Raw genomic sequence first — 64,712 nt, forward strand, 5'->3', positions numbered from 1 at the left:
CTGTCCCTCCTGCAGCTGCTTCTCTGCCATGTCACTGTCGGGCTCGGAGGTCACAGCACCTCAGCTTTTCTTTCCCCAGTTCCCGAGGCTGGAAGTCCTCTGTGGCTGGGGACCCGCAAAGGACCCATGTCTGGGCCCCAAGAGGGAGCTCGTCACTCACATCTTCATGGGGATGCTGAGTGTAAGCAGCCAAGGACAGGCGGTCACCAAAGACAGACGGGCATCAGGAGCACAGGACAAACCCACGGGGACGGAAGGACCAAGCAGTGCCAAAGAACCTGGTGGCCCTCAGCCTCCCTCTCTGCCTAGGGAACACAGGAGGGACCCCCATGGGGCTGGGGACAGATGCTGCCCAACAGAAAGCAAGGGACAGGGGTCTTGGGAGGCCAGGGGGTGGGGGGACCCAGCCTGGGGAAGGTGACACAGACTGCCAGGCTGGCCAGTCCCTGTCACCTGTCTGGAAACCGATTCTGTCCCACTGTAGTCAGGTGAGGACGGGCCCAGCTCCCAGGGGGAGGAAACCGGGTATGGAGGGTGCCCCTGTAAGGCCTGGAACATGGAGGGTGAGGCAGGAGGATTGTGAATCAGAGGCCAGCCTGGCCTACCCACAGCCCCCCTCAAAAATAATAAGATCTGAGGAAAATGAAAAGGTAGTGACTGCATCCAGTTACTAGACAGGGCTGGGCATGGTGGTGCAGCCTGTAATCCCAGCCCTGGGAAGTGGAGGCAGGAGGAGCCCCAAGCCAGGCCAGCCTGGGCTGCACAGCGAGCCCCGAGTCAGGAGGGAAAATGAAAACGTGAGCTGGATGTGGCCAGTGTGCGCAGCGGCCACCAAGGTCCAGGGTGGCTTGTGTCCCCTTCACAGGAAGGGGACACATTCATTGGCCGCAATGCTGGGTGTCCTCAGGAATGCTACTGACCCCTCTGGGCTGCACATCCCTCCAGTCCTACAAGAAAGACAGGTGTCCTGCCTCCCACAGGTCCAGGCTGGGTCTCAGCCTCCACATGGGCCTCCATTCCCTTCCCCAGCTCGCCCAGTCCCACCCCACACAGGGTCCCATTCCTGCGGTCAGCCCTGGGCTGGGTGAAAGGAGCCTGGCTGACCACACAGGAACTGACCACACAAGATCTAAGGTGGGGAGGCCACCCTTCTGGAGTGGACCTGGGGCTGGGCCGTGGCTCCATGGACAGTGCCTTTCAGCAGACTCTGGGTCACATCCCAAGGTCACAGCAAAGACAAAGGTGCTGGGGTGGGGTGCACTGAGGATGTGGCTGCAGGGAGGACCTGGGGTCCCCACTGAAGGTCTCGGTGTCAGAATTGGAGTCACTCATCTCTGTGAGATGCCCGCCTGCCAGCCCTGGACTGATTTCCGATGATAATCCTCCATTACAGGAATATACCACCACACCCGGCTTGATGATTGAGATGGGGTCTCAAATAAGTTTTTTTTTGTTTTGTTTTGTTTTGTTTTTTTGGTCCAGGCTAGTCTTGAACTGTGATCTCTCCCTCCCGAGTAGCTGCCTGGAAGTGCGGGGCAGGGAGCAAGTTAGGGAGATTTAAAGAAGCCAGGTTTCCAGAGTCTAGATGGGGGAAAGAGTAGTGTTTCAGGGACTGTGTTTCTGGGCTGCCCCTTCCTGAGTTGGGGTGACCGGGGACCCCCCAGGTTTTCTGTCCCCGTTCGAAGAGGAATGTGAACCCGTGAGCCTTGCATAAGGGGAGAGAATGGGAGTCTCTCAAAATTGTCATATGGGATCGGGCGTGGTGGCTCACGCCTGTAATCCCAGCTACTTGGGAGGCTGAGATCAGGAGGATCACGTTTCGAGGCCAGGGCAGGCAAACGGTTCTCAAGATCCCGTCTCTGAAATAACCAGAGCAAAACGGACTGGAGGTGCGGCTCAAGAGAGAGCCCCGACTTTGCAAACTGGAAGCCCTGACTTCAAATCCTCCCTGTCACACCCCACCCCACCATAAAAACATTAGTGGCAGAGCCTCTGTCCAGCATGGCAGCCCTGGTCCCATCTTTAGGACAGGTGTGGCATGACGGCACAGATCCCACCCTCAGCCTTGTAGGGGACAACAAAGGAGCGTTGCTCAGTGCCTGGCACACAGTGGGCGCTCACTAAATGCTGCTTTCCCTTTCCCCTTCCTCCTCCCCGTGAGGTCTCAGAAGGACGATGCGGTGCCTGTCTCTTTAAAATATGCAAATGCACTGCGGGTGGCGGTGATAGTGTAGAGAGGCCGGTTTAAAAAAAAAAACAAAAAAAAAAAAACGCTGGTCGCCTGGTCGCCATCTCAGCCAATCAGCGCGCTGGCTTGGCAAAGCCACTCACCTGAATGGACCAATGACGTGCCTCGCCGATTACAGAGCCCGCCCCTGCCTTGCGGGTGTCGTCACTGGGGAAGGGGCGTGGTTTCTAGCGAGCCACGCCCATCGGTGGGCGGAGCCGGCCGCGGCCGCGCCGCAGCGGTGGAGAGAGGGCGGGCGGGGCGCGCGGTGTCGCGGGCGGGCGGCAGGTGGCGGCGCGCGGGGCTCGGAGGTGAGTCCGTCTGTCCTGCGTGGGGGACCCGGGTGTCCGTGTCCTGCGGCCCCGCGGCGGGCGGGAGGGTGTGGGTAATAATGGTGGTGGGGGGGGCGACACGGGCTGGGGCGTGCGGGGCGGGGGGAGCCTCCTGGGGACATCGGGGTTCACAGTGGACATGGGGACCCCGACGTGTGTCCTAATCCTAAACGCGCGTCCCCTGCCCCAGGCCCCTTCCCCAAATCCCTTTATTCTCAGCCTCCATCATTGGCTGCAAAGATGGGGTGCGGCTTCCCCCCCTCCACAACCTGCAATCGTGGGGTGCCTCCCCTCCCCCCATGGTGTCCCCCTTCTCAAACTCGGCCACCCCGACAGACTGTCCCCTGCCCCCCCCGATTGTCCTCAGTACCCCGTCCCAGCCGCAGCAGGGTGGGGTCCTCCCTTGTCACCTGCAAGGACCCCCAAGACTGGAATTTGGGGGTGGGGTGGGGGTGGGGTGGCCCATGTGGGGGACCCCCCTCTCTGTATGTGGGGGGAGCCGCCACAGCTGTTCCCAACAGATGAAAATAAATGGAGGTAAATTTGTCTGTGGCCGGGGGTGGTGGCTGCAAGTGGGGTGCACTGGGAATTAGGGGCACCCTCTATCTGTCTGGATACCCTAAGTGAGGGTCCCCCCAATATCAAGACCGAAAAGGAGCAGACTGGGACCATCCTGCTTCATCCGGGACCTTGGGGGCAGGTGACGGCAAGGCCCTCAGCCTCAGTTTTCCCTCTTTTGAGACCTAAAGTTGGGGGACCCTGGACTCCACACCTATGAGCCCCACATCTTTGGCTAGATTATTATTTTTGCATATTATGGGGGTGTCACAAGGACAGTGAGCTAGGTGACTCTGCGCCCCCCCCCACACATCCTGCAACTCCCAGCTTTTGCCTGTGACCCCAAATTACTGAGCTGGGAAATGGGTTCATGGTGACACTCAGCCAAAGTGTCACCAGGGTTCCACCGCCCTGGTCTCACCAGCAGGGCCAGCCAGGTCCACGCCCTGACCCACATACCATCACCCACGCATACCATCGTCCCCTGGGTGGGGACGTCCCCCCGCTGTCCCCCCTCGCCCTGGCAGGTGCAGGTGGGAGGTGACAGGTCAGCCTGTCCCTTTGTCCCCTGCAGCCAGCTTAGCCAAGTGAGCAGCAGACACCAGATGGGGGAGTCTGACGCCCCCAGGTTGGAGTCGGCGTCCTCCCGGGTGGCTGTGTCCCCAGTGAAATGGGCTGAGCCCTCCGGGAAGATGTGGGGAGGCCGTGGGAGGCGGGCAGCCAGGGGGACGCGGACATTCGGGTTCTGATGTTAATTATAACATTGGAGCTCGTAAACGTGTCACAGCCGACCAGGAAGGGGAAGGACTGGGCCGGCTCCTGACAAAGCCAGGTATACAGTCAGCACTCAATAGTTGCAGCCCCCAAAGAAGCGATGAAGGCAGACAGATGAAGTCACGAAGGAGCAGCGGGGAGGGTGGACCATCCCCGAGCCGAGTGACCCCGGGCACGTCACGTGACTCAGGTTCCCCACCGGGGAGGTGACAGACAGGGTCAGGAGGTGCCGTGGGTATAGTCTGTGATCACCGCGCTGGTGACTGGGCCCAAAGAGGGGGGACATGGCAGAGCTGGTCATTGAAATAGTGGGTGACACCCGGGGGCCAAGCCGCTGGTTACTGGGAACAAAGAGAAAACCCTCAAATGCGTCCTCGATGCACAAACAGCAGTGAGGACACGGGGTCAGGTCCTGATCACAGGATCCTGGCTGCCCAGAGGGGTCACGGGTGGCCCAAGGTCACCCAGCAAGAGCTCTGGGGCTCTGGCCCCCCCGGCCAGTGTCCTCCAATCCCGGGGTGCCCTGTCTGCCTTGCCAGTTCGGTTCCCATCCGGTCCATCTGCTCCTCAGCCCCAGTTTTTTGGGAACAGGTGCTGGGGTGACAGGAGGGACACAGCTGAGCCTGGGGCAAGTGTCCGGCGGTCTCTGGGCTGGCAGGGGGACCTGGCTGGCAGTCAGGTCACCGTTGTTTTCGAGGCCCGTGGTGCTGTTTTCAGTTCTTCTCCGATGGAAGGAGCAAACACAGAGCGTTTGGGGGCAGAAAGGAAGGTTTCGCTATTACTGTGACCGCGTCCTCTCAGTGGCAGTGCAGTTGTCAGATGTCACTCTGAATTTCCTATGGAGGAAAGGGCTCCCCAGGGCAGCCATGCTGGGTGAACCTCAGTTTCCCCGCCGAGGCACGGGCAGCTGTGTCGACGCGGCCGGCGATGGCGCCATGTGGAACGCTGGGTCCCGGTTGTGCTAGGCGGGGGCCGTGTCACTGACCGCCGGTGACCTGAGCTCCTGTGTGTGCTGATAACGTCCCCCAGGCCCCAGAGAGGACCAGGGCGTGGTGGGCGGAGAGGCGAGGTGACGGTTGGTGGCAGGCGGGCGGGCGGGGAGAACTTCCTGTCCCCTCGCAAGCACACACACGGCTTGGTGGTGACGGAAGTGGCAGGGGCCCGTGGCCATCTCTTGCAGGGCCCCAGATCCCAGACCTACACAGCGCCCATAGGTGAGTGTGAACCCCGGCCAGGGCACCTGAAGGCCCCTCCGGGTCCCCTCAGAGCAGAAGGGGACCCTTGGCCAAGCAGGTGTCACTTCCTGGGCTGGGCCTGGCCTGTGTGACATCCTTGGCTTCGAGAGAGAGGTAGGGGGACGGGGAAGGGGACCTGGAGACCAAGGACCACACATGGTGGTGGCTGTGACCAGGAGGTCGAGGTCAGCCGGGCCAGGGCCACAGTCGTCCCCCGAGGCTGGGAGGGGTGTGACACCTTCGTGCCTCTGTTTCCTCATCTGTAAAGCGGCCCAGTGAGGCTGTGGTGGGGGGGACGCAGCTGTGTCAGTGGTCGGCACGCACAGCGTGGACACCTGGCTTTCAGGGGAGGGCAGGCTGGCGGTCCCGGGGGTGTCGTGGAGCCACACGTCTGGTGAAAGAGAGTCACCTGGCGTGTGGGGTCCCCGTGTGTCGTTCAGCACGGCTCTGAGGGGTCTGTGCACATCTGTGACCCAGGTCAGAATGAGAACTCGGGGCTTTCAGCCTGGTGTCCCCCCAAACTAGGCTTCCTAGGGGTGGGGCTACACTGGGAGATCAAAGTTTCTCCACCACCCCAGCATTGCCTGGTATAGGTCGCTGGTTGGCTGCATTTGTTGAAACGAATAGTTTCTTGGTGAACTCCTATTCATCCTTGAAAACCCCAATCCTCATGTCCCCTGCATAGGTCTGGGCCTTCCCGGCTTTTGAACCTCTGTCTATCTGGCCTGTCTTTGACCACAGATGGGCATCTCTCTGTGTCCAGTCCTGACAAGTTAAGCAAGCTTTTAAGAGGAAGAAAACTGAGGCTCACACAGAGGTAGCCCCAGCCCAAGGCGCTTTTCAGTCCTTTCCTGGTTGGGGCCCAGAGAGCACCCCCATCCTGTCACCAGTCCCCTGCTGCCACCGCATCTGCCAGGCTCCCAGCTGCTGTCTGAGGTCATACGTTATGCATGAGGCCCGCAGCTCGAGTGACAGACTGGGCCTCCTGATTCTGTCATGGACACCCATGTCCTCCCCCGCCGGGCAGCCTGGCCCGAGCCCCTCTGCAGCCCTGGAGTCCCCAAGCGAGACTTTTTCTGGGCATTCTGCCCATGTGTTTTGCAGATGGGGAAACTGAGGTGCGGAGCTGGACAGTGACTCAGACGCCAGGTGGACGTGGCTCCTGTGGCCACTGACACAGCCGGGTGCTGACATCTGGGTGCGCAGGGCACTCTGCACCCTGGGAGGCGCCTGTGGAGGGGCTTGGAAGATCCAGGGAGATTCCAGGGACACAGCAGGGACCCCGACCTCCCCCGACTGGTCCAGCCCCAGATCCTCTGCCCACGGGAGCCGTCTGCCGTGGGGCTGAGCATTCAGGTCTGGCTCAACTGATCCAGGGAGCAAGGTGTGACCTTGGCAAGTAGGTGTCCTTCAAAGGACAGTCCAAATATGAAATGACCCAGACCTTCTCTACCTACCACAGGGCTCGTTTTCACCCCTCCTGTCCTTGCCATAAACTCCTATACGTGCTTTAAAACCCCACCTGTCATATCCCCTCCACCAAGCCCTTGTCCCTCCATGTACTCCAGCCATGACCCCATGGGACAGGGGCATGTGTGTCCAGTGTGTCCCCTGAGATGAGGGCTGCAGGATCAGGGCTGACTCATCTCAGGGCCCTAGCAGGCTCTGAGCCCTGGAGGTTTTCAGTTCCTCATTCCTCCCCAGTCTCTGAGCTCCATGGGTAGGACAATAGGAATTTCCCTCACCAGACCCTATTAGGTTAAACTCAGTGACTCACACATGTCTCTTTCTTTAGACAGACACTGGACAGACAGACACCTGCTGAGGTCTTCACAGACGCCATTAGGATGTCATATTTTGGGGAGCATTTTTGGGTAAGACCGATTCAAATTTTGTTTTTCTTTTTTTTTTTCCTTTATCTTTACCTATTCTTATTTTTATGTGGCATTCCTGGCAGGGCTGTAGAGACTTTATTGGAGAGTTTGGCACCAGGCATTCTGTGGGCAGGTGGAGGGGTAGAAATTAGAGTGGAAAGAGACACATGGGGAAGAATTCACACACTTGAACCTCACAGTTCTTATGACCTCAGGCAGGTAACTCACACCTTGCACCTCTGGAAAACTGAGGCCCACAGTAGAAAACAGTGGCCTGAAACTAGCACAGGGGAAAATGAAGACTAAGTAAACAGGGCCACACAGTTTCCAGGATCCACGGTCATCCCAGCCAGGGTATTTCCAAGTCCTTCCCACCATGGAGAGTTTGGGGTTTTCTTCACTTGACCCCCATTGGCACGCAAGAGATCAATCACCATCTGGGACCCAAAGAAGGGACTGAATGAGCCAAAAGTGTTCCATCCAGCTACCCATCCACCCACCCACCCATCCACCCTTCCACCCACCCACCCATCCACCCTTCCATCCACCCACCCATCCACCCTTCCATCCACCCACCCACCCATCCACCCATCCACCCATCCATCCATCTATCCATCCACCCATCCATCCACCCATCCACCCTTCCACCCACCCACCCATCCACCCTTCCACCCACCCACCCACCCACCCATCCATCCACCCACCCATCCATCCATCCACCCATCCACCCATCCATCCACCCATCCATCCACCCATCCATCCACCCATCCACCCTTCCACCCACCCACCCATCCACCCTTCCATCCACCCACCCATCCATCCACCCATCCACCCTTCCACCCACCCACCCATCCACCCTTCCACCCACCCATCCACCCACCCATCCATCCACCCACCCATCCACCCATCCACCCACCCATCCACCCATCCATCCACCCATCCACCCATCCATCCACCCATCCATCCACCCATCCACCCTTCCACCCACCCACCCACCCATCCATCCACCCACCATCCATCCATCCATCCACCCACCCATCCATCCACCCATCCACCATCCACCCACCCATCCATCCACCCATCCATCCACCCACCCATCCACCCATCCATCCACCCATCCACCCATCCATCCACCCATCCATCCACCCATCCACCCATCCACCCATCCACCCATACATCCACCCATCCACCCATCCATCCATCCATCCATCCACCCATCCACCCATCCATCCATCCATCCACCCATCCATCCACCCATCCACCCATCCATCCATCCACCCATCCATCCACCCATCCATCCATCCATCCACCCATCCATCCATCCATCCACCCATCCATCCATCCATCCATCCACCCATCCACCCATCCATCCATCCATCCACCCATCCATCCACCCATCCACCCATCCATCCACCTATCCACCCATCCACCCATCCATCCACCCATCCATCCATCCATCCACCCATCCATCCACCCATCCACCCATCCATCCACCTATCCACCCATCCACCCATCCATCCACCCATCCATCCATCCATCCACCCATCCATCCACCCATCCATCCACCCATCCACCCATCCATCCACCCATCCACCCATCCATCCATCCATCCATCCACCCATCCATCCACCCATCCACCCATCCATCCATCCATCATCCACCCATCCACCCATCCATCCATCCATCCACCCATCCATCCATCCACCCATCCATCCACCCATCCATCCATCCATCATCCACCCATCCACCCATCCATCCATCCATCCATCCATCCACCCATCCATCCATCCATCCACCCATCCACCCATCCACCCATCCATCCACCCATCCATCCATCCATCCATCCATCCACCCATCCACCCACCCATCCACCCATCCACCCATCCATCCATCCATCCACCCATCCACCCATCCACCCATCCATCCACCCATCCATCCACCCATCCATCCATCCATCCATCCACCCATCCATCCATCCATCCATCCATCACTCCTTCATCCACTCATTCCCTTCCTCCCTTTGACCCTGTGACCCCACGCGTGTCTGTGACTCTGGGAGCTGGGGCCCCGGGAGGCTCCATCTGGGCCTGGTCGGGGCCGGGGCGGGGCGTGTCGCAGAGCCATCCAGACTCACCCTGAGGGTTAGGGCGCCCCCTTATAGCAGCTGACACCCAATGGAGGAAGTGGGAAAGGTGTTCCAAGCTTGAGTGGAAGCACGGACGTTAGATGAGGACTCTGGGTGCAAGGACAGAGTCATGGGGAGCCTCGGAGGAAGTGGGAACAGGAGCTGCCCCAGGATCAGGGAAGAAGTGGGGCAAAAGCCCCTTCCTCATCTGCAGCCCCTGAGCTGGAAAGAGGAAACCCGTTGCTAGGCAACCGGTTGCCCCTGGCAACAGCCTGCCTCCCTCCCCAGCTGGAGCTCCTCTTACTGGCTCTTGCTGTCTTAAAGGGACCGCACCCCCTTGCCCTTGCAGGTGTCTGACCTCTAGACTCTCCTCCAGGGTCAGACTGCCCAGCTTGACCTCTAAATGGCCATGTGACACCCCCACCGAGGGACTGTCGCTATCTGAGTCCCCGTCAGCACCTCTGTGTAAGTGGAGGGCGGACCGCTGCAGGATCCCATGTCACCCACATTTTGGAGCCCTGACGGCAGCACGTACACTTATTTTAAGGTGCATAAGCGCGCGGAGGAGAAGTCAGACGCGGGAAGAGAAAATAGAAACCTCCCCCGACTCTCCCACCCCATCAAAGGTGGCCGGCTGGGCCCTGAGTGACAGAGAGCTGGGAGCTGAGGACAGGGATCCCGCTCTTCAGGGAGGCCCTGGGCAGGTGTCTCTGCATCCCTGGGCCTCCATTTCCCTATTCGCTTTCCTGGGACTCGGGCAAGGTCCACGGACACCTGTCCATGTCAGAGACATGGCCTGGCGCTTTCCTGAGCAATGTCGGGGGGGCTCTGAGGCTCCTTTGGGGCCATCCAGCCAGACAGGGATACCCCAGTCCCCAGGCTTACAGCAGAGGGCCCTGGGGGAAGTGTGAGCAGGGGAGGGTCACTCCCGAGCCGTGGTAGGACATCCCACTGTAGCTGTCATTGGGGTCACAGTGGGGGCCAGAGGCAATGGTGTGGGGGGACCCACTCCCAGGACAACTCCTCCTGGGACCCTCGGCTGCCAGCCCTGTCCAAGGGAGGCAGACACTGCTAGGGGGTTGTTGCCAGGACCGGGAACCGGGCCAGGACTTGGCTCCGAGTCAGCCCAAGAGGCCAGCCTGGGTGGCGGTGCCTGGCACGGCCTCGTCCGAGGATCCCCCGGGGTGGCAGGTGGACGCTGAGGAGCCGCTCGGTCCTCCCTAGAGACCCTGTGTCCAGCGCTGTCCTGGACACATCTCACCCAGACCCTCGGGCATTGGGAACTGTCATCGTCCCCAGTGGAAAGTTAGGGCCAGAGAGGAGAAGTAACCAACCCGATGTGACCCAGCACATCAGGGACATTTGACCCTTGGCCTGGGCGGTCTAAGCCTGGATGGGGAAGAGGGGAGATGTCCTCCTGAGAGACCAGGGGTCCTCGGCGAGTGGACAGGGTGGCGGGTTTGGGGAAGGTCCCCAGAGGAGGTGGCTGGGACACGAGTGGGAAGGAGATGTCAGCAGTTCCATGCTAAGTGTTTTTGGGGTTCCAGGCCGTCAGAACCCAGCGACACACGCCCTGTTCAGGACAGGGTCTGGCTGACATTGACGCCAAGGTGTCCTGCTTTCCCATTTTAATGTAGCAATAAAGTTCCCCTTTGACATCAATGTTTGCAGTGTGCGCATGCAAAAAGGAAATATTAATGAATAGTGCAAATTAGCAAACATTAGCATTGCCTTTTGGGGACCCTGAGTACATCAACCCAGTACTCACTGCATCCTCATGAAAGATCATGGACCCCCTTTTTTTCTTTGGTGACACTGGGGTTTGAACCCAGGGCCCCTCGCTTGCTAGGCAGGCACTCCACCACTCGATTCTGCCCCATGTTAGCAAGGTTCAGGGAGGGATAGCGACTTGCCCAGGTCACACAGCACAGTCCTCGCCTCCTTCCACTAAAATCTGTCAACACCTAATTCCTCAGCTACGGAAAGACAAAAAAAGAAGAAAAATAAATCAAAGGGGACGAGATTGCTTGAGACAGAGGCGAACAGACAGAAAGACAGAGACAGCCACACAAAGAGCAAATAAGATTTTTCTCCATCCATCAGGGAACAAAAATCCCAGGCTTCTCTCTGATTGGACGCATTTACGTTCAACGAACCAATCCCTGTGAAATGGGGAGGATGCTGCATGCTGATTGGCTCAGGCCTGAACCAATCACTACAGCCTAGGAATGGCCTTCTCCTGGTTGGCTCCTTGCCAGCGGTTGTTGCTAGGCAACAACCTTTGCGCCCTGCTCAGTCTCCACGCCATTCCCTGCAGGGTGAGAAAAACCATGGCTTTGAGGTCCTGTACCAGGGCGTGAAGCAGGGGCCCATCTCCACCAAGGAGCTGGCCGACTTCATCCGGGAGAGGTGAGGCCCCAAGCCCTGCCCACCACGCGCCCCACCCATCACAGGCCGTACCCACCAGCCTGAAGCCCCGCCCTCATAGCCCCACTCACTGCACAATCCCGACCACAAACCTTCAGTCCCGCCCACCTCTGATCATTAGCCCAATCCCCACCCACCCTGAAGCCCCACCCACCCTGAAGCCCCACCCTCACAAAGTGGCTCCACCCACCTCGATAGCTACTTCCCCAAGTCCCACCCAGCACAAGGACCCACCCACAAGCCTGATGCCCTGTCCTCCTCCTAGCCCCACCCACAGTCTTGTCTCACCCACAGACCTTTGGCCCCGCCCACTAAGCGGCCATTGGTCCACGTCCCACCCACCCTGCAGCCCCATCCACACACCTGCAGCCCCGCCCTCGTCGAGGCCCCACCCACCTCTGTGGGCATGGGTCCTAGCCCCACCCACCTGCTGCTCTGCCCACACCGGAAGTCCCGCCTTCCACGAGGCCCCGCCCACACCTGTAATCATGGGTCCAGGCCCCACCCAGCCAGTAACTCCGCCCACACCGGAAGTCCCGCCCTCCCCGAGGCTCCGCCCTCTCCTCTGGTCTTGCACCTGTACCGGCTCCCACCTGGTGACCCAATCCAGCTCCCCCCAGGCTGCAGGAACCACAGGAGCTTGGAGACCCTAAAACCTGCGGCTCTGAATCCTGTCGCCCTCTACTGCCTCTTCAGCAGTTGTCACCTGGGTTCTGCAAAATCAGATTACCTGGGCACTGGGGGATTCCAACTCCATCCGGTTCCCCATGGAGCAGGCGCGGTGTGCCCACCCTGACCCCGCAAAACACCCCGCGTTTAGAGCTACGGCTTAGATGAGTGACCTGGGGAAACTGAGCCCCAGCCCGGAGCCTCTCCCTCGGTGCCCAGCTCCTCCCCGTCCTCCCACCCAGGGCCACTATCGAGGAGACATACTCCAAGGCCATGTCGAAGCTGTCCAAGCTGGCCAGCAACGGGACCCCCATGGGGTGAGTGTCACCTGCCCACTCGTGGTGCAGTGGGAGAGAGAGTTGCGTGTCACTCACTCACCAGCTCCTTCCTTCCTTCCTTTATTGCACAAATATTCACAGAGCACCTTCAGTGTGCAGGGCACCCGTGGCCACCTCCGTGCCACGTGTGTGCACCACACAAATGGCACAGTTGTCACCCCCAGACAGGAGCAGAGTGCTTTCTGTGAGGGCCAGGCAGGTAGCTGCGTCAGTGCAAAGGCCCTGGGGCAACCACACAGTTGGCCTGCTCAAGGCAGAGGTGGGGAGATCTGAGAGAGGAGGGACAGAAGGGCATGGTGGCCGGGCACAGGGGCCGACACCCCAGTGACTGTCAACTGAAGCTGTGTGATGCGCCCCTCTCCCGCCCCCGGCCCCAGGACCTTCGCCCCGCTCTGGGAGGTCTTCCGAGTGTCCTCGGACAAGCTGGCGCTGTGCCACCTGGAGCTGACTCGGAAACTGCAGGACCTCATCAAAGATGTGGTGCGCTACGGGGAAGAACAGCTGAAGACCCAGAAGAAGGTGGGCGTGGGGGGACGGGAAGTGGGGACCCCAGCCCCTGGCGTGTGGCTCTGAGGATTTGGACACCAGACAAAAGAAAGAAAAGAAAAGTTAAGTGTCAGGCATCAGCAAACTGTGGCCTGGGGGGAAAACTCGACAGGAGCCGAGCACCCTGGTTCACAACTGTAATCCCAGCTAAAGGGGAGGCTGAGATTGGGAGGATCACACTTGGAGGCTGGCATTGATTTCCCGATTAATTGGGGTTCTGGGGGTGAAGCCAGCCAGGGTCTCGTCCCCTCCCCACACTCCACACCCCCAGATATTTTTAAATGAGACCGTGGGCCTGGAGCCGCGGCAGTGTGACCACCGTGTCACCGGCTCCATGGTCCCCCGCAGTGCAAGGACGAGGTGCTGGGCACCCTGGACGCTGTCCACGCGCTGGCGGGGGTCAGCCAGCTTCTGCCCAAGTGCCGTGAGAACTACCTGAACCGCTGCATGGACCAGGAGCGGCTGCGCCGGGAGAGCACGAGCCAGAAGGAGATAGACAAGGTGGGCTTGTCTGCAGGGGTCACCCACGCTGGCCGGACCACCCGGTGTCCCCCTGTCCTAGCACCACCCCTCTCTGTGCCTCCCAGGCAGAAGCCAAAACCAAGAAGGCAGCGGAGAGCCTGAGGCGCTCGGTGGAGAAGTACAACTCCGCCAGGGCCGACTTCGAGCACAAGATGCTGGACTCCGCCCTGGTGAGGGCCCCTCCCTGCGGTCCCCAACCCCAGGGAGCCTGAGGACCGGGGGCTGGAAGCAGATTGAAACGTTAGGATCAGGAATATAGGATTGTCTTAAAGGTCGCCAGCCTTGGAAATTTTAATTTGGCACTGACAGCATTTGTAGAGTCAAGGAACTGGAAAGATTTATTTTGGGGGGCGGGGTGCGGTTCAGGCATGGCTGGAACCAAGTGCTCAAATGGTGGTGGCAGGAAGTTGTGTCTCTCTGTTTTCTTCCCCTGGGGACATCACTGCCACGCATGTGCACACACAAAGAGAAAGTGGCCAGCACAAGCGTCCGTTTATTTTTATTTTGTTAGTTTATCTGTACTGGCGGTGTCGGGGTTTGAACTCAGGGCAGCCTGCTTGGCTAGGCAGGTGCGCTACCGTGCAAGCCACGCCCCTGGCAGAAGGCTCATTTACATGCCAGCAGCTCATTGGCTCAAAGTCTTCATCCAAAGTCCTAGGGCAGACTCTCCCATTGGCTCTTCCCCCCCCCATCAATCACGTGGTGCCGGAAGGCTCTGATTGGTCTTTCCCGCTGCCCCTCCCTCCTCCCAGCGCTTCCAAGCCATGGAGGAGACGCACCTGCAGCACATGAAGGCCCTGCTGGGCTCCTTTGCGCACTCGGTGGAAGACACGCACGTGCAGATCGGGCAGGTGCGGGGCCAGGACGGGCGGACAGACGGGTTGGGGACGGACGGGCGGCCCCAGCCCCTGCCATTCACGCCGCTGTCCCCCAGGTGCACGAGGAGTTCAAGCAGAACATTGAAAACGTGAGCGTGGAGATGCTGCTCCGCAGGTTTGCAGAGACCAAGGGCACCGGCCGGGACAGGCCAGGTGGGTCAGTGCCCCGCACGTCCGCTGCTCACGCGCTGCCCGGGCCCAGGCAGCCGTGCAAGGCTCTGGAGTCCCATTAAAAATGAGGGGTCCTGGGTTCCTGGCGCGCTGTGTGACCCCGGGCCAGCGTCTTGACTTCTCTGTGCCCACCAGACAAGCCGGGATAATTAGACGTCTAGGGCCAGCCGGGCCTGTCCTCGTCCCCCCCACCCCCACCCCCACCCCCTGACATCCCCCTGTCCCCTGCTCCGTCCGTGCCCCAGGGGACCGCGGGGCTCAGGCTTTTTGTCCTCCGTCCTGTCCAGGCCCCGTGGACTTCGAGGCCTACAGCGCGGCCGCCCTGCAGGAAGGCAAGTACGTCTGGGCCTGGGCGCCCAGCCGACCCCGGGTGGGGACCTGGGCGAGGGGACCGCGGGCTCAGCCACCCTCTGTCCCCAGCCATGAAGCGGCTGCGCGGAGCCAAGGCCTTCCGCCTGCCAGGACTCAGCCGGCGAGAGCGGGAGCCACGGGCAGCCGCGTGAGGACCACCGCCACCCCTCCCGGGAGTCACCGCCACCTCCCCGTCCCCCACCTCCCCATCGCCCACCTCCCCCATCCCCCACCTCCCCATCCCCCACCTCCCCCATCCCCCACCTCCCCATCCCCCACCTCCCCCATCCCCCACCTCCCCCATCGCCCACCTCCCCATCCCCCACCTCCCCAACCCCCATCCCCCACCTCCCCATCGCCCACCTCCCCATCCCCCACCTCCCCAACCCCCATCCCCCAGCTCCCCTATCCCCCACCTCCCCCATCCCCCACCTCCCACCTCCCCATCCCCCACCTCCCACCTCCCCATCCCCCACCTCCCACCTCCCCATCCCCCCTCCCCATGCCCCACCTCCCCATCCCCCACCTCCCCAACCCCCATCCCCCACCTCCCCCGTCCCCCACCTCCCCAACCCCCATCCCCCACCTCCCCATCCCCCACCTCCCCATCTCCCCTGACCTCCCCACCCGGGTCACCCCACCCTGCCCAGGCCACCTCCCTCATCCTCAGCCCTCCCACGTGGCCCAGGACCCAGCATCCCTGACCCCCGTCTGGTGGCGCTAACGTCTCTTCCTGTCCCCAGAGACATCCTGGAACCCGATTCAGGGGTGAGTGCTGGGTCCAGGGGCGGTTCGGGGGCTCGGTGTTCAAATCCCACCTCTGTCCACATGGGAGGGACAGCCAGCCCGCCGAGTGTCGCCTTCCCCTGGCTCTGGTCCCACACCAGGGGAAGCTGGACTGGAGTCTGAGGTGACTGAAGGGGTTACCAGTGGGGGTCTGACCACCATCTGTCCCCCAGATGTGTCCAGAGGTGGATGAAGAGGGCTTCACCATCCGGCCTGAGGTCACCCACAACAATATCCTGGTGTCCCCAGGGGGCAGAGCAAGGACACCCTTGCTGGATTAAGCAGAGGGGCTTTCTAAAGGAAGGGGCACTGGTGGTGGGGTTTAGCAGCTGCATAGGAGTTCGACAGCTGGGTGGTGAGGGATAAAACGGTGCAGGACTTTGTGCAATCCCTTTGGCTCCTTGACTGCGACCTACGCACGGCCGAGCCCTCTCGCTTCTCATCCAGCGACTCCGACTTCGACGACGACGAACCCCGCAAATTCTATGTGCACATCAAGCCCGCCCCGGCCCGGGCCCCTGCCTGCAGCTCCGAGGCTGCCGCGGCCCAGCTCAGGGCCACCGCGGGCAGCCTCATCCTCCCTCCTGGCCCCGGGGTATGCGTGGCGTGGACTGGGTGGGTGGTGGCGGAGCTGTGGGCGCCATGCCTGGGGTTGGATGGCTGGATACAGCCATGCTGACGCCGCCCCGTCTTGTCCACAGGGAACCATGAAGCGCCATTCCTCCCGTGAGTGGCCTGTGTCTTTGTCCAGAGAGGGAAAGCGGGGGGACTCGAACCCCAGCCCCACAGGCCGCTTAGCTCCTCTGACCCTCGGTTTCCCCTTCTGAATTCTGAAAGGGGAAAGAGAGCTGGGGGTGGGGGGCGCAGAGGGAGGGAGGGGGCCCCCAAATGAGGTGTGAATCCCTCTCTGCCTGATTTGCGGGTCACCTTGGTCCCCAGTCTGTGCAGTGCGGTGACGCAGGCGTCTCTCCCCTAGGGGACACGGCTGGGAAGCCGCAGAGGCCACGGTCGGCCCCCAGGGCCAGCAGGTGCGTTCTGCAGAGGACATGGGACTCAGGCAGGCGGGGACCGGCCCCAGCTCAGTCCCCCTCCACCCGTGGGTGGTGTGATGGACAGGTGGCGGCGACGTCATGGGGCCTGGCTAAGGGGTGACTTCCAGCTTGGTCCCTGAAGAGGACAGAGGGGGCGGTGGCAGAACTGCAGGGAACAGCATGTGCTAAGGCCCTGAGGTGGGCGGGGGCATGGGGACAACAGAAGCCCCTCTCGGCCTCCTCGTGTCCCCAGCTGTGCAGAGAAGCTGCCGTCTTGCGATGAGCAGGTGTCCAAGAGCCTCTTTGGGCCGCCGCTGGAGTCCGCCTTCGACCACGAAGACTTTACAGGTGACAGCAGGGGGAGTGGGCGTGGCCCGGGAGGGGCTGGAGGGTGGGGCTTCACCAGGGTGGGCGGAGCTGTAGCAGGTGGAGGCTTTGCTGAGTGGGTGAGACGTTAGCGGGCGGGGTCCAGAGGGTGGGGCCTTGCTGGAGTGGGCGGGGTTGTGCCAGTGGGAGGGTCCAGAGCGTGAGGTCTTTTGCTTGATTGGGAGGGGCCGCAGGGGGTGGGGCTTGCTAGAGTGGGTGGAGCTAGAGAGGGTAAGGCCTTGTGGAGTGGGCGGGGCCAAGGGGATGGTGGTTTCACAAGAATGGGCAGGGCTGGTGGCAGCTTTGCTGAGTGGATGGGACTGTAAAGGGTGGGGCGTTGCTCGTGTGAGTGGGAGGGCCCAGAGGGCGTGGTCTGTGCTTGAGTGGGCGGGGCCTTGCTGGAGTGGGCGTGGCTGTGTGGGTGGGTGGAGCCACACCGTTGCTGCAGTTGGTGGGCGGGGCATCAGAGGAAGTGGTGGTAACCCTGAGTGAGCCTTTCCTGCACGTGGGCGTGGCCTGCAGGTGGGTGGGTGGGGACTCCGTGTGGGCGTGGTCAGCAGCCCCTGCCCTCCTCTCCCTTAGGCTCCAGCAGCCTGGGCTTCACGTCCAGCCCCTCCCCCTTCTCCTCTTCGTCCCCGGAGAACGTGGAGGATTCAGGCCTGGACTCTCCGTCCCACGCTGCGCCCGGCCCCTCCCCAGATTCCTGGGTCCCCCGCCCAGGCACCCCGCAAAGCCCACCCAGCTGTAGGGCGCAGCCCCAGGAACCCAGGGGGAGGCGGGGCCCACCCCGGCCGGACTCTCCACAGCCCCTGGCGCCATCGCCAGGACCCTGGGGGCTGGAGGCCGGAGGAGGTGAGGCCAGCCCCCCGGGGGAAGTGGGGACCCCCATCTTTGCAGGAGGTGGCCATGCCTCCCTGGGAGAGGGAGGGTGGAGCCGTGCAAAGGCCCTGGGGCAGAAGCCTGCTGGGCAGAAGAGCTTGAGATTGGCGGGGGCTGGGATCGGGGGTGACCCCAGACTTCACTCACTGCCCAGACCTCATGTCCACACCTATTGACCCCACAGCCAGGGAGGGCCTGGCCGCCCCGCCCCGGAGGCCCCGCACCCGGAAGGTGTCCTGTCCCCTTGCACGCAGCAATGGTGACCTGGTAGGTTGAAGGTGTCGCCAGGGGCTGACTGCGGTCACCCGGGGTGGCATCCAGCGTGGCTCACTGTCCTGCCTCTCTCCTGTCCACAGTCTCGGTCCCTGAGCCCTTCCCCACTGGGCTCTTCAGTCCCCAACATCGGCCCAGAACGGCCCAGCTTCTCCCAGGCCGGACACGGTATGTCCCTTGTCCCCAACCCCTAAACACACAAAAGAGACCCACTTTCTCCTAATGGGGTCTGGGTGGTCTTGGTCTAAGCAGGTGAAGCAGAGCCTGGGGTATGTCTCCATTCTGTCTGTCTGTCTGACCTCATTTTCATTCCCCACCACCACAGGAGTCTCCCGGGGCCCCAGCCCTGTGGTCCTGGGCTCCCAGGATGCCCTGCCTGTGGCCACGGCCTTCACCGAGTACGTCCACGCCTACTTCGGCGGCCACAGCCCCAGGTACACGGTGATGCTGCCAGGGACAGGGTCAGTGGCAGCCGTGGAGGCCATGTGAGCAGAGCTGGGCATTACAGGAAGTCCCCGTGAGGCTAGAAACCGGGTCTGGCCGAGCAGCAGGACAGGGCTGAGCGAGCTGAGTCACGGGGAGTTTTGACATCCCTGGGGTGACCATCCAGCAGAGAAGACCTCAAAGTCCAACCACAGAGAGGAGGGGAGTGTTAGACCCAACACCTAACCTGAAGGAAACAAAAAAAAGAGAGAGGGGAAGTGTTCTGTTCTGAGCTTCCTGGTGGCCTAGGAGAAAAGGGAAATAAGGCAGCTTCCCCCTGTGCAAGCAGGGATTTAAGTAAGGTTGTGTGTTTGGGGGGCTGTGGGGTGCAGTGGAAGCAGGAGGGCTTGGAGAGAGGTGCCAGCCCTCCCTGTCCCCCCAGCTGCCTGGCCCGAGTGAGTGGGGAGCTGACCATGACCTTCCCAGCCGGTATCCTGCGTGTGTTCAGCGGGTCCCCACCGCCCCCCGTCCTCAGCTTCCGGCTCGTACACACGGGGAGCATCGAGCACTTCCAGCCCAACGCAGACCTGCTCTTCGGGTAATGGGGCTCCGAATTCTAGCTCTGCCTTCCTGGGGGTTTGCTGTGTGACCTCGGGCAAGTGTCTTGCCGTCTCTGAACCTCCTGGCTCCCTTGCTTCCTAACTGCCCATCCATCCCATGCAGTAAGGCTTTGATGGGGGACCCAGGGAGAGCGTTTGCTGAGGGTTGGGGTGATGGGTTCCCCCACCCCCATCTCTGCAGTGACTCCTCCCAGAGTGACCCAGAGACCAAAGACTTCTGGCTGAACATGGCGGCGCTGACCGAGGCCCTGCAGCGCCAGGCAGAGCAGAACCCAGCGGCCTCCTACTACAACGTGGTGCTGCTGCGGTACCAGGTGGGCCACGTGGAGAGGGCGGGGCCAGAGGGGGCGGGGCAAGCAGGCAGCCAATGAGAATCGTTGGTGGGCGGGGCGTGAGTTGTAGCCAATGTGGAAAGGTTCTGCCTGGATTATGCCAATTAGAAGAGGAGGGCCCCACCCCCTCCAGGGGTTGCGCTCTGCTGCCCTCTGCTGGCCGCAGCGTGCAGCGCAGCCTCTATGATGCGTGCGTTGGCCGCACGGCAGGCCTGGAGGGTGCTCCAAGCCGAGTCTCTCTTGTTCTCGCCCGCGTAGTTTTCCCGCCCTGGCCCACAGTCTGTGCCCTTGCACCTGAGCGCCCACTGGCAGTGCAGCCCGACCCTCACCCAGGTGTCAGTGGACTACAGCTACCGGGCTGGCGCCACTGCCGTGGCCACACCACTCACCAATGTCCAGATCCTGCTGCCCATCGGGGGGCCGGTGACCAACGTCCGCCTGCAGCCGGCCGCCACGTGGTGAGGGCGTGCGGTGGTGGGGGGGGAGGGGGTCCCTGGGTTCCATCCCAAGTCATTAAGTCAGTCGGAGACTAGTGTCCAAGCCCCTCCATGCCCCCGACCACCACGGCCAAGCTGGGTCCCCCTTCTTCCCCGGGGAGGACAACCTGACCGAGCGTCCCTCGCCAGGAACCTGGAGGAGAAGCGGTTCACGTGGAAACTCCCAGATGTGTCGGAGGCAGGGGGTGAGCGGCCGTGTTTGGGGGTGTCAGATGCATGTGGGGGCTCCCCCAGGAGATCCGGGAGAAGGCGTGCACCTGCAGCAGGTGCAAAGGTCCTGTGGCAGAGAGAGTGGAGGCCACAGGGGACCAAGGACGGGAGGGGGACCCCAGGGGACAGAGCAGGCTGACCCCCCCATCCCCCCCAGGCTCCGGACATCTCTCTGCCAGCTGGGAGCCGCTCTCGGGGCCCAGCGCCCCCAGCCCCGTGGCCGCACAGTTTACCAGCGAGGGGGTCACTCTGTCCGGTGTGGACCTGGAGCTGGTGGGCAGTGGCTACCGCATGTCCCTGGTGAAGAGGAGGTTTGCCACAGGTGAGGGGCAGAAACGGGGTGCCGATGGGATCTGGGGGGATTCGGGGGTGGGGGGGGAGTCTTTGAGGAGGCCAGGGGCCATGCGGCCCAGTGGTTAGCGCCTGCCCAGCATGGAAACCCCAAGTTGGTCCCCAGCTTTGCCAAAGAAAAAAAAGCAAGGAAGGGGTTCAGAGGGAGGAAGTGGGGGCTGGGGCGGCTGGCGTTTCCTCACTGTCCCCCCACCTTCTCCCCCACCCACCCCCCAATGCAGGGATGTATCTGGTGAGCTGCTGAGGTCAGCGCTGCCCTGTCCTGGTGCTCACTGAACCCCCAGTCCCCCCGAGACCTGGACTCCACCGACAGGAGCCCCCCAGTCCTCACCACGCCCACTGGCTGAGCCAAGATTCCCCCCCCACAAATCTCGCCAATCTTCACCCCCACCCCCAGGTTCTGGCCTTTTAATGTTGTTTAAATAAACTTTATTTTCTAACTAAATTACAAAGATATCTCCTAAACAGTGCCACAGAGGGGACCATCAGGAAAACCACCCAAGGAGGGGCACTTATCATCGGGGTTTTGAGGTACGAGTAGGAGTTGATAAGCTGGGGAAGAACTTAGTCAACCCAAGGAAGTCAGTAGTTGGCACAGAAGCATTAATTGAGCACCTGCAGTATGCCAGGCAGTGGGGATGTAAGCAGAGTACAGTTCACAGCTATGCAATCAGAGCGTCTCTGACTGTGGCCGAGCCTCAGTTTCCCCTTTGCTCGCACTCGCTGGGTGTCTGTGGGTGTCTGCACACTTGGTGCAGGAACAGAAGCCGTGGTGGGAGGTCGTGCTGGAGGCCAGCCTTGCTCCTCTCTGACCTCCCACCGTGACCTCCAAGGGAAGGCCCAGAAGGGGGACAGACACCCTACCGCAGCTTGCAAACTCCTACTCAGCCCTCAAAACCCTGCTTACAATGCCCCGTCCTTAGGAAGCCTGCAGGACTCCTTATGTCTGGCCTGCTTTCATCCTAGGTTTCGTCAGCCGCGGGAAAACATGGCTCAAGCGCTGTGTGCAGGGTGACCGGATGGTCACAGCCGCAAGGGGGACTCGGCAGGCAGAGGGGTCTCCAGCACACGCGCCTTCCTGGCCTGTGGGGTGGGGTGCACGGGGCAGCATTTGGGGTGCAGCTGGTGGCTTTAATCTGCTGTTCCTGGGACAGCAGATCCCTTTGAAAACACCAAAGACCTTTTTCCCACAGAGCCGGGAGGGCGGGGACCCGTTCACTCCCAGGGTGGGGTGTCGTTAGGCCATTTATGACACCCCAACTCTGAAGCGAAGTGGCCAATGGGCTCAGAGGCCAAGGTCACGCTCGCCTGGCGAGGGCCCGGCTGCTTTCTTTTGGTTTTGTCTTAATTGCAGTGAAATGCACATCACATGAAGTCCAGCATTTTCAAGGGCACAGCTCTGGGGCTATGCCCCCCACCCCCAAATGAAGTGGAGGCACGGCCCCCTCCCCTGGTCCCTGCAGTGTGGATTTGCTGTTCTGGTCGTGTCCTGGCAATGGAGGACGCACCACGTGGGCTTTGTGTCTGTCACCACGGCGTTTCCATGGTTCCTCCGGTTGTGGCGTGCAGGGTTGGCTCCGTTCTTTTTCAGGGCCGAGTAAGATTCCGCGGTGTGACTGCAGCACAAGTCGTCCACCCCCTTGGACTGTGCGCACCCGTGTGCAAGGGTTTTCCGCAAGGTCTGTTTTGTATCTTCTGCCACCAGGAAAGGCGGGGATGGTCCTGTGACACCTAGCTTGCATTTGAGTCCAGAGCTGACGGGTGACCACGGCGTCCAGGGCTTGGAGGGACAGGGCAGGGAGGACCTGGCCAGGAACGGTGGGAAGGGGGTGCACTCGCTCATGAGGCACCAGCTCCTTCCCTGGGGCCCCATGGGGTGGGTGAATGGGGGCTCTGCACAAAGTCCAGCTGTTATCGCCGATGCAGGAGCTTAGGGGCCCCTTCGGATGTCGCCAGTCTGTAGAAAGCCAGGTGTGACTCATGTGCTTGGAGCAGAGTCCGCAGCTGATGCTGAGGCGGGGAAACTGAGGCACGGCCGCAGAGCGCCTCCTCCCGGGGACAACAGGAGAAAGCAGAGGAGATGAAAGGGGCGGGGCCGGGGGTGAGGGGCGGGGCCGAGGAGGGGCGGGGCCCTGAGTGCAGCCGTGCTATTGGTCAAGGGCGGCTGTATAAAGCGATGACTCCCGGGGAGAGGGGCGTGGCCGGGCTGGAAGGTGTGGTCAGAGGGAGGGGCGGAGCTAGTGGTTCAGCCCGACTGTATAAAGGGGGAAGTCTGGGAGGAGGGGGCGTGTCCTGGAGTGGAGTCTGGGGGGGCGGGGCTGGTGGCGGGTTGGTGCTTTATATACAGTTGAGTCTGGGGCTATGAGATGCAGCTGAGAAGAGGGGCGTGGCCAAGATGGGGCTTGCATCGAGTGGGGCGGGGCTGTAAGAAGGAAAGTGGGGCGGGACTAGCCGTGTGGTGAAAGGATGAGTGGCACAAGCAGCCGGCAAGGTTGACGAGGCGTGTCCGGGAGATGTGGGCGTGGTCAGATGGAGGGGCGGGGCTGATGGGAGCTTGGGCCTATAGGAAGAAGGAATCTCGGGACATAGGCGGGGCGTATCACCGAGAGGGGCGTGGCCCGTGGTGGGGGCGTGGCCGGGGAACTCCGCCTGGGCGGGGCGCGAGCGGGGCGGGGACTCGGCCAGGTGAAAAGCGCCCGCGGCGGCGGCGGAGGCTGCGGAGTCCGACGCGCTGCCGCCTGGTGAGTGCCGCGGGGTCTCCGAGCACTCAGTGTCCCCTCCTGGGTCGGGGGGCGGGACAGCATGGGGACACCGCTGGCGGTGGGGGGGACAGGATGGGGACACCGCTGGCGTGGGGGGCGGGGGGACCTGGTGAGCGACTTCCGGCCTCCGAGCCTCAGTTTCCCTCTGTGTCAAGTGCGTTCAGTTATGGGGACAGGCGAGGAGGGACGGAGTGCAGTGGCCACTCACTGTCACCGTTGTCACCTCGCTGGTGATTGTGTCACAGCTGCCCTGGTGACCAGATTTTCTTGTTTTTATTTCTTGCTTGAGACCTGGGCTGAGGCTGGCCTCGAACCCCCATCTGGTGCCTCTGCCTCCAGATGCAAAGGTCATCTTTCCCTTGGCCAAGCGTGGGGACTGTCCCCAAAGCTGCCACCACCACCAACCCCCTTTTCCAGGCTTGTTAGCGTCAACCCACTCGTCCCAAGGCCACCGCGTGCGTGTGTCACCTGGGAGACAGGTGCGGCCAAAGGACAGGTGGCCCTCACCTGGCTTAGGTGAGCGGTGGCTTCTGTTTGCCCAGCCCTGCCCAGCTCAGCCCGGCCACCCTGTCCCCTGTCCCACACCCCGGGGTGTGGCAGTTCCGGTCACGTCCCCATGTCCAGTCCAGGTATAGGGGACACGGGAGCTTCTGTGTCCCGAGACCCGCGTCCCCCTGTCGCCAGGCCGGGCTGTGTCAGCCCAGGACACATAGGCAAGGAGTCACTAGGTGACCTGACCTGTTGTCCCCTGACCACCAAAGCCCAGAGCAGGAAGGGGACTTGCCAGGGCCACCCCGAAAGGTAGCCCGTCTCCCTGGTGGGACTCGGCCTGGCTTGATCGTCTGCCGGAGACGGGAGCTCAAAACCAGCTGGCCGCGGCCTCCGTGCCTCAGTTTCCCTGCCGTGGCGCCCCGCCGGCCGGGCTCGGGTGCAGGGGTTGGGGCCGGGCCCCGGGGCGGCGGCCAGGCTGTGCGCATGACGGGCGTGTTTGCTCGGAGCTGATTACGCAGACACTGCCTTCGTGACATTTTTCTTTGCACGGCGGAAATAATCTGATCCACCCCTGGGGCTGGCCACCCCCAGGTCTAGGAAGTCCCCAAAGGAGGGGACTAGGCCCCAAAGGGGACTTTGTGTGTGGCCTTCCTTACACCTGCATTGAGATGTTCAGCTGCCTTCCCCGCCTCCGTCCCCACCGGCTGGCCCTTTTGGGGTTCAGTCCCAGAAGGGGTGGCGCTGTCCCAGCCTTTGATCCCTCCATGGACAGTGGCGGGGGCGGGGTGGCCCTCTGTGACCTGGAAACCGGGAAGTCGAGGTCGGCAGGGCGGGTCCCCCCTTCCCTTCCCTTCCGTGTCCTCAGGGCTCAGAGTAGGTGTTTGGTGACCTGGTCACTGCAGGGGCCTTTGGAGCCTGTGTTCTTTCTTTTCTGCTCATAAATGTCACTCCCGCTCCTGTTAAACGGATGTTCTCATGGCTATGGGGTGGGAGGGATGGGTGAGGAGCCACCATTGGAGCTGGGCAGGTGGGGTGCAGTGGGGATCCCTCAGGCCTGGCTGTGTTACCTCAGGCGGTTGGATGCCCTCTCTGTGCCCTTTTCGTCTACCTGGAAACTAGGGGTCCGGGAGACTCCGGGGGACACCCTGGGACTCCTGAACCCCGACTTTGCTCGCTGTTACACTTCGGTGAGACCCGGCGTTCCTTTCTGCCCCCAGAACCTAGACCAGGTGTGGCATCTGCCAGGTGACAGCACTTGCTCAGGTGACGATAGCTTCACCGTGATGCTCCAAGTAACCCCAGCTGGCTTGTTGACGTCAGGCACCCCCCCCCCCCGTGGAGCTCATGAATATTCAGTGTGTCATTAACATTTCGTGCTCCTAGGCTGAGGCCTGGAGTTCAATGAGAACTGGGGGGGGGGCAGCAGGTGCAAAGGCCCTGGGGCAGCCTGAGCCTGGGGGGTTCAGGGATCCATCCATGGCCAGCGTGGCCGCAGGGAGAGCAGACTGGGGACTTGGGGGGGCTTTGGGGTGCCCAGAGCACCCCACATCCACAGCCACAGCGCAGAGGGAGGCCCATGCCAAGACGAAGCGGCTCGGGTGCAGGAAGGACACACAGCCCCAAGGCAGGCAGCCCGGTGTCCTTGCTCTGACATTCTATTTGTGCCACTTGAGTGACATTTCCTGCCCACCCCGAGCCAAGCCCCTCCCCGGGCATCCTTGCCGCCCAGGCCAGGGCTTCCTTCCTCACCAGACCCAGTGCCAGCCGTCCCCGTGTCCCCGTGAAAAGCCCAGAGCTTCTCAGACTCTGTCCCCAGCTGTCCTCTGTCCACCCTGTGCACCAGTGACCGGTCTGTACCTGCAACACCAAACTCTTCCCCTGGCTGTCCCCCAAGCTGTGACCATCCCTGTCCCCAGGAGAGCCTCCATGGCTCCCCGCCACCCCACCACCATCTCCCCCACAGCTGTGCCGTCGGCCACTGTCCCCAGCACTGTCCGGGGGTCCCTGTCGTCCTTCAGTGTCCCCTGAATCCGGCGCCTGGGGTTCCTCTCCCCTCTGCAGCCCTTTGTCACGGCTGTCACTGGCCATGAATCTTGTTGTGACCAGGGGTGGCCTGGGCTCCAGCGTGCCGCATGCAGCAGGTGCTCAGCAATGCTGCTTGCATCCTGGTTCTCATCCTGCTCCCTGCCCAGCCTCAGTTTCCCCATCTGCTGGGAGCCGGGACACAGCTGCGCTGGGCCGGGCCCTGTGGGGACCATGGGCAGCACTGCCCTTGTCCTCTCGAGGACACTGGCCGCAACTAGACCGCGACACTGAAGAGCCTGAGTTCGAGGATACAGGTGTCCCTATGCTGATGAGGCGACATGTATGCTAATGAGCTGACAACCGCTATTCAAATGAGCTGACTCCCCTATGCTAATGAGCCCACATCTCATATTCTAATGAGCTGACCCTCCTATGCTAATGAGCTGACACCTATGCTAATGAGCTGACACCTATGCTAATGAGCTGGCTGTGGTCACAGCCCCGGTGGCTTCAGCACAGGGGTTCTGCTCACTGGTGGCCGTGATGCTCACCACTGTCCCTGAGGACAAAATGGGGAACAAGACAGGCCGGGTGGACACTAGGACCCCATGTGTCCCACGGTGTCCATCAGGAGGGGACATTTGTGCTGAGGCCGAAGCAGACCCTGTCCCCAGCCCCGTTGCTGATCTGTGACCCCATTGGAACCTAAAAGCTACGGTCAGCCTCATTCCCAGGCCGTAGCTGCGTGGGGTCACTCGGGGCTGAAAGGGGACAGGGGAGGGCTCACTAGCCGTCCCCACACTGTTCCAGGTGCCACAGAGGGAGTGAAGACAGCTCAGTGGAGCCTGAGGTAAGTGTGAGGTTTGACATTCATTCAACAAACCCTCACTGAACATGCACAAGGTACCAGGTGTGGGAAGCCCCTAACTGCGGGGACACAAACCGGACGCAGACACTGTCATGTATTTGGGATGGGGGTGGACGGGGAGGCAGAGACCAGGGTTCCCAGCTTCCTGGAGGACAGGTCATTTGAGATGGGTTTCAAGGGAGGAATAGGAGTTTGCTGGGATTGCAGGTTCTGTAAAGAGCTGGGGTGCGAGGTGAGGACGCAGAGAACAAAAAGCCAGATGGGGTGTGCGGTTTCCTCCCCTGCACCCCAAAATTAACAACATGGGTCCCCAGAACAGCCAGGGTGGTGCTGGGATAATCAGCGTTGTGCCCACCTGGACCTGGCGTCCACGTCGCCCCCGCACAGGAGCTGGTCAAGATGCGGTGTTCCCGGATCAGGCCTGACCTGTGGCTCACGGTGGCCCTGGGGACGGTGACCCTGGTGGCCCTGCTCAGCCTGCATCCCCCGCCACCCGCGGTGTCCTGCCCGGCGATGTCACCGGACCCCCCCGGCGAGGCCGAGGCCCGGTCCTCGCTGTCCCCCGCCCGCCCGCGGCCCCCGCCCTGCGTGGCCAACGCCTCCATGGCCTCGCACCCCGACTTTGCACAGCAGCCACGCCACATCCGCGACTTCCTGCTGCACAGGCACTGCCGGGCCTTCCGGCTGCTGCAGGACGCCGTGGCCACCAAATGCGCCCCGGCCGTCTTCCTGCTCATGGCCATCAAGTCCTCGCCCCACAACTACGAGCGCCGCGAGCTCGTGCGCCGCACCTGGGGCCGCGAGCGGCAGGTGCAGGGCGCCCCGCTGCGCCGTGTGTTCCTCGTGGGCACCGCAAACGACCCCCACCAGGCCAGCAAGGTCAACCGGCTGCTGGACCTGGAGGCCAGGACGCACGGGGACATCCTGCAGTGGGACTTCCACGACTCCTTCTTCAACCTCACTCTGAAGCAGGTGGGCCAGCCCTGGGCAGGGGACGGAGCCGGCGGAGGGCGTTCCGGGTGGGGTTTTGAGGGGTGCAGAGGAGTCCAGCGAAGATCGAACTCCCAACGCGGGTCACCGCCGCCCGCAGGTGCTGTTCATGGACTGGCAAGTCAGCCGCTGTCCCAACGCCAGCTTTGTCCTCAACGGGGACGACGACGTCTTCGCCCACACGGACAACATGGTCACCTACCTGCGAGGTCATGACCCCGACCGACACCTGTTCGTGGGTCACCTGATCCAGAACGTAGGGCCCATCCGTGTCCCCTGGAGCAAGTACTATGTGCCCCACCTGGTGGCCCCCCAGGACCACTACCCGCCCTACTGCGGTGGCGGGGGCTTCCTCCTGTCCAGGTTCACGGGGACAGCCCTGCGCCAAGCTGCGTCCGCCCTCGACCTTTTCCCCATCGACGACGTCTTTCTGGGTATGTGCCTGCGTCACCAGGGCCTGCGACCCGCCGGCCACAGCGGCGTCCGCACGGGCGGCCTGCACTCCCCCTCCGCCCGCCTGTCCTCCTTCGACCCCTGCTTCTACCGCGACCTCCTGCTCGTGCACCGCTTCCTGCCCTACGAGCTGCTGCTCATGTGGGAGGCGCTCAACAGGCCCAATGTCACCTGCGGCAGGCAGGCCCGGCTCTACTGAGGTGACCCCCCCCCCCGCCTCCCCGCCTCCCCCCGGGGAACTGAGGTTGTTGTCTGAGTAGGTGAGGGTTTGTCGAGTGAATATGCTGCCCGGCCAACTCCTACACACCCTGCAAAACCCTCCTGTGTCTCCCGGAGGAACTGAGATTGTTGTCTGCCTAGGAGAGCTGGGGAGAGTTTGTTGAGTGAATGGTCTGCTCGGTGAACTCCTACACACCCTGCAAAACCCACTTGGCACCACTCAGACCATAGTCCTTAGGTCTGACTACAGGAAACCCAGGAAATGTGACAGTGTCCTTCGTGTGGCAGTTAGAGGCTGGGGGCTGCCCCTCCTCGCCGGTGGCCTCAGGTGCTGTGACAGTGGACACTGGACAGAGGACAGGCCGCTGACCCCAGGCTGGGTTAGAAATCAGTCCAGGGTTGGGGGTCCTGTGTCCCTGGCCGGCACCTCACACCCTCCATCCTGGGAAGTGGACACTCCAGTGTCCTTCACATGTTGGGGACATACAGTGACCCCAATACCCGGGCCGGGCCCCCAGGCATTGTGGGGGACAGGGTGGCTGGGAGTGACGTCCTCAGGGAATAAATAAGCTTTGTGCAAAATTTTGCAGACCCCGTCCCTCTGCCCCAAATTAGCATTTACGGGGCCTCCTCCTCCCTGTTCCCCAAGCAACTCTGCTGTGCCTGCTGTGTGTTGCTCCCTAAGTGAGCGTGGGGAGGGTTTGTTGAGTGAATATGCTGCTCAGCCAACTCCTACACACCCTGCAAAACCCGTGACCCACCCACACACGTTGTGGTCTGCGGCAGCAGCAAGAATTAAAGGATTCAAACCCACTTAGAGAGACGAGGCTGGGGGAGAAGGAGGCCAAGCAAAGGTCCCCTGTGCTGGGCCGGGCGGGGTGGCTGCGTCACCTCCCCTGTCACCCCGGGCTGGAGCCAGATAAGGATAAAGTACCGGGAAAGGGGACAGGAGGTGACCGACAGGGGCCGGGCTGGAAGAGGGCGTTGGTGTGGTTTGGGAGGTGTGAAAAGCTGGGCGCCTTCAGGAGGTGGAGGCAGGGAGGCTGAGAGGTTGAGGCCACCGGAGGCCGGGTGGCGTCCACCACAGAAGGACACGGGGCTGCTTCCATGATTGATTTATTTCTTCCCGGGGGGACAGGAAGCCGGGGACGCGTGCGGGGGGGACCGTCAGTGGACATCGGGGTGTCTGTAGCAGTCAGGGACGGCCCCAAGTTTTAGGGGACCCGGCAGCCCTCCCCCGAGGCCGTGGGGTGCGGGGCGGTCAGTGGGGACAGAGCCCCAGCAGGTCACTCTGGGTGCAGCCGACCAGGCAGCAGCCGTGTGCGGGGTTGGCGACGGCTGCGCGGCGGTGGCGGTGGCCGTGAGGACTCTGGGGACCGGGTTGGGGACCGGGTCCCAGCGCGAGGTGTCCATCTTCAGCCACCTGTCCGAGGGGTGGACGTCCCTCCAGCCACAGGTCACCTGGGGACGCAGGGTCACCGTCACTGTGCGCACATGGCGGGAACAGCTCACGCCTGTGATCCCGGCTGCTGGGGAGGCTGAGCCGGGAGGATCGGAGTTCGAGGCCGGCCTCCAGGTGGGGGGAGAGTGCGGAGGCCCCTCCCCCACTCTGTGACAAGTGACAACCACACCCCACCCCCTCACTCACGGTGGCCATGGCCGCTCTCGGGGGCCCAGCGGGGTCCCCCGCACGCCCGCACCAGCGCCCGCAAGAAGTGGTGGCCGCATAGCTTCTCTCGGGTCCCCGTGGCCACCGCCAGGCCCGGCGGCGACACTGCGATGGACGCCAGCAGCAGCAGCAGCAGTGTCCAGCCGGGGTCCATGGTGGCCGTGGCTGCCCCGTCCCCCGCTGTCACTTATAGGTCAGCTGTGTCCCCGGGGGGAGGAGGACGAGGACGCCAATGAAGGCCAAGGGGGCCGGCTGGGCTCCCCAGCTGGACACCACCCCGCTGGGCTGTTGCTGTGGGTTCGGTTTTTGAGATGGGGTCTCTATGCACCCCAGGGGAAATAAACTGACTGCTAGTGAGCCTGGCCGAGGTCATAGGTCATCACAGGTGGCTGCGGACCCCAGGGCAGGGCTGGGTCCCCCCATCTTTGCCCCCCCACACATGAGGTGACCTCCCCTGGCTGACGCCCCCCCCCACAGCCTCGCTCCCCAAATCCAGCCTTGCCCTCTGACCCCGGTGCAGCTGCTTCCCCGCTCCTAGCTGGGCAGGATGGAGCCCCAAGGCCACAGCTGTGCGGGGGCGGGGGGACGTCCCTCTGCGCCTCCCCCACAATGTCCACCCGCCTGAGACGCCCCTGACCCACAGCCCCGGGTCCAGCCACAAACCATCGGATCTGTTGAAGTCCTTTATTCAATCAACAAACACTCCCAGAGCGCACTCTGCGCCTACCCTCCGAGGACCACTACACTACTCCCCCCCAGGACCAGGAAAGGGAGGGAGGACAGAGCCGTGGACACGGCCACCGTCCGCGCTCTGCAGCCAGAAGAAGTGGTGGGGACACCTCAGGGAGCACTGCAAGGACCTGGCAGCTGGGGTTTTGAGAGACGAATAAGAGTTTTCCAGTCAGGGTGTGGGCACAGGTGGGGAATGGGCTGGGGTCTGCCCTGGGGACACGGATCCGGGACAGTCACCACTACCCGCGGCTGGCACTCCACAAGGCCTCGAGCCGGGGACCCAGGGCGCCGAAGGATGGCCGGTCCTGCGGGGTGGGGGCCCAGCACAGCCTCATCAGCTCCTGGACCTGGGGGGGCGGGGAGACAACGGGGTGGCGCTGAGCACCCCAAATCCTCCATAGCTCCCGTGTCGCCTCACAGCACCGAGGCCACTGGACCTCAGGGCTGCGCCCCCTCCTCCCAGGTGACCCGGCCAGCCTGCAGCGCAGGGCGTGGTATACAGTCGGCGCTCAATAAGTGCAGGCGGCGGGGAGCCGGGCGTGGTGGTGCACGCCTGTAATCCTGGGGCTCTGAGCTCAGCCCCCCACTCATCGGGGTGGGTCCCCGGGCAGTGGGTAAACTGAGGCAGGGCTGACCTCAGCGGGGCAGGTGGGGGGCGCGGGCAGCCGGCGGCCCTCGGCCAGCAGCTCCAGCAGGCGGCACAGGTTGGGGGCGTCGCGGTCGCCCCCCATCATGCGCAGGAACTCCTGGGAAAGAGGGGTGCGGTGGGGGCGGGGCGGTGGGGAGGGGAGGTGGGTGGGGAGGGCGGGGGCGTGAGGGGCGGGGCGGGGCTAGAGATGGGGCGAGGGTGAGGGCGGGGCTGGGCTCGTGATAGTGGCGGGGCTAGTGGAGGGGTGGGGCGTGACTAGTGATTGGGGCGTGGCTAGTGGAGGGGCGGGGATAGTGATTGGGGCAGGGCTAGTGATTGGGGCGGGGCTAGTGATTGGTGTGGGGGCGTGGCTAGTGATTGGGGCGGGGCTAGTGGAGGGGCGGGTCGGGGCGGGACTCACAGCCGAGGGGCTGCGGGCCTTGTCGCCGTAGGTGAACAGCTCGTACAGCAGCACCCCGAAGCTCCACACGTCAGACTGCCGCGAGAACACGCTGTCCGCCAGGGACTCGGGGGCGAACCTGGGGACACGGGCCACGCCTGCCTCAGCTTACCCAGGGGACCAGGGCGCCCGCACCCCGCCGGGAGCGGGATGGGGCCAGTCTGAAGGGGGCGGGGCCAGAGCGAGGGGCGGTTTGGGCGGGGCTAGAGCGATATTGACGTGGGACTGGCCAGTGCAGTGAGAAGTATAGCTGGAGGCGGGGCCAGCGGGGAGGGGCGGGATTGTGGGTGGAGCCAGAATGCTGAGAGAGGGGAGGGTGACGCAGGGAGCAGTGGGCGGGGCTAGATATGCAGTCCGGGCCACTGGGGGTTGGGGGGCGGGACCACGCGCTGACCGCAGGATGAACTGGAGAGGCAGAGATGGTGTCAGACTAGGAGCAGGTGAGGCTTGGGGAGGGGGCGGAGCAAGTGTACGGTGGGCGGGACTAAGAGTGGGCCTATCCCAGGGCAGGGTTGGAAGCGCAGTTAAGGCTGGGGGCGGGGCCACTGTTTATGGTGGGCGTGGCCTAGACAGGTGAGTCTGAGATGTGCGCGGAGGTCCAGAGCTGGGAGGGGCGGGGCTATGTAGGGGGCGGGGCCAGAGGCTGCATGGGTGAGGCCAAAGCATGGATGGGAGGGGCTATGGAAGGGGCGGTGGCACAGCTGTCATTGGCAGAGCTGTGGATGGGGCGTGGTCAGAGGCTGGGCGGGCGGAGCTATGGAAGGGCGTGGTCAGAGGTTGGGTGGGCGGAGCTATGGAGGGGCGAGGTCAGAGGCTGGTGGGCGGGGCTATGGACGGGGCCGGATGGGGCAGGGCTCCCACCAGAAGATGGGGCTCTGGCCGGGCTCGCGGACCACGTAGTAGTCCTTGTCCAGCGGCAGCAGCTTGGCGAGGCCGAAGTCGGCGATCTTCACGTGCGCCTCGCTCTCCACCAGGATATTGCGCGCGGCCAGGTCGCGGTGCACGCAGCGGCGGGAGCCCAGGTACTCCATGCCCTGCGTGGGGGTGGACGCGGGCCGGCCTGGATCCCAGCTTCCCTCCTCCACAGCCCACGTGCCCAGCAGGTCCCGGGAGCCCCTCACCCGCACCCCAGGCCCGCACCTTGCAGATCTGCGTGGCGTAGAGCAAGAGGCGACCCGTGTCCAGGCGTGCTCGGTGGCGCTGCAGAAAGTCACGCAGGCAACCACTGGGCAGGTATTCCATGACCAGCCGCAGGCTCTGCCGGCCTGGGTGGACGGAGGGGTCAGTGCACCAGCCCGACCCCACCCAGCCCCCCACAGTGCTCCGCCACAATGGGAAACTGAGGCTCAGAGAGGCTGAGCCCGTGCGCATCTGAATCCAGACCCTCCTCGGCGGCCCCCGCTGCAGCCCCCGCTGCAGGATGCACATGGCGACCCTCACCTGGGCCATAACTGACGCCCCGGTACTTGACGATGAAGTCGCTGTGCAGCGCCTTCAGAATCTGTACCTCCCGCTGGAAGTCCCGCTGCTGGTCCGGCCCGCTGTGCTGCAGCTGCTTCACGGCCACCAGGGCGCCGGTGTTGTCACCCAGCGGGTCATACCGGCACAGCTCCACCGTACCAAAGTTGCCCTGGGCCAGGGCAGGGCTGCTGAGCATCTGCTGCGGCCCCGGGCAGGCGAGCCCAGCTTTCAAGGGCACGCCCACCAGGTCTTGACCACGCCCCCACTTCAGGCCCCGCCCACCACCTTCAGGCCACGCCCACTGTGCCTGGACCACGCCCCTCCCACCGCCAGGCCCCGCCAAATATGCAACAGGCCCCGCCCACGACCACACCTGGATATGCACACACCTGCCCATCACGCTCAGACCACGCCCCTCCCACCACCTTCAGGCCCCGCCCCTGGTACAAGCCACCTACCAACCACGCCCCCACCACAACCACACCCCATGCACTGTAAGCCACACCCACCACGGCTCAGACTCCGCCCCGACCCAGGCCCCATCCAACCATGCAATAGATCACGCCCGGCCACGCCCCCACAACACAGACCACGCCCCAGCTAGCCTGGCCACGCCCACCTTACCTTGCCCAGCTGGGAGATGTACTTGAGGTGCCGTTCCTCAAAGATGGTGGGGTCCTGACAGCTGTAGAGCTGGGCGCTACTCCACAACCCGTCTCGGGGTGCCAGGGTGCCAGGTGCTGGGTCTGAGAGAAGCTCGTAATCTGGGGGACACAGGTAACTGGGTAACTCGTGTGAACATCACGGAGTGACCACTGGGAGCCCCAGCTGCGGACAGCATCCTTCAAAGGTGCACTGCACACCCTGTGCAACTGCACGTGGTGACAGTCAGGGAACACGTGACTCCTTGTCGCCCCCCGTCTGTCCCCCCGCTGGACCTAGGGGACACTCCGCCTGCCTGACGTGATGAGGCTATTGAGGTCGCGCACGATGGCCCTGAACGATGGCCGCCGGCCCGGGTCGTAGGCCATGCACTGTTGGACCAGCTGAGCCAGCTCTGTCCACTTCGGGGCCGGCAGCCGCTGTCGCTCCTCGTAGAACTTGAGCTTCTGTGGCGGGGGGGACAGGGCGGTCAGTGCAGTCCACTCTAGAGAGGGGACCCGGCCACCTGCCCGTGGTCCACTCCCCCCAATGTCTGACCTGGGCGGGGTCCAGGCTGCTGACGGGCATGGGCGCCCCGCTGAACACCTCCCAGGCCGTGGCCCCGAAACCCCACTTGTCAGCCTCCAAGCCCAGCGTCTGAATGTCCCCGAGGCACTGCAGGCACTCGGGGGCCACCCATGGGATCCTGTCGGTCAGCACTGGGGGACGATCACGGTCAGGGCCACTCAGGGCTCCGCCAGGCCTCCCTCCTCCCCCCACACCCGACACGCACTTTCCAGGCTTAGCACCGTGGGGCTGACGCCAGGGTCACTCAGTTTGATGAAAGGGGGGCTCCCGTCAGTCCCCTCGCGGGCCAGCAGCACCTTCCGAGCGGACACGTTGCCGTGAGGGAGCCCCTTGTCCTCCTAAGGGGTCAGGCGTAGAGGAGGAGGGAAGAGAGTGGTTGGCACCCCCTCCACCGGGTGGAAAATGCAGGGGGGAGCAGACAGACGGACACTCACTCACCAAGTAATTGAGAGCATAGGCCAGCTGCTTGATCACCTGCAGCTTCCAGCTGGCGGGCACCAGGGGACCGCGCTTACGCAGGTAAGTGTCCACTGCTCCCAGGGGCACAAATTCCTGGACCATGGTGCCTGGCAGCAGCGGGAAAGGACAAAATCGGGAGGGGAAAAAAAAAACCGCACTGAGTTCAGCAGGCTCTGCTGCAAACAGCTGCTGGACGAGGTTAGGGTTCAGAGAGGTTGTGCATCGTACCCAAAGCTGCACAGCAAAGGGAACCCAGGTGTGTCTGAGCTGGGGGATTAGGGGAGTGTTGGAGGGGGGCTGGAGCTGCCACCCACAGAGGGACAAGCATGGGGGGTGGGTGACCTGGAGGAACCCAGGGACAGCAGGTAGGGACAGGGTGGGGACTCACTATCTCCCGCCATGCACACGCCATACAGCAACACCAGATGTGGGTGTGACACTTGGCTCATCAGGCTGGCTGCTTCCAGGAAGGACTGGGTGGAGCAAAAAGAAAGGACACGTCAGTCCCCACCCTGCCTGTGTCCCACCATGGCACCCCAACACTGGCCTGGTCATTCTGCCCTCCACCTGCCGGGCCTGACCCCAGGACCTTTGCACGGGCTGCCTGTGGATTCCCTGAACATTTTGCACTTTCCAGCAACACCCGGCCCTGTTGTTTCAGGATCTCGCGCGATTTCATCCCCCAGGCTCAGCCTCGCACCTCCATGCAGTGCCTGTGTGTGGCATCCATGACCTTCAGGAGCACCTCGGTCTCGCGGGCCTCGCCGTCCACCCCCTCGTGCCGATGTCCCCGGTAAATCTTGGTGAAGGACCCGTGGCCCAGGTTCTCGTGCTGGGATGGCAGGGGACATGTTGGGGAATATGGATGGAATCCCCCCCACACCGGCTACATCTGGGCTCGGGTGCTGGTCCCGTTGTATAGATGGGGAAACTGAGGCACGTGCACTTCATGGGGGACCCTTACTAACCCACTGCAGGCTGTCGGCCGGGATCTTGTGAAATGTCATCTGGCTCAGTTTGCACTGGGGCTGAAGTGTGGAGTTTGGGGACGGGCTGTATCCCTGTCGCACCACAGTCAGGTTGGATTTCTCTATGGAGAATGGGGGTGTGTATGCGGGGGTCCCCATAAGTTACCACTCCTCATCCTGAGTGCAAAATTCACCCAGAAAAAAAGGCAAGAGACAGACAGAGGCCAAGTTTGCAGAGCCCGCTGTGCCTGGATCGAGCCGTGCCTGAAGGTGGCCCTCCTCTCTGAGCCAAGAAAATAAAAAATTTAAAAATCACGTTTTCTTCCCTTAAAGCCATAGCCACCAAGGGAAAAGTGGGCTCACCTTTGGGTCTGGGGGTGCAGCAAGATGTAAGGCTGAGTGCAACCCCATCCACGTGCAGCCCCCCATCTTCCCAACAGGCTGCCAGGAGCTCACGAAGACTGCTATGCGGCCGGCCAAGGCCCAGCAGGGAGAAGGTTCCCGTGGGGTCCCTCCGGATCAGGCAGCCCTTGTAATCTGGACCGAGGGGAGTCTGCAAGGTTGAGGGGGTTCAGGTGTCAGTGCAAAGGTCACCTCCTCCAGGAAGCCCTCCCTGCCTTCCCGCCTCTGCTTGCAACCTGGACACAGGCGGTGAGGAGGAAGTTGTCGAAGTCCTGGGGGCTGCGGCGGAGGACATAGGAGCCGGGCAGTGACCCCCCAGATTTCAGTTTGTGGATGGCAAAATCCAGTCTATGGGAGAAAGGACAGGTGGACAGGGATGCTCTGGGGATGCAGCCAGGTGTCCAACCTGGCCCAGCGACTTGGGGGAGGACTTGGGGTTCCAGGAGTGAGAGGGAGGGGTACGGCCTCGGGCTGCAGAAACGGCGATCCCAGCCTTGCTGAGTGTCTACCATGCTGGACAGGGGAGGACCTGATGGCTCTGGGGACAGCTGCTTACGTGATGGGGCCGTGGCACTGCTCGGTCACCTCCTCCAGCAGCCTTGGCGGGGCCACCTCCTTGCAGAAGAAGTGGCCCGAGTCGCAGGTCAGGCGGAAGTAGCCGTCCACCAGAGCCACAAAGGACAGCGCCTCCGGCAGCCCCGGGAACTCGGCCTCCTGCGGGGGACCCGGGGACACGGCTCATCAGTGGCCGCCATGCTCCCCGCCCTGAGGAGGGGAGGGGAGGGGAGGGGAGGGGACCCCACCGGGAGGGGACCCCACCCACCAGGATTTGTTGGTCCATCCTGGTGATAGTGACCAGCCGGTGCTCCCCGGCCGGGCCCCCGCGTGCGGCCTGGTTGATGCTGATGTCCACGATTTCAGGAAAGTCACAGAAGGGCTGGAAGGACTGGAGGGAGGGAGAGGGCTGAGGGTCCTGGGGACCCCAAGACTCGGGGAGCCTGCGCCCCACAACCCACACCCAGCACCCACTCTTAGCCACGCCCCACCCCGCCTCTGACCCAGCTAAGCCACGCCCCCTGCAGGTCTCAGTGAAGCCACGCCTCCTGCAGGTCCCAGTTAAGCCACGCCCCCTATTGCACGTCCCTATCCTTGGATCCCCGCCACCTCTCTTAGTCCTCTCTTCTGTCTGGACCTACTGAGCCCCCCTAGTCCCGCCCACCACCCAATTCCCTCCCCTTATTGGCCCCTTCTGCGTTCATTCCCGCCCTTTGCCCCGCCCCTCTTTCTCGTACTCTGCAGCCTTGCTCCTCCCCCGAGCCCCGCCCACCGCCATTACCATCTTCTTCCGGCCTTGCCCCTGCTTAGCCCCGCCCACCAACGCGCGTCTCCTCTAAGCCCCGCCCCCACGTGGATCCGGCCCCGCCCCTCGGTTAGGCCCCGCCCTCTACAGGCCCTGCCCGCACCTCGTGTTCTCCGGGGCTCCACGCCACGCCGCTTCCACCAGCCACGCGCAGCAGCCCCTGGCCGTCCTGGCCACCCGTGGCCCCAGGGAGCCACACGTGGAAGGTCTCGGCGTCCCTGGCCGGGTCCAGCCGCTCCAGGTCCATGATGTACTTGGCCATGAGTGAGTGGCGGTCAGCCCCGCAGGTGGCCACGCGGTGCAGCGCGCGGTGCACCGTCCTGCGGATGCGCTTCCGTGTCACGAAGCTCAGACCCTGGATGTGGTCGCGCAGGCGGGGTGGCAGGCAGGCCTTGTAGCTGTGGGGGGGCAGGGGACTCGGCCCTCAGCGTGGACAGGTCCCCCGGGCACCATGCACACGAGCTTCAGTGCAGGGGGACATTGGGACCTCATGGGGTGCCAGGTGCAAGGGACCTGTCATAGGTCAACACTGTGCACGGCCAGGTGTGCACTGCACAGACAGGGACATTGCAGCTGGCCGGCTCACCTGACCGTCCTCAGCAGCTCCCTTGGCTGCACAGCCTGCTCGCAGGACATCCGGGCCAGGTCCAGGACAGCCAGGCTGAGACATTCGCCCTGTTCTTTGAGGCCAAGGCCCACCGAGAGACGCCCGCTCAGCAGGTCACCTCGGTGCTGGGGACAAGCCACAAGAGAGTCAGCCAGGCCACCTACCCTCCAGCCCCAAGGTTGCAGAGCTGCAGTCCTGCGGTACAGCGAGCAGGGAACCCCCGCACACCCCCACCTGGGCAAAGAGGTGTTCCAGGACGGGCAGGTCAAGCACGGCACTGGTCAGGTCCTTACGTAGCCCAAAGCGGTGACACTTCTCCAGTCCAAACCAGTTGGGGAAGCGAAAGCTGAGAGGCAGGGGAGAGGGGCGGCCTGGCCTCAGCAGGAAACGGGGTTCAGGGTGGGGCGGCAAACTCAGCCAAGGCTGCACAGAGCCCAGGCTGTTTGGTGAATGTGCGGTGTGTGTGACCTTGACCACCCTCTCTGGACCCAAGGTCCCCCTCATCTGTGAAATTGTAGGATTTCTGCGGGGTTTGGGGTGCTTCGTACCGGAGCCTGTAGACCAAGACTTGGGTGTTGACGTCCTCCATGGAGAAGATGTGACATGGGGGGAACCAGCAGGACAAGTCTTCCGTGGCCAGAGCAAAGAGCGAGTGACATACGGGCAGAATGCCTGCAGACAGAGGCCATCAGATCCCTCCAGAGTCACTTCTGAGTCTCAGGTGCCCACCCTCCTCCCTTACCAAACTCCTACTCAACCCTCAAATCCCTAGATCCAATGCTGAGTCCTGCTCTCAAGCAGTCCTCTGTCTGATCCAGTCCCCTGGTGACCAATCCACTCACCGCTGGCCTTGGCAGCCTGTACGCAAAGCTCCTCAGCCAAGTGGTCCCCAAAGGAGAATGACAGGCACTGGGGAGGCCCAGGTCCCCGAGGGGGCAGCAGCACGTGCAGGGCACCAGCCTCCGAGGACGAGAGGCTGCAGGAGCGCTGGGAAATCAGCGGTGTCTCCTCGCTCGGAGGTGCCATGAGTGCCACCCGCCTGGGACGCAGCGAGGTGGCCCTTCAGTTCTGGCCAAGGAGACAGGGCTTCTGAAAAGGGACAGTGAGACAGAGAAGCAGGAACAGGCAGAGATGGACAGACAGAGCCAGAAGGGAGCTGCCACTCTCCCCCGCTCCGCGAAGAGAGCTGTGCTGGGCAGGACATCGGCAGTCACCATGTGTGGCCTCCACTTCCCCTCCCCGCCAGCCCAGTCCACGCCATGCACTCCATCCCCACGTGCTGCATTGTGCACACGTGTGTTCAGAAGGTGGGGTGGCTGTCCTGCCCTGCGGGTCTGGGGTCCCCAGTCCATCCGGCCCTGGATGGGACCAGTCTGATGGATGATGATGGCCAACAGGGGGTCCGCATCTCATCACCCCCAGTTAACCAGAGCCATTAGCTCAGCCCCACGTCATCCCGCCTCCTGTTACCCACGCCCCGGGAAGTCACGCCTCCATCAGCACTGCCCCAGTTAGCTCCACCCCTTACCACCACTCCAGCTGGACCCATCCATTAGCCCCACTCAGTAGCCCCGCATCCTGTTAGCCACGCCCTATGCAGCCACGCCCCCACCAACCACACCCCCTGTAGCCCCGCCTCAATCAGCACTGCCCCAGTTAGCTCCGCCCCCTAGCCCCACCCCAAGCTAGCCTATCCCAGCTACACCTGCCCATTTGCCTCACTCAGTAGCCGCGCCTCCCTTAGCCACGCCCCCAGGTAGCCACGCCCCCACCAACCACACCCCAGATAGCCCCGCCTCCATACGCCCTTAGCTCTGCTCCTTAGTCCCACCGTAGCTAGGGCTGCCCCATATAAACCAAACCACCCCATTGGCCATGCCCCCAGATGGCCCCGCCTCCCGCCTGCACTGGCCCCGCCCATTGGCCCCACCCTCGTAGCCCCGCCTCCAGAGAGATTTGCTCTCATTGGCTCTGCCCCAGTTAGCACCACCCAATTACCTTAGCCGCATTAGCCGCACCCTCTTGCCGCTGCTCCAGCGCCCCACTCCCATTGGGTCCCGTCCCGTTGGCCCCGCCCCCACCAGCCCCGCCCCCAGCATCTTCCTTGCATGCACTCAGGTCTCCATAGCAGAAGCCTCGTGGACACTGGTCCCTAAGCGTCCGGCCCAGGGCTCCTTCCCCTTGGGGACCTTCCAACTCGTGGCCCCCAGGGGTGGGAGAAAAACAGGATCTCCCCCAATTAATTGACCCGGATGCAGAGCTACTCTTAGGTTTGAAAAAATAAAAACAGTTGCAAAGCTGGGCATGGTGGCCGCCCCTGTCATCCAGCTGCAAAGAAGGAGGTCACCCCAGCAAAAAACCACGACCATATGTGGAAAATGCCTCAGGCTCGAAGGGCTGGCCTGGGGCACGGCTGAAATGGCACATGTATATAAACGCCCCTAGTGGCGTGCTTGTGATGGGGTGGGTGACGAGCCCGGGGTTCTGGGTTCGAGTCCCAGCCCCACCACGTCCAGGTGTCAGCTCTGCCAGACGTGCGGGGGGCAGAGTCCCCTCCAGTCCCCAGAGGTGGCCAGCTGAGTGAGCCCTGTCCAGACCCCAAAGTGTCACCATAGTCAATCCCCTGGGGGCCCCCTCCCCAGTGAGCCCACAGCACCTGTCCCCTAAGCCAGACCGGAAAGTCCCTTGGTGTCTTGCAGAGGGTCACCCAGGGCCCAAACCAAGCCTGGGAATGTCCCTGAGCCCCCAGCACTGGAGTTGAGCCTTTGGAGGGTCCCTGTCACCATCCCAACCAGTGACCAGTGTTAGAAAAGGGACCCTGGACACGGTGCCACGGCATTTTACAAGTCCTAGGGAAAGCATGACTTTGGGAATCTTGAAAGTAAAACAGGGAAAGTCACAACCTGCCCCATTTTTGAACCTCCAAAGCCCCGTATCCCGGACGGCTTGGTCACCCCCTGCTCCAAGGGAAGCAAGGGGCTGGGGACATTTGTATTTCCTGCATGTCACCCACAAAGCCCGGGGTTCCATACGACAAATCAAACCCGGGCCGGGGCGAGTGACCTGCTTTGGGGGGGGGACCCTCGGCATCCCGGCCACCCCCAGTGCCAGGCACGGCCATGTGGCACTGCCCGGCTCTTACCTGGCCGGTGGGGACCGTGGACGGAGACAGGAAGGATTTTAGGCAGCACGCAGGAAAGTCCCCCTCGGCGCCTTCCTGTGTGGGCCCCATGGCTTCCTGAGCTGTTGTCATTTACCGAAAGTCACAGCCATGTGGGGGAATGGGGGTGGGGAGGTGACAGGCCAGCCTGGGAGGGGCAGAAGCTTCCAGAAACCTGTGCAATGAATGGCCTCAGGCCACTGGAGACCCCAAGACGACAGGGAAGGGATGACAGAACAGAGGAGCATTTGGAATCGCTCATGGGCAGGTCCCTGGTGCCTCAGTTTACCCACAGGTGGCATGCACCCAGGTCCTGACCTCCGTCCAGTCCGTTTGGCTCCGGTTATTTTGGAGATGGGGGTCTCATGAACTATTTGCCAGGGCTGGCCTCAAATTGTGATCCTCCCGATCGCAGCCTCCCAAGTAGCTGGGATGACAGGCGTGAGCCACTGGCACCTGGCGTGGAGGGCATTTTGTGACTGGCAGGTGCTCATCGGGGTGGTCACCTCGATGCAGGACATGGGGTCAAAGCCAGCTGTGGTCATTGTCACCTAGTTGTTATTTCAGAGACACCAGGCAGGGGGCAGAGATGCCCAAATAATCTGGGAAGGCTTCCTGGAGGAAGTGGCTCTGTGATGGGACCCAAGGAGAGTGGGGACTTGGGGTTTTGGCAGATCAGGGTGTTCCTGAGAAGGGCGGTGTCAGGGATATTTCCCGAGGGTTGGGGGTGAGGACGTGACCTCCTTTGGCCGGCTCAGGCAGCTGTAGTCTTGAGGTCACCAAACCCGAGGCAACCAAGGCCGACTGGGCCACTCGCCCAGTGCACATAAAGGGGAAGCTGGGGCGAGGACGCAGCAGCGGAGAGGGGTGACGTGCAGCCCATCTTCAGGGACACAGGCCAGCTTTAGGGTTGCAGGAAGAACTGGGGCAAGGCGGGAGGTCCTGGTCACAGTGTGGCCTGGTTCTGGAGACATTGTCCTCGCCGGGCCAGGAGGGTCAATCTGGGAGAAGAGCACCTGTGTCCCACGCTTAGCAGGAAGGTGGACACCTCTGTCCCCAGAGCTGCCTGGCCCCCAGGTGCTATAGAAAATCTAACAATTTCATGACTATCCACCATGGAAGGGAACTGGGGAGCCATGGCGGGTGCAGGAAGGAGACACCCTACCTGCTGTGCCTTCTCCCTTTTTTTTCATGGGAAACACAGGTCATCCTATTAGTCACGGGGACGAAGGGAAGACTCACCTGCGTGGGTCGGGAGGCAATGGGAGGTGGCAGGTGCACAGGCTGGACACGGAGCAAAAGAGTCATGCCAACGACAGGACGGCAGACTTGCCAGGTGTTCACTGCGACACGGGTGCCAGACATGGCGTTGGCCAGATAGGAAGTCAGTCTCACAGCGAGCTCAGACACCTGAGTGGACAAAGGGGAAACTGAGGCTCTGGGAGAAGGAGAAGGTCAGGCTGCCTTGGCTCCCCATGGCACAAGGCCAAGTGGATGGGTGGATGGGTGGATGGATGGGTGGATGGATGGATGGATGGATGGGTGGATGGATGGGTGGATGGATGGATGGATGGATGGGTGGATGGGTGGGTGGTGGATGGATGGATGGATGGATGGGTGGATGGGTGGATGGGTGGATGGATGGGTGGATGGATGGATGGATGGATGGGTGGATGGATGGATGGATGGATGGGTGGATGGGTGGGTGGTGGATGGATGGATGGATGGATGGGTGGATGGATGGATGGATGGGTGGATGGATGGGTGGATGGATGGGTGGATGGGTGGGTGGTGGATGGGTGGATGGATGGATGGGTGGATGGATGGGTGGATGGATGGGTGGATGGGTGGATGGATGCGTCGATGGGTGGATGGGTGGATGGATGGGTGGATGGACGGATGGATGGATGGGTGGGTGGACGGGTGGGTGGATGGGTGGGCGGGTGGGTGGGTGGACGGAGGGATGGGTGGATGGGTGGATGGGTGGGTGGATGGATGGATGGATGGATGGATGGGTGGATGGATGGGTGGGTGGATGGGTGGATGGGTGGATGGGTGGATGGATGGGTGGGTGGATGGGTGGATGGGTGGATTGTGGGTGGACAGGTGGGTGGGCAGGTGGTTGGGTTCTTCGTAGGCAGCCACAGGTAGATTTGTTTTCTGGAGGCACCCTGGCCGTGTGTGGTTTGGGACTTCTGAGGAGCTGGGTCGGGGGCAGAATCTTGCCCATCCCTGTGGGGCGCAGGTGCCCAGGGCTGACATAAACTCGGGTGCATTCCTCAGCAGGTCAGCACTGAGATTTCTGGGATCCCAGGTCTTGTGGGCAGGGTCCAGTTAGGATTAACACGGAAGGACTGAGAGGACAGGGTGGGTCCCTTGTGGCCTGGGGTCCTGGTTCCTGTCCAATGAGGTGAGTGTGCAGAACCAGCCTGTCAGGCCTGGATTCCTGTGGGCACTAGGAGGGGCTTCTACGTGGCCAGGTGTGTCAGGAGGAAGTTGGGGCCATGGCTATGCCTCTGGAAATGGCACAATGGAGCATTAAAAAAGAGGTAAAGCTTTAAACAAAGATAGGGGAACATTACGACCCACGGCCTTGTGCTTGTCCATCTGTCGGGTCACTGCCACCCAGTCCGCCAGATGGAAGGCCTGGCCTGAGGCCAGTGCTGGGCGTATTGGCCTTCTGCCTCCTCTACTTCCCTGTCCTTGTCCTCAACCTCCCTTGGACCTGCGCCTCCCCTCCCCCTGCTCCTCCCCTCCCCCTGCTCTTCCCCCTCCCCCTGCGCCTCCCCTCCCCCTGCTCTTCCCCCTCCCCCTGCGCCTCCCCTCCCCCTGCTCCTCCCCTCCCCCTGCTCTTCCCCCTCCCCCTGCGCCTCCCCTCCCCCTGCTCTTCCCCCTCCCCCTGCGCCTCCCCTCCCCCTGCTCCTCCCCTCCCCCTGCTCTTCCCCTCCCCCTGCTCCTCCCCTCCCCCTGCTCTTCCCCCTCCCCCTGCGCCTCCCCTCCCCCTGCTCTTCCCCCTCCCCCTGCTCCTCCCCTCCCCCTGCTCTTCCCCCTCCCCCTGCTCTTCCCCCTCCCCCTGCTCCTCCCCTCCCCCTGCTCCTCCCCTCCCCCTGCTCTTCCCCCTCCCCCCTCTTCCTAGCCTGTGCGCCCCACTTCCTTTCCCACACCTCGTCCCCTTTCCAGTCCTCTCAAGATCCGATTTGCGCCCCAGGCCCCGTCATGAGTTTTGTAGGATCTGCTTCCCACAACTTGGGGAAACTGAGGCACGGAGTTCAAGACTGTATGAGACGTAGGGCCTTGGGTTATCCATTTCCAAACACTCCTGTGATATGTAAATCTCACAAAGACCCCGTAAGCCGGGGACTGCGGCTGGTGTCTTGGCACGGATGGGGAAACTGAGGCCCGGTGGCGGAGATGCGCGGGCAGAAGCGAAGGCGGCGTCTCGCGCCCCCTGGTGGACGCACGCGGCAGCGGCCGGGAGCGCTGGTGCAGCAAAGCTGGCCCGGCAGGGAACAGGCGAAGAATTTCAATAGTTTTTGTGTGCGTGTTGTGACCGGGGTTTGAACTCAGGTCCCACACCTGCAGCTCATTTTGTTCTGGTCATTTTTGGAAATGGAGTGGGGGAGGGGGGAACGGTCTCGAGCTGGCCTCGAACCTCGATCCTCGATCCTCGATCCTCGAGATCGAGTGTGAAGCCCGGGCTTCAGGAGACTTTTCTGCAAAGAAGCAAAGTCTTGGTTTCCGCATGGGTTTTCACTGCCCTCCATGGCTCCCCAGGGAAGACCCTTTAATCACCGATCAGCAGCGAGAAGCTGTGCACAACATTAAGAAGCAGAGCGATGCCTGCGTAGAGAGAGAGAGGAACAGACAGACGGACACGCACATCACAGCCGTTGGGACTTGAAATCCCATGCGTGCTGCCCCTTGCTGGCGGGTGCAGAAGGATGCAGGCCCAAAGACCCACGCAGGCTTCCTTGTGATGCCCTCAAAATGGACAAAGCGCCGGGGAAACTAAAATGCAGAAGGACCTTCACCAAGCCATGCTAATTGAAGGAAGCCAGAAGGACGCAGCGGGCGCATAATGCTTGATGACGTCACAAGTCGCAAGGTGCGCGATGACGTCATAGGACGAGCGATGACGTCACGACGAACCCCAACCCAGGGTCTGCAAGCACTCAAGCCCAGCGCTGTGAATCCCAAAGACGGTGCATCAAAAACCCACCCCAATGGCAGTGCAGCGCTTATGCAATGCTCGTGGCTAAGGATCTCTAGGATAAAAAAAGTTTGCATTCCCATTTTATGTACCATAAGTCCCAGGTTGTTGGCTCGAGATCTGCGTCGTTCAGCCCGAGGCAAGAAAAATAGTAACACAAATTATGTAAAAGAAAAAAAAATACACCGTGAAAAGTCTAAGTTCGAACACTTAGCATCCCCAGGAAGAACACGTGAACCAACGCAGGAGACCCTCAAGTTCCTACAACTCCCAGCGTGCCTCGTGCGGCGCCGTCGCTCCATTACGGAAGTAGACGGAACACGGAGAGCTCGCCGCACTCCCTTCTGGGAGATGTAGGTTTACTATCAAGAGAGGTAGGGCTGTGAGTCGTAGGCGGATCCACAGCCAATAACGAAGTCACCTTCTTTGAGCGCTGCTCTCAAGAGCCAATAAGGGCGTGGCATCTAGAGGGCGGGACTTCCGGCAAGGAACTCGTGGTGAGCGACTGCGCGGAAAGAGCTACTTCCTTTTGTGGGTGGCGGCGAACGCGGAGACAGCACCATGAAGGCCTCCGGCACAGTAAGACGCGCGCGGCGAGGCTGGGAGACGAGGGACGCGGCTTGAGCCGCCTCGTGGGGCCCGGCGAGGCGGCGTGGACCGGGTGGGAGCTGTGGGCGATGCGGTCCGCGCCCCCCTGCCCCATGAGCTGCCGGCTCGCTGCGGCCAATATGGCGGCCATGGCGGGGGCCGCGTGGGGCGGCGGGTGCGGGGCCGGAGGATGGATGGTCGGGAGTGCAGTCGGGGGAGAAGAGAGAGGCGCTGTGACTCAGTTTCCCTGAATGTAAAGCGGGGATAGTGGTCGTTTGTGTCTTGGTCCGGCGGGAGGAGGAGAAGGGGGGGGTGACGAAGTCGGGGTGCGGAGTTGAACCCGTGGGTGCTTGGATTGCAAAATTGAAGGGGGCAGGTGGGGGAGCATCCGGAGCTTTTAAGGAATTTGTAAAAAAAAGTGAAAACAGGCGGGCGGGCCGTATGCGGTTCCCAGCCTCAGTTTCTCTCCCTCCCCTCCCCCCCGCGCCTCCTGGGGCGTGGGATCAGAGGTCAAGCGGGGGGTGGGGGGCACCCCGTCTTGCCCCTTGGGACCCGGATGGTGGCGGAAATGGGGAAGCGCGGCTCAGATCCCCGAGTCCGTCTGTCCCGTCTGTCCGTCCGTCCGTCCGTCCCCCCCAGCTCCGGGAGTACAAGGTCGTGGGGCGCTGCCTGCCGACCCCCAAGTGCCACGCGCCGCCGCTGTACCGCATGCGCATCTTCGCGCCCAACCACGTCGTCGCCAAGTCGCGATTCTGGTACTTCGTGTCGCAGCTGAAGAAGATGAAGAAGTCCTCGGGGGAGATCGTGTACTGCGGGCAGGTGCGGGCAGAGTGCGGCCCCCGGGCGGGGTCACTGTCACTGTCCCCCCCCCAGTACCACCCCCATCACTGTCGCCTCACTGTCACCTCCATCGCCGCCCGGCCCGCAGGTGTTCGAGAAGTCCCCGCTGCGCGTGAAGAACTTCGGCGTGTGGCTGCGCTACGACTCCCGCAGCGGCACGCACAACATGTACCGCGAGTACCGCGACCTGACCACGGCGGGCGCCGTCACGCAGTGCTGTGAGCGCCCGGGCCCTGCGCGCGGCCCTGACCCCGCCGCGCCCCAACCCAAAAGCCGCTGCTTGCGGTAGCAGGGGTTTCAGCGATGGCGCGCACAGCAAGGGGGCCTCGTCGCCTTTGGGGGGCTGCGGCCGTGCCCCTCAAAGTGAATGTGGAGGTTCTACAACCTTGCGTCCCCGGGGGCTGGGGTGGCCGCCATTGTCTGCCCAGCTTGACGCTGTCCTCTCTCCGCAGACCGCGACATGGGCGCCCGGCACCGCGCCCGCGCGCACTCCATCCAGATCATGAAGGTGGAGGAGATCGCGGCCAGCAAGTGTCGCCGGCCGGCCGTGAAGCAGTTCCACGTGAGCGCCCGGGGCGGGGCGGGGACGCTGACGCAGGAGCCCCGGGGGGCGGCCATGCCTGGGTGGCCTGGAGGACTGTGGAGAGGCCTCTGTCCCTCACCCCCTGTTCTGCCCACAGGACTCCAAGATCAAGTTCCCGCTGCCCCACCGCGTCCTGCGGCGCCAGCACAAGCCCCGCTTCACCACCAAGAGGCCCAACACCTTCTTCTAGACGCGGCCCTGTCGCCCCAATAAACCTAGGGACCCACTTCCGGCTCCCTTGTGTACTTTCCCGGGCCCCACGCGGCACCCAGGGCACCCATGGCCGCAGGTCACCTCCCGCCCAAGAGCCTCCCTGCAAACAAAAGGCGCTGCACCTGGCCAGGGGCCCAAACCCTTGTCAGCCAGGCCTTGGCCGCAGCCTGTGCTCCCGTGTGTGCTCTGCTGCCGCGCAGGGGCCTCGAGCCCCACCCCCCTGCGTCTCTCTCAGGCCTGAGGGTCCCCTCCTGGGGAATTCTAGGCTAATGTCACCCGGTTCTGCCTGTTGGGAGAGGAACAGGGGCTCTGGTCCTGGTCCTGGGCTGCCGTGCACTCTGAATTACCAGTGCTGGGAAGTGACCTCTAGGTCCCTCCTTGGTGTCTCACACAGCCCTGGGGGGCCGGGAGTGCCCAGGTCAATGCACGGTTGGGGAATGCCCTCCTGTGGGAGAGGCAGGCTGGGGACACGAGCCCAGGCTGGTGCAAAGCCACAGGCCAGGCTGGGTGTTGTCCCAAGTCCTGTGCACCTATCCTCTGCTGCTGCTCAGCACTGGGGTTGGACCGAGGTCCACAGGATTTTGAGGCATGGCCCCTTGCAGTTTCGGGATCCCAACTACAGGCTGGAGTCATCGTCACCCAGTTGTGCTGGGTTTTGCCATGGGCGCAGTCTTAGGTGAGGTTCGTCCTCCCATCAGCTTTGGATGACAACAGTCCTCACTGGGGCACAGTGTCACTTCTGTGATTGGGAGGGCTGGGTGGGCATTTGTGCTGGACTCAGCTAGCTGCTGGCTGTCCCACTTGGTCCAAGTCTGTAATGCAAGCTGCTTAGACATGTGAGTCCAGGTGGTGACAATCCCTGAAAAATGAAAGGGCCACAGCTGCCACCCAGGAAAGAAAGTTTCCCAGCCTCCCCCCAGTGGTCGTGTGCTCCTGGCATCAGTAACCCGTGCCATCTGGGGGGAGAGGGTGTCCAGCAGCCACCTTGGCTCCCTGAAGCTGTATGTACTAGAACCAGGAAGCGGAAGGTGTTTAGGTGCTTCACCTTGAGTGGCTCCCACCTTAGCTGCAGTGCTGGCCATGGAGGACTTGGGCTCCTGGGGACAGTCCCCTCTGGGGTGAGGCTGGATGGGGAGAAGTCCAAAGCCTCCTGCCAGGATGACACAGCAGGAGGGCAGGTTTTCTCCACCTAAGCCTGGAGCACCTGGGCTGGTTCTCAGCCCAGCCTCACCCACCACCCTCCCTCCCACTGCCCGAGATCCCTGCACTATCACACCTGGCCTGTCCCCCTGTCCTGTCCAGCTGTACGTCCTGATGTCCACCAGAGTTTTCTCCCAGCCCCAACTTTGGGTGGGGTTGTGTGTTAATTCTGGTGGGGGGGCTGGAGCCTGGTCCTCACAGGAGGGAGGGCAACAAGGACATGGGCTGGACACAAGACCCCTTCACAGCCTGGGGTAGTGCAGCCCTGGGGCCGAGACTGCTGAGCGGCCAGCGCCCGCCAGGCTGCCGGGAAGCCCGTGATGAGTGGCGTTGGCGGTGCCAGCACAGCCCGCTTCATCTTCACTTCTGCACCCCAGGCAACTCAAATCCTGGGGCTGCCGGCCTCTCCTACTCCTGGCCTCTGAAGTTCCTGCCCCACCTGGCCGCTCCTTCCCTGCCCCAGAGCAGTCGCCGGGTCCCCAATGCCTCTGAGTGAACTGGGGCCTCGCTGCCTCACGCCCCGGTGCCTTTGCACCGGCGCTGTCCCCCGGGTCCCGAGCGCCCTCCCCGCGCAGCCCATCTGTGCCTGCAGATGGTCCGTCACCCCGCGCAGGTCCCCTCCCAGGGTCCTCACATGAAGTCCCCGCACACACCAGCCGTGTGCGCGTCTCACCGCGTGCTCAGCCCCTGGCACGGGGCCCTGTATACAGCAGGCGCCCGGGGTTGCATGTCTCAGCCAGGAGCCTCCCGGCGCCACCACTTCCCAGAAGCGATGGCTGCTTTGCATGCATTTGCATGGCCGTGCTGGACGGGAGCCCGCAGCCCGGGTGGAAGCAGGGGATCGCGCGCGTCCGGCCCACCGCGCACCCTGGCACCGGCTTGGCGACCAGGCCAGGGGCAGCAGGTGTCCATGTAGCCACACGAGGGGATCCGGACCCCGCCGGCAGGCGCGTGTCGGCCACCAGGGGGCTGCAGACGCCGGGAAGACGAGCACCAGGCTCAGGTCCCTCCGACAGCCCAGCTGCACCCAAAACAGAGACCAACGTCCCCAGCGCAGGGTCCCACGGGTTCGCAGCCGTGGACAACAGCCCCTGGTCAGGCCGGACTCCCGCCTCTGTAGCCAGAGGAGCCCAGCAGAGGACATTGCGCCTGATGGAGGCCCCTGTGGTTCCAGCCCAAAGGCCCAGGTCCAATTTGTACTTCGTTTTTTCTGGCGGCACTGGGACTTGAACTGAGAGCCTCACACTTGCCAGGCAGGTGCTCTGCCGCTTGAGCCACTCTGCGTGAGCTACTGGCGCCCGACTCCCCATTTACAGATGGGGAAACTGAGTCCCTCAGAGAAGCCAAGAATCCCCCAGCATGAGGGACGTCGGCTGAGAACTTGTGCCAACCAGAGCAGCCAGGGTCGGGGTCTGCTGGTGCCCCTGGCTGTTTGGGTGGGGACGGACAAGGGGAGCAGGTCCAGGTCCAGACTCAAACTGGGCATCCCGAAACCCCGAAAGTGACCCCCAGTCCTGTGAGCGTCCACGCAACAGCAGGGTTTGCGAGGGAACGTGACGGACCCTCTCTGGACCTTAGCTGTGACACAGACCCTGCTCAGGGACCTGGCTGCAGGATGGGACAGGGGTGGGGACAAGCCGGGGAGGTCCCTCCCCGTGGCCCTCGCTCTGCCCCCGCCCGCAGCCGCCCATGTGCCTTCCCCGCCTCCAGCCCCAGGGCTGAAAGGGTGCGGGTCGTGTCGTGTCGTGTCACCTCCCAGTCTGGGGGTGGAGCCGCACTGACCCGATCCCGAACCCCATAAATGGCGCAGGACACCACGGAAAGCTCCCCTAGGAGCCTGGCTACGACCTCCCACCGGGCGTGCTGGACACACGCGGGTGGGGCGGTGGGGGGGCTGTTCAGGGACGCAGGTGGACAGACAGACCAGACAGACAGACGGGCCGCCGGGCGCGGCACTAAGTCTCCCGGCCCGCTCTCCGGAGGGTCCCCGGGGGCCATGGGGACAGCGGCGGCCACGTTCGCCGCGTGGGACTACGGCGTGTTCGCGCTCATGCTGCTCGTGTCCACGGGCATCGGGCTGGGGGTCGGGCTGGCCGGCGGCGGGCAGCGCAGCGCCGACGACTTCTTCACCGGGGGGCGGCAGCTGGCGGCCCTGCCCGTCGGGCTGTCCCTGTCGGCCAGCTTCATGTCGGCCGTGCAGGTGCTGGGGGTCCCCGCCGAGGCCCATCGCTATGGCCTCAAGTTCCTGTGGATGTGCCTGGGCCAGGTGCTCAACTCGCTGCTGACCGCCGCGCTCTTCCTGCCCGTCTTCTACCGCCTGGGCCTCACGAGCACCTACCAGGTAGCGGCCATGGCCCGCGGCCAGCGGGGTCCTTCTGGGAAGAGGCCCCGGGCCGGCCGGGAAGGAGGAAGAGCTCCGGGTCCCCGCCCCCGGTCCTCCCCCTGGCGCAGGGGGACAGGCGTGCACCTGTCCCCGCATGCCCACCACCTGCGGGGCTGCCTCTGGGTGGGGTCAGCCTGGCCCGCCCTGACCCCCAGCCCCCCAGGGGGACTTTCCCAACAGTCCAGGTGATCTGGACTCTATCTCCCTCCAAGGCACGGGACGCCGATTAGCATCGCGGCTCCAGTATGTAGGAGGCGCCCACAGCACGGCCACCGCTGACCCTCCCCGGGGCTCCTGGGCACGCGGGTGGGGGAGGGGCGCCAAGAGCCAAACCCAGGGGTCACTTGCGCAGGTGACCCCCCCCCAGCTCGCTGCCCTTCCTTGTAGTATCTGGAGCTGCGCTTCAGCCGAGCTGTGCGGCTCTGCGGGACCGTGCAGTACCTGGTGGCTACCGTGAGTGACCTCTGCCCCGCCCTCACCCAGCGGCACCCGCCCTCGCTCTCGCTGGCCACGCCCCATCCGCCTAGCCCCGCCCACCCACGCTAGCAGCGTCCTCGCCCCGACCACGCCCTCACTCCGCAGCCCCGCCCCTATCCTGGCTAGCCCCGCCCTCCTATGCCTAGCCCCGCCCACCCGCTGCCTCTGCTTGAAAACTTGCCGGCCCCACCCTCACTCTCGTTGACCACGCCTTCATCTGTGTGGCCCCGCCCCATCGTCCTGACCACGCCCTCCCCATCTAGCCCCGCCCCAATCCTGTCTAGCCACGCCCCCATCCCCATCCTGACTTAGCCTCATCCACTCAGCACAGCTCTTATCCTGCACGGCCCCGCCCCCTGCGCCGCTAGCCCCGCCCCTGACCTGTCTGTCTCGCTCGCCCCGCCCCCGCCCCCTCCCCTCAGGTGCTCTACACCGGCATCGTCATCTACGCACCTGCGCTCATCCTGAACCAAGGTGTGACCGCGGGACGCGGGGCGGGGTCCACAGGACGCGTGGACACGGGGGCCGGGGTCTGCACCCGCCTCGCCTCGCCGCCTAAGCGGGGACGGGGGTCGTTTTGCAGTGACCGGGCTGGACATCTGGGCGTCGCTGCTGTCCACCGGCGTCATCTGCACCATCTACACGACTGTGGTGAGTGGCCCCGTGACCCCACCCCGCGCGGGGGCTCCACGCCCCCCGACCCGAGTCCCTTGTGAGGAAAGCGTCCCCCTTCTGCAGCCCCAGCTGGGCCTCAGTTTCCCCTTGCCTACGATGCAAGGCTACTGCAGAGTCTAGGGGAAGGCCAGGTCAGGCATGGCTGCTTCCTGGGGCCCCATGCCCTCCCCATTCTTAACCCGTTGCACCGACGGGGGATCTGAGCCAGGGGCCAGCCAGGGTCATCAAGGGCCAGGCCTCCTCCTCCCCGCTCCATCCTGACTCAGAGGCCCATCTGTCCCCCCAGCTGACCCCCCACGCTCCACTCCGACCCGCAGGGCGGCATGAAGGCGGTGGTGTGGACGGACGTGTTCCAGGTCGCGGTCATGCTGAGTGGCTTCTGGGTGATTCTGGCCCGCGGTACCGTGCTCATGGGCGGGCCCTGGCGAGTGTTCCAGCTGGCCCAGAACCACTCTCGGATCAACCTGATGGAGTGAGCGGGGCGTCCAGGGGATGTGGCAGAAAACAAAAAGAATTTCCAGTCTGGCAGACTCCTGCTCATGCTTCAAAACCCAGTCCAAATGTTCCCTTAAAGACTCACAAGAGGCAGATGGCCAAGGTGGGGGACCGAGGAGGCGTGAAGTCCCTGTGACACCCCACGCGGCTGACTCGTGGTGTCCTCACGCAGCTTCGACCCGGATCCTCGCAGCCGGTACACCTTCTGGACTTTCGTGGTGGGGGGCACACTGGTGTGGCTGTCCATGTATGGGGTGAACCAGGCCCAGGTGCAGCGCTATGTGGCTTGCCAGACGGAGAACAAGGCCAAGCTGTGAGTACCGGGGGCGGGGGGACACACGGAGGCCTCTGTCCCCAGTCCTGTCCCCAACTGAGGCCAGCCATCGCTCCCCCAGGGCCCTGCTCATCAACCAGCTGGGGCTGATTCTGATCGTGACCAGTGCTGCCTGCTGTGGAATTGTCATGTTTGTGTTCTACAGCGACTGTGACCCGCTCCTCACCGGTCGCATCTCTGCCCCAGACCAGGTCGGTCCCCTCCTTCCCGCCCCTGGCCGTGTCCCCAACCCCCTCTGCCCTCCCAGGTCTGGGAATTAAGGCTGGTAAAATATGAGTGGTCTGTGCCAAGGTCTTGGGGCAGGAGACTCAGAGTGGAGTGGGGACAGTGACAGTCTGGGAGGCAATGGGGGCCATCCTGGGCACTCATTTCTATAAATGACCACATCGTGGGACCCTGCCTCACTGGAATTCCCAGGCTCAGTGACAAGCCCCGTGTTCACGTAGTCAGTCAACAAACACACACTCAGTGTCCTGTGGGAACCCTGTTTGTCCTGTCCTGTGCTCAGGGGAATGGGCAGGGCAGGGCAGACAGAAGCCCCTGTCCCCGCGGTGTTGTGATCTGGACAGTGACCCCGGTCCCCCACAGTACATGCCCCTCCTGGTGTTGGACATCTTCGAGGACCTGCCTGGAGTCCCCGGGCTCTTCCTGGCCTGTGCGTACAGTGGCACCCTCAGGTGAGCACCTGGGTCCACCTTGTCCCTGCTGGCTGCATCTGTGGGGGACGGGAGGCCACCATTCATGTCCAGTGGCCAGCTGTGGCCGAGTGCAGGAACTGAGCACAGGGACCGCAGTCCCAGGGCCAGCGTATCTTCCTCTTCCTGTCCTCCTGCCATGATGGCGTCCCACGTGTCGCTAGAAGGGGTCCTGGGTGTCCGTGGTCACCGTGGGAGGGTGTCAGGTGGACAGGGTGGGCACGGGGACCTCGGAGAGCCCAGCTCCGTGCGTCTGTGCAGCTGGGCTGGGTAAGATGGGTGTGGATGGTGGCGAAGTCGGGATCCAAGTGGGCCGTCCACCTCGTGTCCCCAGCACGGCGTCCACCAGCATCAACGCCATGGCGGCGGTCACCGTGGAAGACCTCATCAAGCCACGGCTGCCCGGCCTGGCGCCACGAAAGCTCGTGGTCATCTCCAAGGGGCTCTGTGAGTTTGGGGTGGGGGTCCCGGGGCGGAGGGGGTTGGCCGGGGTGACCTGTGGCGCTGACCACGCTGTCCCCGCCGTCACAGCACTCATCTACGGCTCGGCCTGTCTCACGGTGGCCGCTCTGTCCTCACTGTTGGGGGGCGGCGTCCTGCAGGTCAGTCCTCATCCGTGCACCCCAAGTCACCGATGTCGGGCTGGCCAGCCTGCCAGGGGACAGCGGGGGAGGTGAGGGAGGTGGACCCCGACTGTAGGAGAAAGTCTGTGCATCTCGGTGAGCTGAGCCCCGGAGAGGGGGCGCCGCCCTCAGACCCCCGTGTCCGGCAGGGCTCCTTCACGGTCATGGGCGTCATCAGCGGGCCTCTGCTCGGAGCCTTCACGCTGGGCATCCTGCTGCCCGCCTGCAACACGCCGGTGAGGGGGCGGGGCCGGGAGGTGGGCGTGGCCAACAGGGGCGGGGCAGGGAGGGCGAGGATGTGGTTGGCTGGTGGGCGAGTACAGGGCGGGGCGGGCGAGACGGCGTGGGCGTGGCTTGGGCTTGATGGAAGTGGTGGGCGGGGTGAGGGCGGGCCCGGGAGATGTGAGGGGTGTGGCTAACAAGTGGGCGTGTCATGGAGGGCGGGGTGTGGTTGGTTGGTGGGCAGGACAAATGGCGTGGCAAGGAGGCGTTAGGGGCGGGACTCGTCGTGGGCGTGGCCAGGGCGTGTGAGGGTGTGGTTGCGCAGTGGAGCGACAGGTGACAGGGAAAAGATGGGCGTGGTTAGTGGGATTGACAAGGGTGTGACAGGGAAGGTGAGGGTGTGGTTGGTCGGTGGGTGGGGCGATAGCTGAGATAAGGAAGATGCTGGGCGTGGTCAGCTGGTGGGAGGAGCGAGAGGCGAGGAGATAGCTGATAGGATGAGGCAGGACAAGGGGCGGGACAATGACTGGGCCAGGGCGAGTGAGGAGTGGAGGTGGGGGACAGGGGGCGGGGCAGGTCACAAGCCCCGCCCCTCGATGGCCCCGCCCCCAGGGCGTGCTCTCCGGGCTGGGCGCCGGCCTGGCGCTCTCGCTATGGGTGGCCTTGGGCGCCACGCTGTACCCGCCCAGCGCGAAGAGCATGGGGGTCCTGCCCACCTCGGCGGCCAGCTGCCCTGCTCCCTCTGCCAACGCCTCTGTCCTGCTGGACCCGCTCCTCGCCACCAATGCCTCAGCCGGTCCCCCCAGGTAAGTGGCTGGACTGGGGCTGCGCAGGGGCGTGGAGCACGTGCAAAGGTCCTGAGGCTGCGGGCAGCGCCGTGCCCTCCACCTGGGGACCTGGGTGGCGTCCCCTGGTCGTTTCCTCTACGTGGCATGTGGCATAGGTGGCTTTCTGTGTCTCTGCGTGTTTTCGAGGGTCACACGATCGCAGTATTTATCAGTTATTCTGCCTCATTCTTTTTCATGCCCGAGTAGTATTCCACTGGCCCCTCATTTTCCTCTCCCTTGCTCAGTGGATGAACATTTGGGGTGCTTCTGGCTTTGGCTAGTCTGGATGCCAGACCCTCACTGGATGTGTGGTTCGGTCAGTGGAAGGTGGTGGACAGTGGCGGCCACGCCAGGGCGGCTGGCTACTGCACACGTCCAAGCACAGCAATGGAGACGCCCCGAGAGGGGACAGATGGAAGGAAGTGGGGGTGCAGACGGAGGCTCACGCCCGCCTGTCCCCCACCCCCCCAGCTCAGAAGTGGACCCCGGCTGGCCAGTCTTAGCCGACAGCTTCTACGCCATCTCCTATCTGTACTACGGGGCACTGGGCACAGTGACCACCATGCTGTGCGGGGCGCTGGTCAGCTACCTGACGGGTGAGTGGCCTAAAGGAGGGGTGTCCATCATGCTGACCGGAGGGGGGTGTGGTCTTCCCGGCCAGCCACAGGGAGGCACAGCAGGTGCAAAGGTCCTGGGGCCGCCCAGGTAGGGGCTTCGGCTCCGCGCACAGATGAGGAAACTGAGGCTCAGGGACATGGGGGGGTCCCTGTCACCAAAGCCCCCCCATCTTTTCTCCCCCACTCCTCAGGCCCCACCAAACGCAGCGCCATCGGCCCCGGGCTGCTCTGGTGGGACCTGGACAGACAGACGGCGTCCGTGGCCCCCAAGGAGGACATGGCCGGCCTGGGTGACAGCTTGGTGAAGGTCGGTCTGCTGGTCATGTCCAGGGAGGGGGGCGCGATGGCGTGGACAGGCTCGGATGGGAGCGAGGCAGGCCAGCCATCGTCCTGGCCCTCCCTTGGGGCCAGCCGAGTTTGTCCTGGCCGCACTGTGACCTCGATCGCTTCCTGTCTGTGACCCCGGGCAGTGGGGGGGGGGACACACAGCTGGCCTGACCTTAAGATAAAACGAATGGACCGAGCTTAGGGGCAAATCTTACATAAGGGACAGCAGGGACTGTGGCCAAAGCCCGGCCCAGATTCAAGAACGATGGGGGGACAGAGGTGGTGAACCCCAGTTCTGGCTGGAGCCGGTGACAGCCGTTGACAGCTGAGATCATAAAGCGGGGGGCTGGCCGATGGAGGACAGGGCAGGGCAGGGGTCTGGCCCGAGTGTCCCTGCAGCCGCTCTGGGGGACAGGTCTGTTTTCCTGGACAGAAGGAGGCCGAGGCAGAAAGAGAACGAAATATTACGCAACCCTGCACAGAACCTCAGTGCGTCTTTCCTCCTTTGCCCCCCAGAGCCCTGAAGAAATCCCTCGTGCGTCCAAGAAGCCCCCGGGCTTCCAGCCCGCAGACGAGGAGCAGCTGCTGGTCCCCGGGCGGGAGGGACAGGGCGGCCACCCCTGGACCCTGAGCCGTGGACCTGACGGTGACCTTGGCCGTGACCTTGGCCGTAACCTCGACCAGGAGACAAACCTCTGAGCTCTGAGCGCAGGCCGGGGGCCCGGGTCCCAACCTGGGACAAGCAGCCAATCCCAGGCCGCGGGCCGCCAGCCTCAGACAGCGATTGGCTGGACGGACAGCATATGCAAATGAGCGTGGGGCCGCATAGGCCCCGCCCTCCAGGAAGTGACTCTCCTGCTGCCGCCCCCCCCCCTTGGGTTTAGACGCTGCACCCCACCTGCGCCCCCAAAATGAGGCTGGCTTCCTCTCTGTGCCCAAGGGAAAGATGTCCCCAGCTGTCCCAGATCCCAGGACAAGATCCAAGGACAGAAAGGACCCCAGCCTTCCCCTGGTCTGCAGCCTGAGCCCTCTGCGGGCACAGAACCAGGCCCAGAGAGGGACAGCGACTCGGCCGAGGTCACACAGCCAAGCAACCATCGCCAAGAAAGAGCTGGAGGCCACCAGCCCTGCCTCCTTCGCTGTTTGTCCATTTACCTCCCCGGGTGGCCCAGAGTGTGTGTGTGGGGGGGAGAGTCACACCCACCTGCCGTGACCCCGTCACCCGCCCAAGTCACAGCCCCCCACAGCTAACGGGAAAGAGGTTGTGTGTTGACTGACCCAGTGACCGTTGTCCTATAACAACAGGGGACGGGGTGGGGTGGGAGTCAGTGGGGAGTGCTGAGTTCAACCCCAGCACCTCAAAAAATAAGTTTTACAAAGTGGGGGGGACAGAGAGGGAGCCCAGAGCCCGCGAAGAGGCCCCGGGGAGACGCGGGCGGAGGCCGAGCCGGGTGGAGGCTGATGCGTAGAGGTCTCTCTCTGCGACTCGCTCTTTTTCACTGCTGAGTAGTACTCCACCCCGTGGCTCATTCATCCACCGTGGGGGGGTGGACACCGGGGTTGGGGTCCAGCTTTTGCCTGTGGCGAATAAACCTGCCGAGGACACCGGTGTGCAGGTCTCTGTGTGGAAGAGGAGAGGGCGCTGTGCACGGTGGTCGGGATCCTCCCGAGGGGCTGGGATTACAGGTGTGAGGCACCGCGCTCGGCCGCCGCGGCCGTGTTGGAGATGGGGTCTCACGGCCTCATCCTCCACCTCGCGGCCTCCCAGGTGGACTTCTTTCACACGGGAAGGAATGGTCATGTCCTTGTCCCCGATGGCCGGCCGGCGTCACCAGAGTCTCCTCTCCCACGCCCTGCACCAGGCCGCTTCCTCGTCCCCCATTTTTTAGAGAAAAACAAACAGAAAGGAAGTTTTCCGATGTTTGTGCGGCACGCAGGGCGGGCCGCCCTCGTGGTATTTCTTCCCTTTTCATCTCGTCGGGGGGACGCGGTCCCCTGCGGCCTCCGGGCCCAGCTGGACGCGGTCTGTGTTGTCCTCAGCTCTCTCCCCTGCGGGGCTGCTGTCCCTCAGACCCTGGTGGCCTCGCTGCAGATGCCCCTCCCCCTGCCAGGCGTCTTTGTCCCCCTCGCTGTCCCCCAAAGCCAGGCTGGACCCCCCCCCCCGTCCCCCTGCTGATGCTGGAATCCAACATGAAGCCAAGAACGAGGCTTTAAATTCCAGAGACTTGTCACCCGGTGGACGCCAGGCCGGGTCAGGCCGGGTCAGGCCGGGTGGGAAGCAGGTGACCGGCACCTGTGGGGCTCCACCGTGGGTGGGGTGGTGGACATCAGGCTCGGCTGGCTCCAGGTGCAGCTGAGTCTCTCGACCCCACAGCCGCCCCTCAAGCTGGGGTGCCTCCCCCCCGGTCACCCTCTCTGTGCAAGGTGGGGACTTAGCGGTGGCTCGGTCACCCCGGCAACGCCAATCCCCAGGCCATGTCACGGTCCGACTTCTAGAAACCCAGAGGCCGGGTACAGCTATTTGTCCGAGGGTGGCCTCGCACCGCGATCCTCCCCATCTCAGCCTCCCGAGTGGCTGGGATTACAGGGGTGAGTGCCGGCGCCCTGCTGCAATTTTGTTCCTGAACTTCGCCGACTCACTGACATTTGTCACCACCGTGCTGTGTGACCCCCCCCCACCTCTGTCTGCTTCCAGAAGCTTCCGGTCCCCCAAAGAAAGAGGCCCCGTCAGCCGTTCCTCTGGGGATGGCTACAGGTGACCGGTCAGGGGGTCCCTCGTGTAGTGTCCCCAGAGGCCCACGGTGGTGGTGGCCTGAGTCACCCGTGGGCCTCTGGTTTCCAGGGCAAATGTTTGAGTCCAGCACCGCCCTGGGCCTCCGAGCAAGGGGACAGCGGGCAGGCTGGGCGGGGGCCGAGGTTCCCCAGTGTCCCCTTTGGGGACACAAAAGCCAGCGGGGTGGGGGTGGGGGACGGGACTGTTTGCAGTCGGGGCTGACCGCTCCTAATGGACGGCGGTGACCGCGATAGTGACAATCTCGGGGACCCTTTGCCTTCATCAAACAAGGGCCTGGTTGGGATCCCGGGGGAGGACGCCCAGCTCAGACACACCTGGCCCGGGGCAGCTGCCACCGCCGTCACCTCCCGACAGCCCTCCTTCTGTGACCTGGGGTCTCCTTGTGTGGCCTCGGTGTCGGGGACCAGGGCGCTCGGGAGCCATGGATGGTGTGGGAGCAGAGAGGGGAGGCAGGGAGGCCGGGTAGAGGCCAGAGGCCGGGGACTTTGGGGTCACAGGGGTGCTGGGCACGGGAGGCAGGGAGGCTGGTGTCACTGTCACCAAGCAAGGCTTCAAAATGAAACCCAGCCCAGCCGGTGCCTCACGCCTGTAAATCCCAGCCACTCGGGAGGCTGAGATGGGGAGGATCGCGGTGCGAGGCCGGCCTGGACAAACGGTTACCCGGGACCCCCATCTCTAAAATAATCCGAGCAGAACGGACTGGAGGTGTGGTTCAAGCCGTAGAGCACCAGCCCTGAGTTCAAATCCCACAGATGCAGTGCGTGTGACAGGCAGAGATGGAAGGCCCCAAGCGTCCAGTGACGGGGGCACTGTCCCCGCGGTGGAGTAGTAGTCAACCCTGAAAAAGGAGGGCCGTGGTACAAAATCAATTCGTAATTAATTTATTTTTGGCTAGGCCAGCGCTCACCGACCGGCTCGTTTCCTCCCGTGACCTCGGGGCTGCCTGGGAGCTGCACTCGCTCCCGAAGCCCAGCGTGTGAGAAGGTGAGCTTCCTGAAAATGGTGCAGAAATTGGGGAAACCCTTGCAGTTTCCTCTGGGGACGGAAAAGTGACAATGTCCCCCGCCACCCCCCCGCGGGAACCCCGTGCGCTAATCGAGCTGGAGCCACGGCAAACATTGACACAAGATACGCCATGTTGGCTCTCGGAGTCGCCAAGCTTATCGCGGTGGCGGAGGTCACGCTGCGCACGGTGTGGGGACACGGACCCCTCCGCGGCCCGCCCCCCGCCCCGCCCCCGCAGCAGCGGGTCACGTTTAGTCACTCTACAACCACGCCCGTACCAGGGAGGGGCCGGTGACATCTGACCTGTCACCAGGCAGGAGGGCGAGGCCAGGTGCCACTCATACGGGTGGGGGGACAGAGACACAGGGATAGAAAGACAGAGACAGAGACAGAGGGACAGACAGACAAAGAGAGAGAGGGACAGAGGGACAGACAGAGACAGGACAGAGAGACAGTCACACACGCAGAGAGATGGGGACAGACAGAGGGACAGACAGACAGATGGACAGAGATAGAGAGACATAGACATTGACACAGAGAGACAGAGGGACAGACAGAGAGACAGAGATAGAGAGACATTGACACAAAAAGACAGAGGGACAGAGGGACAGACAGATGGACAGAGATAGAGAGACATAGAGAGACATTGACACAGAGAGACAGAGGGACAGACAGATGGACAGAGATAGAGAGACATTGACACAAAGAGACAGAGGGACAGAGGGACAGACAGATGGACAGAGATAGAGAGACATAGAGAGATATTGACACAGAGAGACAGAGGGACAGACAGAGGGACTTACAGATGGACAGACATAGACATTGACAGAGAGAGACAGAGGGACAGACAGAGGGACTTACAGATGGACAGACATAGAGAGACATTGACACAGAGAGACAGAGGGACAGACAGAGGGACAGACAGAAGGACAGACAGATGGACAGAGATAGAGAGACATTGACACAGAGAGACAGAGGGACAGACAGACAAAGAGAGAGAGGGACAGAGGGACAGACAGAGACAGGACAGAGAGACAGTCACACACGCAGAGAGATGGGACAGACAGAGCGACAGACAGACAGATGGACAGAGATAGAGAGACATAGAGAGACATTGACACAGAGAGACAGAGGGACAGACAGAGGGACAGAGGGACAGACAGATGGACAGAGATAGAGAGACATTGACACAGAGAGACAGAGGGACAGACAGGGACAGAGAGATGGACAGAGATACAGTGACACAGAGAGAGATGGGGACAGACAGATGGAGACAGAGACAAACACAGAGGGACAGACAGACAGAGACAGACTCAGAGAGTCAGAGACAGAGAGACAGACAGACAGACACAGGGACACACACACAGAGAGACAGAGACATAGAGACAGGGACAGAGAGAGACAGAGACAGACAGATGCACAGACAGAGGGACAGAGAGACACAGAGACAGAGGACAGAGACAGAGACAGACAGAAACACAGAGGGACAGACAGACAGACACAGAGAGACACAGACAGAGACAGAGGGAGAGACAGACACACAGAGGGACAGAGACAGACAGACGGAAAGACAGAGAGAAGAAGACAGAGAGACAGAGACAGAGACAGACAGACAGACAGACAGACAGGGACAGAGAGGCAGGACGCAGCCCCGGGTGGCCGTGTCCCCGTGCCTGTGTCCCTGGCTGAGCACGAGGCTCTGGAGAGCCCATCACGACGCAGATGGCGCAGGGTCCCGCGAGAGGCCGTGGGTTCAAATCCCAGCGGCGCTGCCCTCAGCCCCGGAGACGAGGGAGGGGATCCGGACTTAAACCCACGGGGCTCGGGAGCCCGGGAACGGTGTCACCGGATTTGCGACTGTCACAGAGCCCCGGGGTGACCTCCCAGGGGTGCGGCAGCCTCGGGGATGGTGCGCTGGGAATGGCCAGGTCCTGAGTTCGAATCCTGACCCCGTCATTTTACCATTGAGACCACCGAGCTCATCAGTGCAGCATGGGACCCTGAATCAACCCTAAATGCCCAAAAATCCATCCGTCAGTCAATCAACCAATGCGTAGGAACAGAACAAATATTAAAAAAAAAAAAACAAACATGAAGGAGATGAGGTCAACCATCCAGGAAGGACCAGCAGGGATGAGATCCAAATTCACATCCTGCCCTGTCTGTGCCTCAGTTTCTCCTTTGCACAGTAAAGAGGGGGTGTTTTCCACGCCCCCTTCTCTCCTGTGCCCGAGAGTCGTGAGTGGGACGCAAAGACCCCGCTAGGATTGCGACATAAAGTGATTGACAGGAGGTGGCCTAGGATTCCTGCAGGGAGCATATGGCACGGACCTCGGGCGCCCCCTGGCGGCCGGGCAAGTGCTGGCGGTCGCCGTGGGACCCAAGTATGAAATCGCGGCCGCCATCTTTCATAAGGGCAACGGCCAACTTGGTAAAGGCAATGTCCTAGACCAGAGCTTCAATCCACCCGTCCTGGTTCCCCATGCTATGAACTGAGTAACAAGAATACACTTCTATAAATGATCCTTTTATAAAAACTAAAGAGAAATGATTGTTCACTTTGAATTGGATCAGAAGCCTGTAAGGTATTGCCTTTACCAAGATGGCGAAGGCGCTGTGCGTCATGAGCGTGCGCCGACGCATCCCAGTGCGCAGGCCCGGCGTGGCGTCACGAAGGTGCGACGGGCCCGGCGGCCGGGGGAAGGAGGTAGGAGCTGCCGCGGCGCGGGCGGAGCCGAGTGCGGGGTGCGGGCGGCTGGTGGGGGGTGTTGCTCGTTCCGGGGTTCTCCCCACACCTTCCCCGAGGGCTGGACTTAGGGTACTGGAGTTGGGGTGCTTCCGGCGCGAAATCTGGACGGCGCCTCGGGGCTGTGCCGTTTGCCCGGGCCCGGAGCTCGAGGTCCTGGGAGGTGATCGCACTGGGTATCCATCCCGAGCCAGGTCCGACGGGAACATCCGGGTCCCCAGGTTGACATCCGGGTCCCCAGGTCGACATCCGGGTCCCCAGGGTTACACATAGCCGGACCCAGTGTTGGTATAGGCAGGCTTGGGGAAATAGCCAGGTGCAGGCGACAGCCATGTGCAGTGGTCCAGCCAGCTGTAGGGACAAAGCTGGGCACAGGTGACACACCTACCTCACCGTCCACTTGAAATGGGGTCAGGGTCGCGTGTCCAGCGGGGACACCCGGGGAGGCGGATCTCGTGATTACCCTGACCGACCAGTCTTCTGGCCGAGTTGCCCTGGTGGCCTAAAGTCGTCATGTGTCCTAATGTCCCTAGGTCAGGAGCACAGTCAGGAGGCACAGTGGGGGAGCCCGGCCCCCACTTTCATCTGTGGAATGGGGCGCCTGCTGTCCGTCTGTGCGGCCACTGGCCGATGTCCATTGTGACCCACACCAGCAGCTGCTTTCCTAGATTCAGGGACCCATTGAGGCCCACCGAGCCTGGGGTGAAGCCTGAGGAGGGGAAGTGGGAAAGGCCACCCAGGGGTCCCTCTCAGTGACTTGCAGGAGCCACCCTGGACGGATGTCCATTAGCAGATAGGACACGTGCCGTCCTGCAGAGGAGTATTACTCAGCCAGGAAAAGGAGCACAAACAGCACTGGTATTTCCTAGGCCGTGGTGGCAGCTTTAAAAGACAGCGCCGAGTGACAGAGCCAGAGACGAGGGCCACGTGGCGTGTGATCCGGGGCAGGGATGATCAGGGGCTGGGAGAGGGGAAGGAGTTTTAGGGGACGAGAGCCACCCGCCCCGCTGTCCCGCAGCCTGCTGAGGGATGCCCAAGAAGTTCCAGGGCGAGAACACCAAGTCGGCAGCGGCCCGGGCGCGGCGGGCGGAGGCCAAGGCGGCGGCCGATGCCCGGAA

General features: G+C 62.8%; 7 protein-coding genes and 1 non-coding gene across 22 annotated transcripts in view; 6 read left to right on the forward strand and 2 right to left on the reverse strand.

Moving 5' to 3' along the window:
- Positions 1 to 2,461: 2,461 nt before the first annotated feature.
- On the forward strand, positions 2,462 to 21,240 carry LOC141416546 (F-BAR domain only protein 1-like). Of its 14 annotated transcripts, none has more exons than XM_074053509.1 (29): positions 2,493 to 2,538; positions 5,072 to 5,105; positions 6,231 to 6,525; positions 6,922 to 7,000; positions 11,443 to 11,534; positions 12,464 to 12,538; positions 12,937 to 13,078; positions 13,454 to 13,606; positions 13,693 to 13,797; positions 14,380 to 14,478; positions 14,562 to 14,658; positions 14,964 to 15,008; positions 15,097 to 15,175; positions 15,678 to 15,795; positions 15,987 to 16,044; positions 16,230 to 16,408; positions 16,515 to 16,539; positions 16,790 to 16,841; positions 17,098 to 17,192; positions 17,793 to 18,062; positions 18,274 to 18,356; positions 18,446 to 18,530; positions 18,688 to 18,796; positions 19,228 to 19,383; positions 19,587 to 19,719; positions 19,996 to 20,195; positions 20,364 to 20,419; positions 20,602 to 20,766; positions 21,017 to 21,240. In XM_074053509.1, the coding sequence occupies exons 4-29, from the start codon at positions 6,974 to 6,976 to the stop codon at positions 21,037 to 21,039; spliced, it is 2,721 nt and encodes a 906-aa protein (XP_073909610.1). In that variant the 5' UTR covers positions 2,493 to 2,538; positions 5,072 to 5,105; positions 6,231 to 6,525; positions 6,922 to 6,973; the 3' UTR covers positions 21,040 to 21,240. The 14 variants fall into 14 exon arrangements, with proteins under 14 accessions (XP_073909611.1, XP_073909619.1, XP_073909620.1 ...); XM_074053508.1 differs by lacking the exon at positions 5,072 to 5,105 and adding an exon at positions 5,868 to 5,943 and having other exon boundaries at positions 2,511 to 2,538; XM_074053507.1 differs by lacking the exon at positions 2,493 to 2,538 and adding an exon at positions 5,868 to 5,943 and having other exon boundaries at positions 3,099 to 5,105.
- Positions 21,241 to 22,715: 1,475 nt separating this feature from the next.
- Positions 22,716 to 29,186, forward strand: LOC109698339 (N-acetyllactosaminide beta-1,3-N-acetylglucosaminyltransferase 3). The gene is made up of 5 exons (XM_074053468.1): positions 22,716 to 22,766; positions 23,385 to 23,536; positions 26,885 to 26,924; positions 27,330 to 27,914; positions 28,033 to 29,186. The coding sequence occupies exons 1-5, from the start codon at positions 22,716 to 22,718 to the stop codon at positions 28,582 to 28,584; spliced, it is 1,380 nt and encodes a 459-aa protein (XP_073909569.1). The 3' UTR covers positions 28,585 to 29,186.
- A 518-nt stretch (positions 29,187 to 29,704) lies between these two features.
- On the reverse strand, positions 29,705 to 30,589 carry LOC141416548 (insulin-like 3). 2 transcript variants are annotated; one of them, XM_074053520.1, is made up of 2 exons: positions 30,253 to 30,589; positions 29,705 to 30,142 (listed from the first exon to the last, which is right to left on the reverse strand). In XM_074053520.1, the coding sequence occupies exons 1-2, from the start codon at positions 30,425 to 30,427 to the stop codon at positions 29,772 to 29,774; spliced, it is 546 nt and encodes a 181-aa protein (XP_073909621.1). In that variant the 5' UTR covers positions 30,428 to 30,589; the 3' UTR covers positions 29,705 to 29,771. The 2 variants fall into 2 exon arrangements, with proteins under 2 accessions (XP_073909621.1, XP_073909622.1); XM_074053521.1 differs by having other exon boundaries at positions 29,705 to 30,065; positions 30,253 to 30,559.
- Positions 30,590 to 30,949: 360 nt separating this feature from the next.
- LOC109698332 (tyrosine-protein kinase JAK3) lies at positions 30,950 to 41,935 on the reverse strand. Its single transcript, XM_020182468.2, has 24 exons — positions 41,723 to 41,935; positions 39,423 to 39,669; positions 39,129 to 39,252; positions 38,815 to 38,926; positions 38,560 to 38,705; positions 38,077 to 38,371; positions 37,437 to 37,559; positions 37,170 to 37,327; positions 36,850 to 36,961; positions 36,575 to 36,764; positions 36,212 to 36,333; positions 35,944 to 36,075; positions 35,632 to 35,716; positions 35,223 to 35,350; positions 34,990 to 35,122; positions 34,755 to 34,915; positions 34,513 to 34,663; positions 34,179 to 34,318; positions 33,534 to 33,723; positions 33,234 to 33,358; positions 32,955 to 33,127; positions 32,055 to 32,172; positions 31,641 to 31,751; positions 30,950 to 31,352 (listed from the first exon to the last, which is right to left on the reverse strand). The coding sequence occupies exons 2-24, from the start codon at positions 39,604 to 39,606 to the stop codon at positions 31,245 to 31,247; spliced, it is 3,321 nt and encodes a 1,106-aa protein (XP_020038057.2). The 5' UTR covers positions 39,607 to 39,669; positions 41,723 to 41,935; the 3' UTR covers positions 30,950 to 31,244.
- A 4,448-nt stretch (positions 41,936 to 46,383) lies between these two features.
- LOC141416550 (large ribosomal subunit protein eL20) lies at positions 46,384 to 48,188 on the forward strand. Its single transcript, XM_074053522.1, has 5 exons — positions 46,384 to 46,529; positions 47,178 to 47,357; positions 47,467 to 47,596; positions 47,831 to 47,940; positions 48,059 to 48,188. The coding sequence occupies exons 1-5, from the start codon at positions 46,512 to 46,514 to the stop codon at positions 48,149 to 48,151; spliced, it is 531 nt and encodes a 176-aa protein (XP_073909623.1). The 5' UTR covers positions 46,384 to 46,511; the 3' UTR covers positions 48,152 to 48,188.
- On the forward strand, positions 47,632 to 47,764 carry LOC141417084 (small nucleolar RNA SNORA68). Its single transcript, XR_012441708.1, has one exon. It is a non-coding gene; the product is annotated as a small nucleolar RNA SNORA68 (small nucleolar RNA).
- Positions 48,189 to 50,256: 2,068 nt separating the features above from the next.
- On the forward strand, positions 50,257 to 58,654 carry LOC141416551 (sodium/iodide cotransporter-like). Its single transcript, XM_074053523.1, has 15 exons — positions 50,257 to 51,715; positions 52,145 to 52,210; positions 52,657 to 52,708; positions 52,818 to 52,885; positions 53,227 to 53,381; positions 53,577 to 53,717; positions 53,800 to 53,929; positions 54,327 to 54,415; positions 54,768 to 54,880; positions 54,965 to 55,035; positions 55,206 to 55,292; positions 55,891 to 56,084; positions 56,577 to 56,701; positions 56,914 to 57,029; positions 57,566 to 58,654. Exons 1-15 carry the CDS (start codon positions 51,176 to 51,178, stop codon positions 57,746 to 57,748), a joined length of 2,130 nt encoding a protein of 709 aa, XP_073909624.1. The 5' UTR covers positions 50,257 to 51,175; the 3' UTR covers positions 57,749 to 58,654.
- A 4,850-nt stretch (positions 58,655 to 63,504) lies between these two features.
- The window catches only part of LOC141416552 (coiled-coil domain-containing protein 124-like), a 3,585-nt gene continuing 2,377 nt past the window's right edge, over positions 63,505 to 64,712 (forward strand). Inside the window, exons 1-2 of the mRNA XM_074053524.1 lie at positions 63,505 to 63,555; positions 64,613 to 64,712. The exon at positions 64,613 to 64,712 is cut by the window's right edge and continues 70 nt beyond it. Of these exons, the coding sequence (XP_073909625.1) occupies positions 64,624 to 64,712 (89 nt within the window). The 5' untranslated portion in view covers positions 63,505 to 63,555; positions 64,613 to 64,623. The remainder of the gene's footprint in view (positions 63,556 to 64,612) is intronic.

Source organism: Castor canadensis, chromosome 14, assembly GCF_047511655.1.
Source record: "Castor canadensis chromosome 14, mCasCan1.hap1v2, whole genome shotgun sequence".
Taxonomy (NCBI): Eukaryota; Metazoa; Chordata; class Mammalia; order Rodentia; family Castoridae; genus Castor; species Castor canadensis.

Coding starts and splice junctions, on each gene's coding strand:
- LOC141416551 (XM_074053523.1), top strand. CDS start 51,176: ATGGCGCAGGACACCACGGAAAGCTCCCCTAGGAGCCTGGCTACGACC. Junction 53,930..54,326: donor GCATCTCTGCCCCAGACCAG/GTCGGTCCCCTC, acceptor GGTCCCCCACAG/TACATGCCCCTCCTGGTGTT. Junction 56,702..56,913: donor GCTGGTCAGCTACCTGACGG/GTGAGTGGCCTA, acceptor CCCACTCCTCAG/GCCCCACCAAACGCAGCGCC.
- LOC109698332 (XM_020182468.2), bottom strand. CDS start 39,606: ATGGCACCTCCGAGCGAGGAGACACCGCTGATTTCCCAGCGCTCCTGC. Junction 37,560..38,076: donor GGAGCCCCGGAGAACACGAG/GTGCGGGCAGGG, acceptor CCCTCCCTCCAG/TCCTTCCAGCCCTTCTGTGA. Junction 36,962..37,169: donor CAGTGCCACGGCCCCATCAC/GTAAGCAGCTGT, acceptor TTTCTCCCATAG/ACTGGATTTTGCCATCCACA.
- LOC141416550 (XM_074053522.1), top strand. Junction 47,597..47,830: donor GGGCGCCGTCACGCAGTGCT/GTGAGCGCCCGG, acceptor CTCTCTCCGCAG/ACCGCGACATGGGCGCCCGG. Junction 47,941..48,058: donor CGGCCGTGAAGCAGTTCCAC/GTGAGCGCCCGG, acceptor TTCTGCCCACAG/GACTCCAAGATCAAGTTCCC.
- LOC141416546 (XM_074053506.1), top strand. CDS start 4,006: ATGAAGTCACGAAGGAGCAGCGGGGAGGGTGGACCATCCCCGAGCCGA. Junction 11,535..12,463: donor GCCGACTTCATCCGGGAGAG/GTGAGGCCCCAA, acceptor CCTCCCACCCAG/GGCCACTATCGAGGAGACAT. Junction 19,384..19,586: donor AACGCAGACCTGCTCTTCGG/GTAATGGGGCTC, acceptor CCATCTCTGCAG/TGACTCCTCCCAGAGTGACC.
- LOC141416548 (XM_074053520.1), bottom strand. CDS start 30,427: ATGGACCCCGGCTGGACACTGCTGCTGCTGCTGCTGGCGTCCATCGCA. Junction 30,143..30,252: donor CGAGAGCGGCCATGGCCACC/GTGAGTGAGGGG, acceptor CTCCCGGCTCAG/CCTCCCCAGCAGCCGGGATC.
- LOC109698339 (XM_074053468.1), top strand. CDS start 22,716: ATGCAGGAGCTTAGGGGCCCCTTCGGATGTCGCCAGTCTGTAGAAAGC. Junction 22,767..23,384: donor GCCAGTCTGTAGAAAGCCAG/GTGTGACTCATG, acceptor CTCGGGACATAG/GCGGGGCGTATCACCGAGAG. Junction 23,537..26,884: donor GTCCGACGCGCTGCCGCCTG/GTGAGTGCCGCG, acceptor ACACTGTTCCAG/GTGCCACAGAGGGAGTGAAG.